The sequence below is a fragment of the Rosa rugosa genome, chromosome 3 (genome assembly GCF_958449725.1).
Source record: "Rosa rugosa chromosome 3, drRosRugo1.1, whole genome shotgun sequence".
In the NCBI taxonomy this organism is placed as follows: domain Eukaryota; kingdom Viridiplantae; phylum Streptophyta; class Magnoliopsida; order Rosales; family Rosaceae; genus Rosa; species Rosa rugosa.
The window spans coordinates 20,609,797-20,681,219 of record NC_084822.1 but is presented as its reverse complement, the minus strand read 5'-3'; the positions used below and the strand labels follow the sequence as shown (position 1 = coordinate 20,681,219).

The 71,423-nt window shown below is 41.0% G+C and overlaps 3 protein-coding genes, 1 long non-coding RNA gene, 1 other non-coding gene and 1 pseudogene across 6 annotated transcripts; 3 read left to right on the top strand and 3 right to left on the bottom strand.

Annotated features, from left to right (window-relative positions):
- Positions 1-20,339: 20,339 nt before the first annotated feature.
- On the top strand, positions 20,340-25,267 carry LOC133737406 (26S proteasome non-ATPase regulatory subunit 1 homolog B-like; annotated as a pseudogene).
- Positions 25,268-38,404: 13,137 nt separating this feature from the next.
- LOC133738679 (soluble inorganic pyrophosphatase 6, chloroplastic) lies at positions 38,405-42,488 on the bottom strand. The gene is made up of 6 exons (XM_062166259.1): positions 42,144-42,488; positions 41,648-41,808; positions 40,723-40,823; positions 40,456-40,637; positions 39,741-39,839; positions 38,405-38,724 (listed from the first exon to the last, which is right to left on the bottom strand). Exons 1-6 carry the CDS (start codon positions 42,405-42,407, stop codon positions 38,632-38,634), a joined length of 900 nt encoding a protein of 299 aa, XP_062022243.1. The 5' UTR covers positions 42,408-42,488; the 3' UTR covers positions 38,405-38,631.
- Positions 42,489-42,768: 280 nt separating this feature from the next.
- LOC133738680 (uncharacterized) lies at positions 42,769-44,756 on the top strand. 2 transcript variants are annotated; one of them, XM_062166260.1, is made up of 4 exons: positions 42,769-42,929; positions 43,041-43,202; positions 43,294-43,456; positions 44,296-44,756. In XM_062166260.1, exons 2-4 carry the CDS (start codon positions 43,065-43,067, stop codon positions 44,487-44,489), a joined length of 495 nt encoding a protein of 164 aa, XP_062022244.1. In that variant the 5' UTR covers positions 42,769-42,929; positions 43,041-43,064; the 3' UTR covers positions 44,490-44,756. The 2 variants fall into 2 exon arrangements, with proteins under 2 accessions (XP_062022244.1, XP_062022245.1); XM_062166261.1 differs by having other exon boundaries at positions 42,770-42,929; positions 43,032-43,202.
- Positions 44,757-44,928: 172 nt separating this feature from the next.
- LOC133741571 (U6atac minor spliceosomal RNA) lies at positions 44,929-45,059 on the bottom strand. Its single transcript, XR_009862016.1, has one exon. It is a non-coding gene; the product is annotated as a U6atac minor spliceosomal RNA (small nuclear RNA).
- Positions 45,060-45,397: 338 nt separating this feature from the next.
- LOC133738965 (protein ABCI7, chloroplastic) lies at positions 45,398-49,043 on the bottom strand. Its single transcript, XM_062166667.1, has 3 exons — positions 48,096-49,043; positions 46,290-46,549; positions 45,398-45,955 (listed from the first exon to the last, which is right to left on the bottom strand). Exons 1-3 carry the CDS (start codon positions 48,969-48,971, stop codon positions 45,649-45,651), a joined length of 1,443 nt encoding a protein of 480 aa, XP_062022651.1. The 5' UTR covers positions 48,972-49,043; the 3' UTR covers positions 45,398-45,648.
- A 16,730-nt stretch (positions 49,044-65,773) lies between these two features.
- On the top strand, positions 65,774-68,820 carry LOC133740586 (uncharacterized). The gene is made up of 4 exons (XR_009861319.1): positions 65,774-65,914; positions 67,352-67,428; positions 67,650-67,789; positions 67,962-68,820. It is a non-coding gene; the product is annotated as an uncharacterized LOC133740586 (long non-coding RNA).
- Positions 68,821-71,423: the final 2,603 nt, after the last annotated feature.

Sequence of the window (71,423 nt, the reverse complement as noted above, 5' to 3'; positions counted from 1 at the left end):
GGCCTCTAAGGATCTTCACCAAGTGAATCAAGAGATGAAGAAAGATGAAAGAAAAGAAGAAATTATGCAAGTGTTCTTCTTTCCTTTAATTTCTGAAAAATGGACCAAGAGAGAACTCTCTTTCTCTCTCTCTAATCTGAAAATAATAGTGTGGAGACACACTCTTTTCTTTGTCCATGCTTTCCCTTTTATATAATAGGAAATAACTCCAATTACTAAAAGAAAAATATTGACTTTCATAAAGCCAATATTTTGGCTGGTCCATACATGTTATTGGGCACTAAAAATGTGTCTTGGGCTTTCATTTAAATCTCATTTAGTGAAGCCCAAGTCCACACCAAAAAACCCGACAATCGTTTAGGCCCAATAGGTTCGGTTTTACCCGAAAATCCTAATTATGTTCAAATAATAAATCTAATTAATTATTTGCTCATAACCAACTCTTGTTTAATCTTCTTCATATATAATCTCAATGATCCACTTATATGGTGTGCGATCTCTTAGGTTCTAATTAACAAGGCAGTGAAGTTTATAGAAACCATTCTATTTTGTTTACGAATCAAAAACTCCATTTTTGATTCTCCCTTGTTATTAGGATAATAAATGTTTATTAATCCTCGGGGACTTCACAAGTCATGAGTGACGTCTTGCAACATATCATGACTACCCTAGTTAATGTAGAATGACAAAGAACCTATTCAATTGGAATTACAATACAATACGGTCCTTCTCTTACACTATGTTCTAAATCACATCATCGGGGTATGGAATTGATATGTCAATCCCCTAATGTGATTTTCATTCTTATGTGATTCTTAGAATGTGATTAAAAACTCCTTTTTAAATCTCATTCAATGCTTTGGCCAAAGACTCATTGAATCACATCTTTGAACATACACCTTATTTACTTAAGGATAGAGATTCCTTGTTGTACACTCACATGTCTCCATGACCGAATTGATTATACCAATGAATGCATCTATTATATCCATTAAGGGACACAATGTTATTGCATCATCAAGAGATAATCCATTCACTCATAAGACAACTATGGTGTCTCAGGTCAAAGGACTAATTTGTATTATTGCAATTTAGAGTTCAAGTTTGACATGTAAGTAAGACTCCATACAAGAACTCTAATGATCGCGTTCAGTATACTCTTTAAGTTAAGAGCACCCACATACTTGTATTAGTGTCTCTACACAAATGACAAGAGACATATCATCCTCCATATTGAGAATACATAGTATGTGCTAGTCTTTCCGGATTATCAATGTCCAAGTGATAATCCTATGACTAGGAACCTTTTAGGATAAGAGTGTGAAAGAGTAAATGTCTCACACATCTAACTCTTTAGATTACTTTCTCTTTAACTCATATTCCTTGGACATTGTTCAATCAAATATTAAGTATAAGCAATGAACAATAAACTTGCCCTTTTGAATAATAATAATTACAATAATAATTACATCAAAATGATTGTTTTAGGACACAATTCCTTCACAGACGGGGTCTAAAGATCATATGTCACAGATGGTGACCTTGATGTTTGATTTTATGACCAGACGGGGTCTGAAATCATATGTCACAAATGGTGACCAAGGCAGGAAATAGGAAATCACATCTTTGGCCGGACGAGTGGTTACGTTTCAGATAGAGCTCTAGTCTGTCTGCCATGGTACTTCATGGATCTAAGTAGGTTACTTATGACTCCTGGGTACGTATTTTGTCCAGGCTGGACTAAGAATCATATTCTATTGGTTAGGTTAACGATAAATATGGTTGATATGTGTTTTGTCCAGGTTGGACCGATTTGATGTGTTTTGTCCAGGTTGGACTGATTTGTTGTTGGTACATCATGGGGGGTAGCAGGGAGCTATCTGATGCTCATGAGTACGTGTTTTTTTAAAAGAGAGTTTCGGGGATTCTTTCTTTTAAATGTCCTGGGAGGACTTGTGAATCATATTCTATTTGTTAGGTTAACGATAGGTATGATTGAGGGTGTGTTGATGTGTTGTGTGTCGAGGTTGGACTGATTTGTTGTTGGTACATCATGGGGGGTAGCGGGGAGCTATCTGATGCTCATGAGTACGTGTTTTTAAAAGGGAGTTTCGGGGATGCTTTCTTTTAAATGTCCGGGGAGGACTTGTGTATCACATGTAAATTGTTAGAGTTTCAATTAATATGATTATGTCACGGGGTGACTTGTATTTGTTTCTTTTGGGAAAAGAATGTGCTGTTTTGGGAAAACAGGGTGTGTGTCCCTTTTTACGAGTTGATGGGTTTCCTCGTTGGGTGAGATGTGCGTGTGTGTTTGAGTTACTCATACGGGCTTGCAAAAGCTTACCGGGTTTGTTGTGTGGCAACCCGGTGCACTATTTAATGGAATGGTGTAGGGGTTAATCCTGCAGGTCAGGGTAATCGTGGCTGAAGCTGAGGTGGCGTGCTGGCAGCATTACGGTAGGAAGCCAATTTTGTGACTTTACCGTTGTTATGACTTCCGCTTGTAGTAAGCTCTGAGCATTTACTTATTATTTTGTTGTTGACAATTTAATTCGTAAGCTTATGTAATATTTGACTCTGTGGAGCGGATCAATATTAACATAGTGGGTTCAGGGTATCAATATGTAGGTAGTTTAAAGGGAAAAAGTTTCCAGGTATTTGATATTGATGACTAAACGATCACGCATGTATAATTATGGGGTTATATATCGATTTTTATTTGTGTTAAAAATCAGGGGTGTGACAACATATGCCCCAAAAGCTGCTATATAAGACAGCATCATATATCAAAAGTCATTTTTATAATCAATCTGCCTAAACTGCATGCAGCACAACGAAATCACAGGGATCGTACCAAAACCAAGGCCATATCAAATTTGAACATGAGAAAATCTGATGCATTAACCAGACCACAACAACACAAACCATGCGACTAGAGAGCAAAAATAGAAAAGTACTGCTATTTCATGGGTAAAAATCACAATGTACACAAAGTTACATATCCAAACATTATAGTCGAATACAAAGCCAAACAAAAATTTCAGCCTAAAAAAGAAAAAGCCCCAAAAGAAGCCAAGTATTATTTCAACTATCAATAGCAAACCAAATATGCAGATCCAGCACATTCACATAAACGTATCAAAAATAGCCAAAATCACTGCAATCAACACTAGCATGTGTATCAAAAATACCTTTTTAGCAAGTGATAATTTCCCCCAAGTTCACAGGTTGAGGTCAGCTCCATATCAGTTCGTCTTCTCTCTTTGTCAGTTCGTTTTCTGTCTTTGACGCCTTTTCATCTTCAGAGTGAGAGAAAAAAATGAAAGACGTCAAAATCTCACGTCTAGAGGGTGGATTTCTAATAGGGTTTGGTATTTATACCAAGCACCCTAGAATCCTACAAAATCAAGCATCTAATAAAATCTTTCAAAATCGTTGGGCTTTTGAATACCACTGGATTTGAAAAGACTTTTTAAAATCTTGATTGAATACCACAAGATTTTAAAGGACTTTTAAAAATCTTGATTGAATACCACCAGATTTTAAAGGACTCTTAAAATACAAAAAAATCCTATAGACTCCTAATTGAATACACCCCCTTTAGACTCTGCTATTGGTAAATAATAGTGTCATTTTGTAGTTATTGATAAAAAACACATTCTAATTTACAATATATCTTTTATTTGGACAGGCCCAGATTCCAAGGCAAACCGAGGAAGGCCCCGTATAACCCGTAGGCCCAGTGATGGCGGGTTTTCCTCCTTTTCTCCCTTTGAATCTTTGATAGTAACTCGAATCGAAACCGTCATGCTGCTGTAGCTTCTCACACATGAGAGCTGTAGAGGCGGTAAAACGCTGTCGTTAGCAATGCCGATTCGCTTCTCATTTTCTTAGAGCATCAGCAATGGGGACCTAAATTTGGGTCCAAACTTAAAATTTGAGTCCAAAGTGTAGGAACTGAGCTGCAGTGGGTCGGAAAAAATTGGACCTAATACTTCCGGAGACCCAAATGTGAGAGCAAATCTGATCCAGTCTTGGACCCAAAAAAAATTAGACCCAAATTTGTGGGACCTGCCACGTTGTGTTGTTGATGCATGCAAGGACATGCAAGTGGGAGTGGCAAGTGGGAATGGATCAGAAAAGGAGTGGGTCCCGCAATTTTAAAAAACCTACGACTCTTTGGTTTTGAAATCAAAGGTCATGATTGAATTATTAATTCAATCTGACGGTCAGAAAATAATTGAATAAAAATTTGATCCAAATTTGAGTCTAAAAATATGAGTCCAAAATATGGGTCCAAAAATAAGTCCTGCACCATTGCAGCACCTAATAAAAGTAAGTCATGTTGTACACTATTCAGATGGACCCAAATCACTATTCCAGCTTATTTGGACCCAAATTTGAGTCTAAAAAATGAGTCTCCACTGCTGATGCTCTTAGAGGCGGTGTCCTTTCTCAGCGATCAGTCACAGCTTTGATTATTCATTCACACAGATATTTTTCCCACACTCACATTTACTCACTCCCAAAACCTAACCAGCACCCGGCTCCGATCCCGTTTGATTTTCGCCGGAAAGCAGCTCGAACACCTTAGCCGACGATAACATCCAGAAAGGTCAGCTTCTCTTTCACTTGGCTTCTGCGTTTGCGTTGTGATTTTGAGGCTCAAAGTTGGATTGGATATTGAAAAACCATGGTTTGTACTTTGTAGGGGCTTCTGGTGACGGTGACTCCAGTCGCCTCTCTTTTTCGATTAGTTTCGGTTTTCTTCATATTGAGTTGTGAAATTGTACAAGAGATTGGTTTGTGTAGCTGAAATACCACTTCATCATCATGTTCTTAGGTTTTATGAGTAGCTAATAGTTTGATTAGCAGGGAATTGAGTAGTTGCTTCTTATTTTACATGATTACTTGATTCCTTTTCTTGATTTCGTATACACTGTTGTGTTTGAACTGATTTGACCAAGATATAAATGATTGAATCTTTCTGATTGTTAATGAGTGATTTCTTGTAATGTAGTAGTTTTGATCATTAACGTAATAGTGTTCCGGAGATAAAGGCAAATAGCAACTATTACCATGTAATACACTGTTGTGTTTGAACTGAGAATTAAGCTTCTGCTGGTGTCATTGCTAGCCCTAGTCTACTACTGACTTTTTGTATCATTCACTTAAAAGATTAATCTTTTCCATACTTGGTTTTTTGTTTCGATTGTACAATATGTTTTACCAACTAATAGTAACTAATGAACAAATACTTTGATCATGTGGGACCTGCATTTGTAATTTGGGCCGTTTTGTGTCAGATGTCTCTAACCACATTTTAAGAACCTTGTTTGTAGTTATTGTATCGCCACTACTATTTAGTCATATCTTTGGCTCAATCTATGATTTACTCACATTCCTTGCATGGATGTTGTTGACATTTTGTCGTCTTTCTGATAAGTTAAGCAGTGCCGTTGTCGCTACTAGCAAACAACACCTTTTGATTCTGTTGGTCCCCATTCTTTCCAATTCTCTGTCTCCAAGTTATCTCGATACACTTAACTCTATTGGTTCTGCTATGCTTACTCGTAAAAAGTGTGAGTTGATGTGGTAGTATTGGTGACTTGGTTTTCTAGGGAGAAATACGACATGTGTATGTTGCTGTGAATACTTTTTTTTTGTTTTTTTACAAGTTGGTTTACTGTTATTGCTAGATCATTGGCCTGTAATTTGGTTGCAACCTTTGTCATTATTATTATTTTTTTGGAATATGCATTTCTCAGTGAAGGAAAGTATTCATTTTCTTTTTACTATGCTTTTTTTTTTTTGAATCAAGAGAATAATTTTATAGATAGAAACTCAAATAGAGATTACAACCATATAGTAACACTTCCAGATAACATTCGTGGAGTGTTATCAAATTACTAGAAATTTGTGTTAGCCTAAGGCCAGAGTGACCATTACATACCCTTCCGCTGCCATGTACAAACAGAACAAGAAGATGTGGTAGTACCCACGGTGGTACATAGAGATAAGTCCACTCGTTAGACATTTCATGCTCCGCCATTACAGAATAGCTTGAATCATCTTTCAGTACTACTCCAGAAGATTCACTAGTACCCCCAAAGTCAAACATAGCTGTAGGTTGTAGAATCAAGCCACCAGGATCCCAAATGCGAAACCCTAGAGAACTAGAGCTCATGAATTGGGTCCACAAATGAGCCCAAATCCAAACATGCTCTTTGGACACCCAGTTGGACCCCCAAAACACCCCCACTGATGTGGGCCTCCACCTTAGCCTAGGCCATCCAATTGATCTGGGCACCCAACTTGGGGTGACGACCGTCCCATCTGCCATGGTTTCCGCCTCACAACTCGACCATTGCACAAGTACCGCCGCCGCACCCATAGACCGGGGACCGATACCAGAACGTCCCTCCAGCAGCGACTTTCCAGAGTTTGACACCGCCGTACTATTCCCATGACACTACTCCGCCGAAATGGCCTCTGCACATTCTCCGCCGTCGGCGCTAGTGAGCGCACTAGCAGCGCGGTGCATTCGGAAACTCGCCACCACTCCAGAAAAATGGAGCACTGCCTCCCTTGTCGCCTTGTTCTGGGCAGAGGGCACGGACCGCAGCCAAGAACGCGCAGCCCCCCGTATCTAGCCCCCTTCCATTCCCACCATCAAATTTTGGCCTACCTGCCAATTGCCAAAAATTTTCAATCGGGCTCTGCGTGGTCGGATCCGACCTGCATCATCAGAGCCACGCCCTGGTAGCCTGCTCACCATCATCCAACGCCGGACGCCGGCTTCTGCCTAAGGTTTCGACGCTTCCAGCTTGGAACGCAAAACCATTCGGGACTCCTCCCATTGCACAAACTCTGCCTCGGAGATCAACGAAACAGAACTGGTTGGGTAGCCCACACTCTTCCCCATGTCGGGTAAAGAAATAGCACCGATTAGAGAAGCTATTGGCGATAGAGATCGCCATTGGAGCCCTTGCCAGCGGCGGCTAGGGTTGAGAGAAAACATGGGTTGTTCAATTTTAGATTTTTTCTTTTTACTATGCTTCTCTTACTTATTAGGGATAAAATCTGTTTAGTCCCTATAGTTTGCCTCTCTCATCGTTTCAGTCCCTGACATTTTAATTTAATCTAAAAACTCCCTGACCTCACAATTTCCCTCCAACAGGTCCCTTCCGCGTCAAATTAGGAGTTGGTCTTGGGTGAAATGTCCAATATACCCCTCTGTTATTTCTTTTTCCTTTTTTTCCTTTTTACTTTTTAATTTCTTTTTAATTTATTTTTTCTTTCTGTTAATGTCTAAAAGTTCGGCGGTAGCTGAACCTTTGTTAACGCTGATCCGGAGGGCGGATCGATACTTGTGACGTTCTCAAAGCCTCCGCTACCTGTCAAGTAAAATACAAAGGGCGTCAGAGGGAGACCGCATTGGGCGGTCTTCAACTCTCCGATGCCTAAGTTAGTCAATGTATTTATGTTGACAAAGTAACAGTAGGTAAGTATTGAATGCGTAATTAATGAGGAGAGAGGAGAGAACCTTTTATAGGTGAGGAAGAGGTTGATCTTCTCTTTGTTTTCGATGTGGGACTGATGTGCTTCAGTCCCCAGCTCTGGGAGCTTCTGATGCTATCTTGGCGCGGCGCGTGGCGGCGCGTTAGCGGTGATCTGGGGGTGATCCACCGCCGAGGTTGTAGCCCGCCTGGCGGTGTGTTTGCATGTCATTCCTTTGGTTGGAATTAGTACCTTTGGCGGTCGAATGAGCGTGGCCCATTATAGCTAATTATGCTTGCAAATGTACATGTATGTACAAGTCCCCCAATTCCCCAGTCAAGGAGGGCAATCTTGGTTGGGGAGTTGTTCGGCGGTTCGAAGCGTTTTCTTCCGCTAGGCTTGCAAGAGCATAATTAGCGTCAGTGCGTTGTCAACCATGGATTTTACTGAGCAAACGCTTTATACCCTTTCGGGTGGGCCTCTGCTAGGCCCCCCAGGGAGTCCCCCACTCCCCGGCTAAGATAGACCTCCGGATGGTCTGTAAATTGTTTGTTGAGGGGGAGCTGCGCGGAGCAGAGGGTGTTGGGTAGCGAGCCCAATCTTTAGCACCCAAGTGACGGGGGTCAACGTGCCTGATCAGGGCCGTCGTAGACTGTTGACACAAGTCCCCGTGTCCCGTAGGGACCGTCTGACGGTAACGCCGCGTGGCGGTCGTTGTCAGAGTGAGGCGTGGCCTCGGGATCCGCCGCTGGCGGAAGTCCCCCCGCTGATTGGAGCAGGAAGCAGCGTCCAATAGACGTGCCTGGCGGTATTTTATTGAGCGATACTGCGCTGAACAAAGTACGCGGCCTGCAAGATGATAAGGGGCTCCGCTAGAGGTGTGTAGCGGAAGATGCCCCGCTTGCAAGATGCCAAGGGAGAAGTTCCGCTGGCGGGGTTTCGCTCAGCGGAGACTTCGTCACTTGGAAAATGACAAGGGAGAAGTTCCGCTGGCGGGGTTTCGCTCAGCGGAGACTTCGTCACTTGGAAAATGCAAGGGAGAAGTTCCGCTGGCGGGGTTTCGCTCAGCGGAGAATTCGTCACCTGAAAAATGACAAGGGAGAAGTTCCGCTGGCGGGGTTTCGCTCAGCGGAGACTTCGCCACTTGGAAGATGACAAGGGAGAAGTTCCGCTGGCGGGGTTCCGCTCAGCGGAGACTTCGCCCCTTGGAAGGTGACAAGGGAGAAGTTCCGCTGGCGGGGTTCCGCTCAGCGGAGACTTCGGAATCGCAAGTGGTTACTTCCACCAGACGCTTCGTCTGGTGGTGGTTAACACGCGTCCAGCCCGTAGAGGGTTAGCGTGTGGAGGTCTGTTTCCTAAGCCTAGCAGTCTTCTCGCCATTAATGATGGTAATCATGGATTCCGTAACCGAGGCGACGCCTCGGTTAATCCGGAGAGTAAGTGGAAGATCGCGACACGTGTACGGCCGGTGCGTGATGTCGTTTTTAGCGGACGGCTGAGAACGCGCTGATGTTGACATAAAAGGGGGGGAAACTCAGCGAGATTTGACACTTTGGCAAAAGCTTCAAACGTAGTCGTCGTCTTCCTGCCTTGCTTGTGTGATACCGAAGGGAGAGGCTGCCAGAGTTTGGATGAATGCCGCCGCCGTTACCCGAATGAAGAAGGCCTTTCGGCTGCCGGGATCGGTGAAGCTGCGCCCGCCGACGGTGGATGAGAAGGCGTCGATTCTCCCAGAGGGCGCGGCGGCTGTACACGAGGCGATATTCCGCCAAGGAGTGACACTCCCGCTGGTGCCGAATCTTCAAATCCTGGTGTGCGAGTTTGGCCTTGCTTTTGGTCAGATTTGCCCCAACATGTGGCGGTTGATGTTGGCGATGAACTCGCTGTGGCGGTTGTCCGGGTGCGAGGGGCCTACTGTGGCGGAGGTGCTGCACTTCTACGAGCTAACCTACGTGAGGCGCCAGGGCTGTAGAGGGCAAGTGAATCTGAGCCGCCGCCAGGGAGCGCCCAAGTTGATTGAGAATCTAAGGGATTCCATGTCCTATTGGCGGGGAAGCTTCTGCGTCGCCACAGAAGGGTGGGAGTACCAGGCTGTGGGGAACGAGGGAGGGCCGGCGTTTAGGATTAAGTCGGAGTTCCAACCTATTCGAGGTCGGTAACGAAGTTCCGTTGACTGCACCTGGCGGGTGCCCGTATTGTATGTATTTTGACTAATTGGTTTGTGCTTGTGCAGCGGGATTGCGGTACAACTTAACGCGCGAGGAGGAGTGTCGCGTGGCGCGGATTAGAGGTTGTTGGCGGAACCGCAACTTGCTGGACTTCCGACTTCTGACTGGTTGGGAGTTGCTAGTTGCTCAGAAATTAACTCGGGCCGTTGGTAAGAAATTGCCTTCAGGTTGCCCTAGTTTTTTTTTTTTTTTTTTGCAAAGTAGCCAACTGACTGATTGAGTTTTTTTTTTTTTTTTTAGAAACGCCGCCAGGTAACAAATCGAGCCGGGACGCCTTCGAAAAAGCCATGGACCGCGCGGAGATTGATAATTTCCTGGAGACGATGTACGCCGAGGGGATGGTGGCCCAGCAGACCGTAGTGGACCCCGAGACACTGGCGCTAAGCCAGTCAGAGGTTCCCGTCTTGTTGCAGATGCCGCTTCACTCGCACCTTGGCGAAGATGGGCTGCCAGCTGTCCAAGGGGCCGCCACAGCGGCTGCGACGAGGGAGAGGGTACCCGCCAACCGGCGTGGTGCTCAGAAAGAAAAGTCGGTGCAGCCGGCAGGGAATGTGACCGCCCCAAGGGAGGACCCGCCGCCGAGGGTGACGAGGGCTGCTGGCAGAAATACCAGGGTGCTCGAGAGGAAGCGCCGGCAGATAAACTCCCCCAACGAGGAAGAGGATGAAGATGTGGAGACGATTGGGGCTCGGCATCAGAAGAAGGCCCGCCAAGCTCCGCTGAAAGCTGCGGTAGTGGAGGGAGAGGTGCCCACCGCCAGCGACCTGGACTCATTTGCCGCCTACGCGGAGTTTATGACAGGTGGCGAGCGGGAATTCCTCTTCCACCTGTGCGAAAGGCTAGCGGGGATCTCACGCCCGACAGCGATTGACCAATCGCCCTACAGCTAAGCGTTCGGTCAGGTATCAGCCGGGCTGTACGACATGTTTGAGGCGGCGAAGAAGCAGCCTCTGGTCGAAGGGGAGCTGAGGGAGGAGATTCAAAGTCTCCAGAAGGAACTGGGGGAGTCGAGGGAGAAGCTGGCGGAGACAGAGGGGCGGCTTGTCAAGGCTGAAAGTGACTTCGCCGACGTCCGCGGTAAGCTCAACGTGGCGATCGAGCGGGACTTGGAGAGAAATGACCGCGTGATTAAGCTGGAGGAGAAGAACTCCCTGCTGGAGGAGCGGATAGCTGCCAAGGATAAGAAACTTATTATCGTGCAGCGGGAGTCGGTCGCCAGGGCGACGGAGCTGAAGCGGCTGGAAGGCCAGGTTGCCCGTCTGACGGCTGAAGGGGATGCTGCCGCGGCCGCCGCTGTGGAATCGTTCAAGCGGTCTGCGGAATATGCGAAGGCAATGACCGAGTCTGCGAAGGCCGGGGCTTTAGCAAACATAGAAATGTTGAAGCGGAAGGGCGCCATCGACTTCGCCAAAGCGTCAAAGCCTGATGCGCCGCCGGCCAAGAGTGTCCCGCCGGACAAAGAGGTCGCGCCTGGCCCAGCGGGAGGTGCCCGCTCAGGCAGTGGGGAAAGCAGTGCACATCCGATGGAAGGGTCCCAGCAGACCCCCACTCCCACACTGTCGGAGGTGTCGCGTGCCGGATTTCTGGCGGCGCACACCCGGGCGGATGGCACAATAGAGACCCCTAGCCCGACAGCTCGAGGGTCCGATCAAACGAGTCGAGCGATCGTGCCGCCGCCTGCTGCGACAGAAGGTGCTGAGGGCCACCCCTGAAGCCAGCCGGGACCGCCAGAGATTCCCCCCTGAACTTTGTTTTTTGTTTTTTATTTTTATATATATATGGCCGTTGAGGTACAATAGCTTGTAACAGAAATTTTGAAATGGAATGAAGTTTCGACGTTTGGTATAATGTGTTTGTACCGCTAGTACCTTGACTTGTATACTTTTTGTGTCAATGAAACATTAAAGGAATTAAGATTGATCCAAGTGCACCACGTAGCGGACGAAGTCCGCTGACGATTGCTGGCGTTGCCAGTTGCCCTCAGTGCTAGACTTGGTAACAATGGTTTGAATAATTCCTCGTTTCATTGATAGCTGACTGATCAGCGTGTACAAAAGTGGGGTAGTACCCGTTGGGTAGCTTCCCTTAGCTAAATATTGAGCAAGAATTTAGCTAAGTCAAGATGCTCTTGGGTAGCGGTATGACTATTTGTAGTAATACCGAAGGTGTTCGGTATTCCAAGGGTGGGTCGTCGTGACGCCATCCTTGTCCATTAAGTAGAAGGTGCCTGGGCTAACGACTTCCACAATTTTGTATGGACCTTCCCAAGTTGGGCGGAGTTTTGTTGGCGGTGGAATTACTTCCTTCATTACCCAGTCCCCTAGTTGGAGGTTCCGGGCCTTGGCTCTGGCGTTGTAGAAACGCGATACCCGTTGTTTGTTTTGCAAGTTGTGCAAATGGGCTTTGTATCTTTTTTCTTCTAGGAGGTCTCTGTCCAGGTTGATGCCGTCGCTGTTGGTCTCCGGGCAGTAGCCTTCGACCCTAGCGGTGGGCTGAGTTACTTCAACAGGCAGGACAGCCTCTGTTCCGAACATCATACAAAAGGGTGTCTCGCCGGTGGCGGAAGTTGAAGTAGTCCGGATGGCCCATAGAACCTCTGGTAACTTCTCCGCCCACAAACCCTTGGCGTCGTCGAGTTTCTTTTTGAGCAGCTTCTTGATTATCTTGTTGGCCGCTTCGACCTGGCCGTTGGTTTGGGGATGAGCGACTGACGCAAAATTCATCTTGGTGCCAAGGTTGGCGGTGAAAGATATGAGTTCCTTATTGTTGAACTGTGTGCCGTTGTCTGTAATGATTGTATGTGGGACACCATAGCGGCAATAGATGTTCTTCCAGAGGAAGCGAATTACCTTGGCGGTAGTTATTGCCGTGAGTGGTTCCGCCTCTATCCACTTGCTGTTGTAGTCGATGGCGACGATGATGTACTTGAACTGCCCCTTGGCGGTTTGGAACTTTCCCATCAAATCGAGGCCCCACATGGAGTGAATCCATGGGCCGACGATAATTGACAGCGGCTCTGCCGGTGCATGTGGGAGATCTGCAAATTGTTGGCATTTGTGGCAAGATCGCGAAATCCGCCTGGCGTCATCGCCAAGTGTGGGCCAAAAGTAGCCCTGCCGCATTGTGCGGTTGGCCAAGGATCTGGCGCCTGAGTGGTTTCCGCATTCTCCGCCATGGATTTCCGCTAGGACGGCCTTTCCCTCCTCTGGGGTTAGGCAGCGGAGGTTGGGATGAGTGAATCCTTGGCGGTAAAGTTTACCATTCTGGATATTGTAGCGGGTTGCTCTCCGCTTGAGCTGCCGCGCATGAACCTTGTCCTCCGGCACCGTGCCGTTGCGCTTGTATGCAATGATCTCATCCATCCAGCTGGGGTTGATCTCAATGCTGAAGATCTCCGCCAGGGTCTTTGTGATACTTGGTTTGTCAAGGCATTCCACCCTTGTGTCCGCTGGAATTTGATGTGGTTGGGCGGTTGCCAGTCTCGCCAGTGAATCAGCCTTGGCGTTCTTTTCCCTGGGGATTTGTGTGATGGTGTGAAATTTGAACTTTTTGAGCAACGTTTTGACGTACCCCAAATATGCCGATAACTGCTGGTCCTTGGCCTGGAAGCTGTCGTTGACCTGGTTAACGACTAACTGAGAGTCGCTGAATATGTTGACGCTGTCAGCCCCTGAGTCAATGGCGAGGAGCAAGCCGGCAATGAGGGCCTCGTACTCCGCCATATTGTTTGAAGCTTTGAAGTTGAATTTCAACGCATACTCCGCGTTCAGTCCCCCAGGTCCTGTTAAGATGACTCCGGCGCCGCTGGCCTTGGCGCTTGCGGAGCCGTCCACATGCAGGTTCCAGTCTGAGTGTAGCGGAGCTGCCTCCTCCGCGGTAACCATTTCTGTTCCAGGCTCCGCCCCGGTGCCGGGATCTGGCTGACGCTCGGTGAGCTCGGCGATAAAGTCCGCCACCGCCTGACCTTTCATGGCGGTCCTTGGCTTGTATTCTATGTCAAACTCGCTGAGCTCAATGGCCCACTTGCTGAGGCGCCCTGAGTGTTCAGGGTTCTGCATAACCTGCCTCAGCGGTTGATTGGTTAACACGTGGATCGTGTGAGCCTGAAAGTATTCGCGGAGGCGCCTGGCGGCAACTATGAGTGCGAGGGCGAGCTGCTCCAAGGGAGGATACCGTGTCTCTGCCCCGTTCATGCCCCTACCGGCGTAGAACACTGGGAGCTCGTCCTGAGCCTCCCGCCTGACAATGGCGCAGCTGATTGCCGATGTTGAGACCGCTAGGTATATGAATAGCGTCTCCCCTTGCACAGGGACAGAAAGGAGAGGGACTGCCGCCAAGTATTCCTTCAGGCCTTGGAACGCCGCCTGACATTCTGGGTTCCAGTTGATGACCTTCTTGTGAGTTGTTTTGAGGAGCTTGAAGAATGGGGCACACTTGTCGGTGAGTCTGGAGATGAATCGAGAAAGGGCGGTTAACTTGCCCTGGAGGCACTGGACGTGTACCTTATAGTCAGGGTCTGCCAGGTCAAGGATGGCCTGGACCTTGTCTGGGTTAGCCTCGATGCCTCGCTCGCTGACGATGTAGCCCAGGAATTTGCTTGCGGTGACCGCAAAGAAACACTTCTCTGGGTTGAGGCGCATGCCGTAGGCCAAGAGAATGGTTACTATGACCTTGAGGTTTGCCACATGTCCGCTGGCCCTTACGCTCTTGACTAGCATGTCGTCCACGTAGACCTCGATGATTTTTCCCAGATGCTCAGCGAACATGGCGTTCATCAACCGCTGGTAAGTTGCACCGGCGTTCTTCAAACCGAAAGGCATGACATTGTAGCAGTAGAGGCCTTTGTCGGTGGTGAAGGTGGTGCATTCCTGGTCGCTGGGGTGCATCTTGATCTGATTGTATCCGGAGAAAGCGTCCATCATGCTGAGGAGCTCATGTCCGGCAGTTGCATCGACTAGCTGATCGATACGAGGTAGCGGGAAACTATCCTTTGGGCATGCCTTGTTGAGATTTTTGAAGTCGACACACATCCGCCACTTGCCGCTGGCCTTTTTGACCATTACCAGGTTTGAGATCCACTGGGGATAGATGACTTGGCGGATGAACCCAATGTCCTGGAGTTTGGCAACCTCCTCTCTGATTGCCCGGTATTTTTCCTCATCAAAGGCCCTTCGCTTCTGCTTGATGGGATAAAAGGAGGGTTTGATGGTCAGTTTATGAGTGATAATTTCAGGAGAGATACCTGGCATGTCCGCGTATGACCATGCAAAGACGGCGGCATTATCGCGTAGGAACTGAGTGAGTTCTGCCTCCACCTCTGGGTTTAGATGGGCGCCTATGCGGACTGTCCGCTCAGGGTGCTCGTCCGAGAGGCAGACAACCTTTAGCGACGTGTCAGGGTCGACCGGCTCCTTCGGCACATACTTCTCCTCCTCATCCCTAGGATCCTCAAAGATGTTTGGTGGCGGTGCCTCACTACCCACTGTCAGAATTTCATGGCGGCGCGTCGACCGCGCTATAGTCGTTGAGTAACATTCTCGTGCCAGCTGTTGGCTTCCCCTGACACAGCCCGTGCCGTTAGGTGTGGGGAACTTCATGAGAAGCATGTACCCGGCAATGATGCACTTGAGCTTGTTAAGCGCTGGTCGACCAATGATGGCGTTGTACGAACTGAAGCAGTCGACAATAATGAATTCCGTATGCACCTCCGCCATACATGGACTAGTGCCAATAACCAGTCTCATGTAATCAGACCCCAGCGGTTGTGTGACGTCGCCGGAGAAGCTGAGCAGTGGTTCGTGATCCTGGAGTAATTTCCTGTTCCGTTTGAGGTTGTTGTAGCAGCCGTTGAAAATGACATTGACAGCGGAGCCGCTGTCCACCAAGATTCTCCCCACTGAGAATTTGCCAAGAATGGCGTAGACCAAGAATGGGTCGTCATGGGGTAAATTGACTCCGCGCTCCTCCTCCTCCGAAAAGGTAATAGGTTCCCAACCTGATTTTGGGAGCTTGGCGGATCTTTCGTAGCGGATGTTGCAGACTTCCTTTGGGTGATTAGCGCGTGCATAGCGCTTCCTTGCCCTGTGAGACATGCTGGTGATTGGAGCACAACCATCGATGGTGTTGATGCGGCCCAAGGTCTCAACGTTGGCAATTACCTGTGGTGGTTGACGCACCTTGAACTGCTCCAACTTGCCGTCACGGTACAAGGTCTCGATGGCCGTTTTGAGAGCATTGCAGCTATTGGTATTGTGGCCGCTGTCCTCGTGGTATTTGCACCACTTGCCGGTGTTCCTGGGTTTGCCTGTTTTTGGGTATTTTGGAGGGGGTGGCGGTGGGATCTGATCCTTGCACTGATTGTAGATGTCTTCATATGAGGCAGTCAGGACCGTGAAAACTGCATACCACTGCGAAGACTCCGCCTGCTTGTTGCGGTTATCCCCATGGGTTGGGCGGTTTTCCTTATGGTAATGCTGGTCCTTCTGCCGCTTGCTCTGGTGGTGGCCCTGTTGCCACTCCCTTTTCTTGTCAGTTGATGGTGCTGAGGGGGTCTTGCTGGCGGTTTCCTGATGGCTGGAAGATGGCTGTGTTGATTTTGGTGTTAGTGGTGGCGGTGGGGTCTCTCCGTATGTGACGAATTCCGCCTGGGCGTGAATGACCGCCTCACTCATGACGTGGTCATACGTCGCACTGGGATGATTGTAGTTGAGGTGATAGAGGAACTGTCCCTTGAGCAGTCCCTTCCTGAAGGCCGCTGACGCCATTGTTTTGTCTAGGTCACGGCACTGAGATGCTGCCGCCCGCCACCTTGTGACAAAGGCCTTCAGTGATTCGTCCTCCCCCTGCTTGACGCTGAACAGTTGACTTGTGTTGTGGTGTCCGGCGGACAATAGGATGAACCGGGAGAGGAAGGCATGTGATAGTGCATGGAATGAGTTGACAGACCCCGGCGGACACTCAAAGAACCAGTTCATTGCCTCACCGTCTAACGTCTCACTGAACAAGTGACACAAGGTGGCGTCATCGAATCCTTTGTTGTTGGTGACCTTCTTGAAGGTGTCCATGTGGACAAAGGGATCGGACAATCCGCCGTAATGCGCCATCTTTGGGGTTTTTGCTGACGCTGGTCTGATAGCTTGCAGAATCTCAGCGGTGAATGGCCCAGGTCTGGAAGCGAAGAGTGGATTCTGGGTTGGCGCTGGTGCGCCCGACTCCGCCCGGATCAGCCTTTGCTCCAGTTGGTGCATCCTTTCCAATATCTGGGCGGTTGCATCGCTGGCGGTGTCAGCCCGGGTACTCCGCTGGACCTGCCTGCGCCTTGGCGCAGGCGAATGGCCCTCAGTTCTTGCCCTAGCCTCCGAACGGTTGGTACGCGGCACCGATTCCGCTTCCTGCTCAATCATTAGTTGGGGGATGGGCGGTGGTCCCATTCCCGACAACTCAGGCGGGTTCAGTGGTACCTGCATCTGTATGACTGGTCCTGGTGCCAATGTGCCAGTGCCGGGTCGACTACGCCTGGTGCTGCGTGACTGCTAGCTCAGTGCTGGGCGGGGGGTAGGCTCCAGGGTCCTCTTTAGCTCTTCAAAACGTGCCAAGAGCGTAGCCACCTGTCCCTGGGCCTCGGCCTTCTCCTTACGCTCCTCCTCCCGCTCTCTGTTTGCCCTATGAAGATCCGCCAGTGCTATCTCGTACATAGCGACGAGATCCTGGCCCGGCGGGCGGCTGCTGCTTGGGTTTGCCTCGCCGCCGGGGTTGACCGGTGTTGTAAATAGTGTGCGGTTAACGCCTATCGTTGGATCGGAGGGTTGGGGAATGGTGGACTGGTCCGCCCGCTCCTCAGCGTTCCCTCCGCTACCGTTAGTCATGGTGGATGTAGTGGGATGACCTTTTGTTCAAGGATTCCCACAGACGGCGCCAATGTTAATGTCTAAAAGTTCGGCGGTAGCTGAACCTTTGTTAACGCTGATCCGGAGAGCGGATCGATACTTGTGACGTTCTCAAAGCCTCCGCTACCTGTCAAGTAAAATACAAAGGGCGTCAGAGGGAGACCGCGTTGGGCGGTCTTCAACTCTCCGATGCCTAAGTTAGTCAATGTATTTATGTTGACAAAGTAACAGTAGGTAAGTATTGAATGGGTAATTAATGAGGAGAGAGGAGAGAACCTTTTATAGGTGAGGAAGAGGTTGATCTTCTCTTTGTTTTCGATGTGGGACTGATGTGCTTCAGTCCCCAGCTCTGGGAGCTTCTGATGCTATCTTGGCACGGCGCGTGGCGGCGCGTTAGCGGTGATCTGGGGGTGATCCGCCGCCGAGGTTGTAGCCCGCCTGGCGGTGTGTTTGCATGTCATTCCTTTGGTTGGAATTAGTACCTTTGGCGGTCGAATGAGCGTGGCCCATTATAGCTAATTATGCTTGCAAATGTACATGTATGTACACTTTCTTTTTTCTTTTTCCTTTTTAATTTTATTTTTCTTCTTTTTTTCTTGTTCCTTTTTAATTTTTTTCGTTTTTAATTTCTTTTTTCCTTCTTTTTTTCTTTTCGTTCTGCCTACTTTCTCCTTCCTCAACCCACCAATCTCATTCCGATCAAACTCCACAACCCATCTGTTTCTCTCCCCAAATTGAAACCAAACCCAGCAAAGACCTAGCTTGGCGGTGTGTAGATGGACATCGAGCAAAAGCAAGAGGCTAGGAGCTGATTGATCACTTCTTCATCTTCTCTGAAGCCATCTCCCTCGGTTGTCTCTTAGCGGATCCGCCCTCATCTCCATGGTCGCCGATGCCATCTCTCAAACATAAGCAGATCCCAATCAACTAGGAAATTCACCACTCAACCACTCCCCTCTTGTTTTCACAGCCTACTTCTCTCTCTCCCACTCAAATCCCACTTTCTCTCTCCACATCAGGCCTCAATTTGGAAACTTTTCACTGAAAACTACCATTTTTTCAGACTTTGAGGTTTTTGGGTCTTGCTCAAAATGGTGATTTAGATTTTGGGTCTGGTTGAAATGGTGGCTTTTGATGGCCAAGTTGATCAAAACCAGAAGTGAAGAAGAAGAATAGTGATGGAAAAGAAAAATGGCCGTCGGCGTGGAGAACAATAATTGGGGTTTCGGGTCGATCTGGATTGGTTCGCCGACGTGGCGCTACTGATGCAGCAGGATATGATGGTCATTAAAAATGAAAAAGAAAAAAGGAAAAAAAGAAATTAAAAAGGAAAAAGAAAAAAAGAAATTAAAAAGGAAAAAGAAAAAAGAAAAAAAAGAAATTAAATAGGGAAAAAAGAAATTAAAAAGGAAAAAAAGGAAAAAGAAATAATAGAGGGGTATATTGGACATTTCACCCAAGGCCAACTCTTAATTTGACGCGGAAGAGACCTATTAGAGGGAAATTGTGAAATCATGGAGTTTTTAGATTAAATTAGAATTTCAGGGACTGAAACGATGAGAGAGACAAAGTACAAGGACTAAACAGATTTTATCCCTACTTATTATTTACGTGTACACTATAACTTTAATTGTTCCTGAGTTCACTATGTATTACTGCAGTATCATGGCGAACTCGTCGAATCTCAGTTCGATTACTTCAGTACGTAGTTTTCTTTTGATGATAAAAGAGCCCCGCTGGGAGCTTAAACTGTTAGGAAATTCGGGTCACCTTCCGAATTCCCTAGCCCAAGACCGAAACCGAATGAAGACAGTAATCACAAACTATGCAAGCAAACACAAGATTGTTGACGAGGTTCGGTCAAACAGTTGACTTACGTCCCCGGGTGATGATGATGGTGGATCCACTAAACGAGAAGAATATTACAAACTTTTGAAGAACGTTTTGGTTCTTCCACTCAAATAACATCTCTCCTCACAACCCAAATTCTCAATAGAGAATTCCCAAATACACCTGACCTCTCAAAGCTTGCAACTCTCTAAAATCTCTCAAATTATCAAAACTCTCAATTGATCCACACACGGATCTCTCTAAATGATGTCTCAATGGCACCCTCCAGAATGAGTCTCTTTCAACCCACAATATGAGAATCTCCAAACCCTCACATCTTCTCTAAATGGTGTCTTCCAATCTCCGAAAGCACACACCAAACCAATAACTCTAATGACTATTTCTAGGCTCACGATTAGTCCGACTCCCAATAGGATCTTCAATCATAAACCTTTACTACTAAGGAAAAACTCCATAAATCCTGGATACACTAGAATTGCTTACCCAAAGCCTTCAGAAGTAAAGAATCCAAAACAGACAAGGAATTAGATATTGAGCCGCAATCCTAACATAAACAACATGCAATTCGATGCCTCAATAATTTAGTTGATGGCTTTTGGCCGGAGGTTGCTTTTTCTGTCCTAGACATATATGTGAGTTTTAGTTCTTCACTTGCAATTTTGATTTTGATTTTCCGTTCCAGTTTCAAATCTGAGTAATTGAGGTTATGTTTTTCAGAAAATCTTTGTATGAAGAATCAAATGTTGACAACCATCATAAGCAATTGGCTGCTTTGATTTTGTCAAAGGTAAGGAATTAGGTTAAGCATTTTGCTATGTTTACCATGTAAGATTTACTAGTTTATGTTTATTGTGATTCTGTTTCCGATTTTCTTTTACTTGGGGAAAATGCTTGAGTCCATTTTATATGCGGTCAGAGCGGGTCACTTTTTTGACATCTCTGATGATTCACTGTATGCTGATACCGTTCGTTCGGATGCTATTGATAATCATACTAATTCTGATTCAAAAGAAATTGTGGCCAGAATACTGAATCGGTACTAGCCTCTACGTACTCTTTCTCATCCAATCCAATACCTCAGTTGTCATAAATTATAGCTTTCTCAATATTTTTTTCTTTGCAGGTCTATAATGGATGGGAAATACCAAGAGGTTCTTGGGATTGCAGTAGAATGTCAGAGATATGATATACTCAGTGAAGCAATCCAAACCAGTGAAAACATTCAAGGAACTCTCTCATATTGCTTCAAGCTCTGCATCTCGTGTACTAATCTTAGGCAATATAGAAGTGAGGTAAGGCTTTGCGTCAAGCTTTGTCTTCTGTTCTGTGTTATGCTTCCTTAAAAAATAGAATATAAGTATTTTATTCGCGCTTTTCATTTACTTGTTTGTCTATTTTTGCAAAATATTTGATCTAGGAGACTGATAGGCATATACCCTGCACAGGTGCTTCATCTTCTTGTTGAAATAAATGAAAGCTGTGCTAATCCTGATCACCGGAGCATTTCCCAGTGTCTGATGCTCCTGGATAATGCAGAAGGGCTTGCAGACATTTTAAGAAGGCTTGTGGACTCTGAAAAATATCTGACCTATATATGCATATTATTAAGAGCAATCAGATAACTACTAAACCACTCTTTTCAAAGGAAAACAATGGTCATTTACGAGTAAACAAATAAATATGGAATATGGGAAAAATAAGCTGCCTCACTTGTCATTAAATCGCACGAACTGTAAAGTGAACTCTTTTATCATCTCTCCAGCCAAGATTCCTATGACTCTTGTCATCCTCTGCCTAGGTGTAGCTGATACGAGATTCCTGACGTTAAAGTTCAAGTGTGGGTGGTGTTATGCTTATGCAAAGTTATTAAGTGATGAGTTGGTTATTATTGTGGAAATGTCTTAAGAAGTGATAATTAGTTGACCAATAAATTTGGGAAATGAGCAGATTGTATCTTTTGCCCAACTATCGGTGATTATAAACTGTGACTTTATATCCAGAAATTGTGATTACTTGAAATCTATGCAACAGTTATTTGAAGCATCTGTTTGACATTCTTCATGGTGTCTTAGTGATGGATCCGCTTGAATCCTCAAATATGAAAAGAATGTGACAGCCAAGGGAAGATACTTGTACGTGAGAGGTGTGAAATGAACAAGAAAGCATTATCAGATCCGAGAGATACTCAGTAGTGATGTACCGAGGGTTGGAGTCTTGCTTGGACAGTTTTGGACATTGTAAGTTGATAATGGTAGTCTTCTGTCCAGTGATTGAGAGACAAGGTTGCTTCCTTTCTGTGAACTTGAGGACTGCCAAACCTCAGAAATGGTATTAGATGAGTTTGACAAAAAGTCTTATAAGAATGTGCTAGATCTGTTAATATGCTGTATGGACTTCAAGGTTTGAAGCTAATTGAAATAAGAGCACCTTGTAGCTGTCCTTGTAGGATACTCAAATCGAAGTTTTTGTTTCATTTGAAAAGGTAGATTTGAATTATACTTTTTATTGAATTTTTTACTTGCATCTGGAAACATAAATTAAAAAAAAATAAATAAATAAAAAAATCTGTTAACGGGTTTTAACGGGTTCCAACGGATAACCCGCAAACCCGCCGGGTTTAGCCCACGAAACCCGTTAACTTAACGGGTTTTTACCGGGTCAGCCCGTTAAAAACCCGGCCCGTTAAGAACCCGCACCGTACCCGCACTATACCCGCACGTTGCCAGGCCTAATTGGAGGTGTGCAGCAGACATGCTATTTATGACATCTATTTTATCGAATCAGTTTATCTTTAAAATTGTAATGGGGATCTTTTAATGCAGGTTGTTCAACACGGGGCCTGCTTAGGTATTGGCTTATTTGCTTTAGGAACTGCAGATAAGGAGATTTACGAAGACCTTAAAAGTGTGCTCTGTACCGAAAATGCCATTGCCTGTTCAGCTGCTGGTATAGTATGGGTCTGCTCATGGTTGGAACTGGCAGTGAGCATGCCATCGAGATGCTTGCTTATGCACATAAAACAGAGAATGAAAAGATCATCAGGTATTGATAAACCAACTGAACTAGTTTTCCACTTGTGCCTTGTTGCAGTCTTAACACTTTCCAGCTATGTATTTGTAATTGTGTTTTGTACATACATCGTAGGGGGTTGGCAATGGGGATTGCCCTTACAATTTATGGAAAAGAAGATGATGCAGGTGCTCTAATTCAACAGATGACAAGTGATAGGGACGCCATAATTCGGTGGTGGCATGTATGCATTGGGATTGGCGTACAGGGGAACATCAAACAATAAAGCCATTCAGCAGTTGCTTCATTTTGCCGTGTCAGATGTCAGTGATGATGTTAGAAGAACTGCTGTACTAGCACTCGGCTTTGTCATGTACTCCGATCCGAGCCAGAGCTGGTTGGTTCTTTTCTCGATTTCTTCCTTCCTTACTTTTCCGTTTATATGCTCTCCCTTTCATCTTATCAATGCCTTTGTATCCCTAAATTTGTATGTGTGAACTGCAGACCCCTGACATTGTCTCCATGCTTTCTGCATCGTATAATCCACATGTTAGATATGGCGCTGCTCTTGCAGTAGGCATTTCCTGCGCTGGTACAGGCTTGAGTGAGGCCATATCTTTGTTAGAGCCATTAACTTCGGATTCAGATGATTTTATACGCCAAGGTGCACTGATTGCATCGGCCATGGTCATGGTCCAGATCAGTGAAGCTAGTGATTCTCGTGTAGGATCATTCAGGTACTATGTCATGTTTTAATTGCCACTATTCTCTTCTCTTCTCTGCTATGCTCTGCTCTCTGCTCTCTCTCTCTCTCTCTCTCTCTCTCTCTCTCTCTCTCTCTGATATATACAGTTGCAGTTTTAATAAACATTTTCATTAAGTTCTTACTCACTTTTCCCTGTTTTATTTATTTATTTTTTCCCCCAAATATAGGCGGCTTTTGGAGCGAATATTCTCAGACAAGCGGGAGAAGAGACAAACACAAATGGGGGCAATCCTGGCTGCCGGAATACCTGATTTTGGTGGCAGGAATGTCACCATAAAACTTGTGTCTGAGACGAAACATGACAGAGTCTGTGCTGTTGTTGGCCTGGTTGTTTTCACCCAGTATTGGTACTGGCACCCGCTCATATACTTTTGGACCTTGGCATTCTCACCAACAGCCTTTATAGGACTGAACATTAACCTGAAGATTCCTAGGTTTGAGTTCATGTCGCTTGCAAAACCATCTCTGTTTGACTATCCTAAACCTTGTCCTGTGCCAGTGGAGGCTGAGCCTTCTTTTGCTATTTTAACCAACCCATCTAGGGTGCTGCCAGCCCAAGAAAAGTACATCCGATTTTTGGAAGGAAGTAGATATCTTCCTATCAGGCCGTTGTCTACAGGTTTTGTATTACTGAGGGACCAGAATTCCAGTGAAGTTGAGGAGAATTCCAGTGAAGTTGAGGAGTTAGCGTGTTTGGATGTACCAGATGGTAACAATGATGGTTATTATGCTGAAGAGATAACTAGTCCAGGTCAATCGAATGTGGTGAGAGTATTGGTTTGGAGTCACATACTTTTGAGAGACAAACTTAGGCTTATCGATTGGAACTATGTTCTTGGAGAGGATACCGAAGTTGTGGCCAACCATGTGCAGCATCATAATGAAGCATGGGGATGTATTAACACATTCCTGTTGATTGAGCTAATATTTCCTATGTTTTTAGTGTCATCTCTCCTGCATTTTACTTAGTTATTCTTTTAACAATATCATTTCTAACTTACTTTGTTGTAATTAGGTACAAATGAGCTCCAAACACAGGAAATGAGCTAAGAAGAGCTGGAAATGAAAGAAATGAAGGCAAGGAGGAAATGTGGCGCAGAAATGATCAAGAAATGGAAAAATGAAGTTTTCCTAATCCTACCAGGAAAAGGAATCCCAGTTGAAGTAGGAATCCTAATGCAATTAGGAGTGAGCTCGGAAAAATGGTGTTCAGAAATGAGATATGACAGAGTCCCAATTGGACTAGGAAACTTGATGACACTAGGAGTCCTGGTGGTGCTAGGAGATGCTGTGGCTTCAAGATGGCTCAAGATTGTTCAAGAAGGTTCTAGAATGCACAAGGAATTTCAGCAACAAATGAATGGGCTTTGAAATTGTCCAATTGAGAAGCCTGACCCAAAGTTTGAAGCATATGACTTGCACATGAGTCACTAGATCCTTCCATGACGTTTTGAGGAGTCCATGGCCCATTCTAATTGCTTTTTGCCGTGAGAAATACAAGGAGTATCAAGAAGATTTCGGCAATTACATTAAGGGATTATTTTCGGATTTCTTTGGATTTTATGAGAGAAAATAGAGGAATAAGTATTGAATTATGACTCTACATACAAGGAAGCCGAAATATGGACTAGATACATGGAGAATTCGGCCAAGACTAAGGTGACTTGCTCTCTAATTCAAATGAAATTTTCTTATTGGTCGGATGATGCAAACTTGGAGAATTCTTAGGGAATTAAACCCTAGTCCGTGCACTATATAAGGAGGGATACAATACCGTGAAAATCATCATGAAACCCTGAATCAAAATCGCAATCTCTCCCCTTTATTCTCTTAAAGTTTCGGCCTCTCCAAGTGTTCAAGATTTTGAAGCCGTGAAGCAAGTTCATCCTCCATTCATTCATTCTTGCCGTGAGCCTCATCAACATCCACCACCTTTGAAGATATTCTTGCGTTCTTGAAGCTCCTTTAAAAGTGTAACCATGAACATTAATTCTTGTTTTCAGTTTTCTTTATCTTGTAACTTAAAAATCAAATTCTTTAGCGTTCTTTGTTTTTGGTTTTCTTGGATGTTGCGATTTCATGTTAGATTAAAGTATATATTTTGATGTTTAATTTCCAATAGCCTTGAAGCATGAATTCGTTTTAGGATTTTTAGATTTATAGTTTTCGAAATCTTTATATGTTCTTGAATGTTTGTTGGCATGGTTTTGTTCTTCAATCCCATCTATCATGTTTTCAATTTCTTTAGTGGACACTTTAGGTTTCGAATTGCATGATTGAATCCATAATAAGATGCTAGCGTCCTAGATCTTGTTAATTAAAGTGGAAAACCTATAATTCCTTAGGTAAATCAACAAAGAGAATTGCATGCTTGATTAGCGTTCTAACTTGTGTGTTTTTCTTAAATCAATCAAACTTTCAAAGTGCTTCTTGCGTTAATTGTGTATTGTTATTGGATTGATCACTCACTAGCTTTGCATGATTAATAGGGTTAACTATGGTGCATTCATCTAGTCAATTTAATTAAGGAAAGTAAAAAGAACTTATGCATGCGTTCATGGTTTGTTCTTGATTGATTTCATTCAAGTTGATATTTTGATTCAAAAATTATGATTTGTAGTCTTGAATTCGTGTTAAAGGTTGTTAATTTCATCAATGCATCTCATCAGTTCATCTCATCTTGATTCTTGGTTGATTGGTCATTGTAATTAGTTAGTTAGATAATAAGTTAGTAAATAAAACAAATTTCGAAACCCCTTTTAATTCTTTGTAAATTTCGTAAATATTGTATACTTGTGATTAATATTCTTTCTTTGATGCTTAAATGACAGGAGCACCCTCAATCCCTGGATAGAACGATCCCTACTTGCTATATACTAACAATTGTCAACAGGGTTAATTTTGAGACTCATTTCGAGCCCATCACCTGTATCACCTGATTCTAGTCCCGATGGACATTCTGAACTTGCTTGGGGAAATGGAAGTAAAAGAGATGGTGTTGGAGGCCCGGAGGTTGAGATTTAGAGGGCATATCATTGGAGTAGCTGAGAAGGATATGGAGCCAGTTATACCCATGCCAGGAATTGCTGCGTCATTACTGATTGATAATTCTACTGACTTGGCGTACTTGTTGGAGCCCTATTTGAGAGATGCTATTACTGTGATTCAGATATGGCAGCAGTACAGGAGCTGATCCAAACTTCCAGCACCGTAACTCCAATCGTAAACCAGACTTAATATTCTTTTTGTTCCATTTCTATGTTGTGATCTAGTCAGGTCGAGTTTATTCTTTCCGTTGGACTAATCATTCTTGCTACTTGTCATTGCTTGGAAACTGTTCTCAAAGTGTACTGTTGGAATTCTCAAATTTTTTACTCTCCTTGAAGATTAATAGTTGTTCAATATTTTGGTCTTATTCAACATCAGACCATCCTTGCTGAAGTTGGTTTTACACTTGATTACTATTCTTTCGGTTTTGTTAGCTTCTGGGCTCTTGATTTGTGGTTCTATCCACGTACTTGTCTTATCAGGGAATCGATGCTTTATTACATTCCTTTTTATGAGATGACTCATATCTTTATTTCAACTATTAAATTGTGTTGACAATATTTTAGGGTTTTGCCTTGAAACAAATACTCGATTCGGCTTTGGTCCTTTTTATTTAAATTTTTTTTTTATATTTGGATGACCGAAAAGAAAATGTTTACGAGGTAAAGACAAAACGACGTGAAACATCCCCTCCCGGCTGATCCAAATGGAACGTTGGCCACACAGAAAGGGGTAAGCAGTAGAACCAAACCTTCGAATTACCACAATTATAGACTAAAGAAGCTAGACGAACAGTTACAAAATTTGCTTCACGATAAATGTCTGAAGATGATATGATGAACTTTGTCTGCCATATCTCTAATATCTTGAATCAAAGTCTTGAGATACCAAGGAACAGACACAGAACAAAGAACACAGTCAATGACAAGCTTAGAATCCGCCTCCATGATTATATGGTTGAAACCTTGAAGATAAGCAGTATGCAATGCTTCATGTAAAGCTATGGCTTCTGCTACTAAAACATTAGTAGATCCCAGCATCCTGCAAGCTACTATTAAGGCATTACCATGAATTACGAATAAAAATCCAATAGCTGCCTTACCGTTCTTAATAGAGCTATCGAAATTAATTTTGACAAATTGGTTCTCTGTAGAAGCTTTGAATTATTATTTTTTTGATTAGTTCATCTTGGATTTTTATAATGCGGAGAACGAGAATTTTAATCTCCAGAGTTCAATTGGTTACTTTTCTCATCCTACTTCTCTCATTTAGACGGTGTATTCTAGGCCAGGACAGGTAAGATTTTATCTGTAACCGAATCAGGGCCCGTAAACTAGTTACACGCTGGGCCGGTATTGGACATGCTTAGATTTCATACCGACAGTGCCGAACCCGATCGGGTTTCGAGTCAGACCCAGGCCCAAATCTAGGATTGAACAGAAAATAAAAACCCAAAAAAACAACCCTTCAGAGTTTGCAAACTGACAGCTTTCAAGTCTCAATATTGTGTGGGGTGGGCAAAGGTTTGTTTGTTTTTTGTTTTTTTTTTGTGAAACAATTCCATCGTTCCAACCCTATGAATCAAATTATCATTTCAAAGAGAATAAGAAAGAAATACAAAAATATATAACATTACAACATTCCATCATTCCAATCATTCCATAATCCGTCAAGGCTGATCTGATTCAATAAATCAAGCAAGAAAAGAACAACACTAACAAGCAACTGAAGACAACGAAAAAAAGGTCGTCTGTATTAAAACTAAAAGAGTAAAAGGCATTAGGCAGTCTGCAATTCTGCATTAAGTCATCAAAAACAATACACAAGCACAAGCAGTCTGCAACCCTACATTACAGTTCACACATCAACTAAACTACTTAAAACTTAAAAATGCAATACAATAATACTAGATGCTCCAATGGTCACACTTCAATCATTATAGTTCATTATTAAATAATATAAACTCATAAAGTCTTTTCAACATTAAAAGTTGAAAACAATTGAAATGAAACAATTTGAAGGACAATTACATTACCAGCTGCAAAACACTTTACCTTCCCTACAAACATTCTTTCTAGATGCAGTGCTTTCATCATATGCAAATATAAAAATTATAACTTAGTTAATGTCTCAAATCTTAGGCCTCGTTTAGTTCACGGAAAGGAAAGTAATTCATTTGTCTTTTCCATGGAAAGGGTAATGAAATTTCCCAACAACTTTCCATTCTAATATTTGGTAACGTAAGGAAAGTTATCAAGAAAGTTGTTAAAAAGTTTGTAAATAATGTACTAAAAAATATGTTGTGAGTAATAAATGCAAGAAGAGAAGCCGCGCTTCCTTGTGGGACTTGCGGCCATAGACGCAACATCACTATCAATATGGATAGTGGAACCATCTCCTAGTGCCTCAGGAGCGGCGTTACGTCCAGTATTTGGGACATCAATTCTTGCAGGCACAATTTGCAGCAGGTATATGAGATCTCGTCATTTTAGCAACATCAGAAAATGCATCAGGCAGAGTATATGCGATGTTTTGGAGCTCGATTATTCTTCACACTTCGAGTTAGGATTATGCGGTATAGGGATCGAGAGGAGACATAGTGGGGACAGACCACGACAATTCTTGTCATTCCTACTAAACATCTGTGTTCTTATCTCTCCCTAACGACAGGAAGACTGTCTCATTAAAGTGACAATCTGCAAATCTAGCGGTAAAGAGATCGCCTGTTAAGGAATCCAAGTAGCGGACGATAGATGGGGCCTCATATCCAACATACATTCCCATTCGTCTCTGTGGACCCATCTGACTACGCTGTGGCGGCGTGATAGGCACATAAATGGCAGCATAAAAAAATGCGTAAGTGCGAGATATCAGGCTCGTATCCAGTCACTAGATGTAATGCATAATAAGGTTGGGTGGCAATGGATCGTAGACGAATTAGCATCGTTGTGTACAGTATTGCATATCCCCAAGCGGAAATATGGGAGATTAGTGCTCATAACCAATGTCCGTGCTATCATTTGTAGAAGCTTAATGGTGGCTTTCGTGAGACCATTTTGGGTATGAATTTGAGGAATTGGATGCTCTACACCAATCCCCAGTGACATGCAATAGTCATCAAACATTTTCGATGTAAACTCCTGAGCATTATCAAGTCAATTTGACTTAATAGGGTGGTCCAGGTAGTGAGGCCATAGACGGAATGAGTATCTGAAAGGTTTACAAGATGGTTGAATCAGTCCATAGATATCCTCTTGGATTCTCTATATGAACCGAATAAGTATTTTTCAATCCTTTGGGTAGGACTGTCTCGATCCTAATTTCCCTAAAGAACAGGCTTTGCAAAATGAGTGAGGTGACTTAGAAGCAACCAATGAGGATTTTGGTTGGGCTTGAGCATCTAAAGCGCTATTAGAAGCAAAATTTGTGATTGATCATCATATCACGACCAACATGCCCCGATTGATCATGCCAAAGCCAATATGTGTCAGAATCTAAGAGATCTTCTCTTATCACATTATTGGATTCAATTGGTTGAATAGTAGTGATGTAGAGTCCACTATATTGATACATAAACTTCTTTAAGATGCGCTTTCGTCCGCAATCATTAGAGGTAATGCAATGGAACTTTTTTCAGTTCTCTATATGCCTTTCCGAATGAAATCCATTGGTTTTTATATCTCTAAAACTCAATAAAGTTCGATTTTCCTTAGGAGCTTAAAGAGCTTTTGCGACGTTAATCAAGATGCCATTTGGCTAGAGGAATTGGGCCATTCCATGTCCTTGAACTAAATCTGATAGCCCAGCCATTGTAGTCACAGAGGAATATGTAGGCAACATCTCCAAGAATAATTGCATATGACGGAGAATGGTGTGCGTAGTCGTACCATCTGCAAGACATTGTAGTTCTCCAGAATCTATTCCTAAAAGAAAAGCTCATAATTAAAAAGGAGTCATAATGAAAAGAACTTAACTTTTATTAATAAGCCAAACGAAATTACATCATTATCTCTTTAACCAAAGAAAATCTAATCCAATGAACTAGCTAATGAAAAACAATGGCAGTGGTCTAACTTCTTTCGGTAACTCGAAAGAAAATGTGACCAGATGAGTAGAGAGATGTCGGTAGAGCGAGGCTCACTTAAGTACCACTAGTTTCAAAACGTTCCTAGACATCACACTTACTATGGATGAGCCTAGTTTGAAGGAAGACTAAACCATTGGCATTTACTACAAAAATAATATGGCAATTGTCTACATCTCTTTGAAAAGAAAAAACTTAAACAAAATGGCCAGTCTCTTGATCTTAACCTTTGAAGTCTTCAATCTTCCTTGCAAGATCGCCATCTTGATCTTCTTGCTCCATGTAATTTGCTTCCCTTGCTTCATGATACATCTTGTATGCGTCTGCAACATTCTGGGATGCCTTGCTTGCTTTTCCCAATGTCTGGACTCTCCATACCGAAGACAAGCATCATTATGGTCAGACTCCCTTGATCGAAGCACTTTAGGGGCGCGCTCAGGATTGTTTTTACTCTTGGTGGCGTCACCACCATTGTAATACCTTGAAAATTCAAATTAATTTCTAATGACCTTTCAGAAATGATTTCGTGGTCGTGGGCACAAATGCCAAACCCAGAGATGACGTGGAATTATTTTCAGACGAATTTTATTCGAAATGCAACATTTTTGGGGGGCCACGAATTCGAATTTTTATACATTAGGATTTTGGGAAAACTTCAGTCATGGAAGTTGTAGAGCGCGTCGATACAAGTTCGTGCATATGCGGAACGCAAAAATCGGAGTTCGTATGAAGAAGTTAAGGCTTTCGGAAAAAGTTATTATTTTTGTATAAAGGACAGAATTGTGCAAAAATTGCAAAGAAGGATAGATTTCCAAAATTGGAAACCCGTCCCTCTTTCTCTATCCCCAAGCCTGGTAACTCTCTTCTCCTTCGACCGGCGATTTCTCCACTGTTCGGCCACCGCTGGCCATGCCACAACCTGAAATAGCTTTACCTCATCCTCCCCTTGAAGTTTATGGTGGCAATCGAGCACGAAACGAGCCATGGACGGTTTAAGGGCGGAAAGAAGTGGCGACGCTACTTCAGAGGTGACTCTTGGAACTTCCGAGTCCGGCCACCTCAGGCGAAGTTTCTTGAAGGCTTTTGAAGCCGAGGGCGTAGAAGCTTTCTTCTAAGGTGGCTTGCAACGATTCGACTCATGAAGATCGAATTTTGAAGATTGGGATTCTAGGGTTCATCGGATTTCAATGCTTTCGAGGTAAATTCCGACCAAATGGCTTTGATTCAGACTTTGTGCTAGTTATGAATGTTGTTGTACATGTTGAGAGGAAGATTTTGGCATAGGTCTTGCCACCAATTCAGAGGTTGACGGCAGCGCTACCACCATCTGTGGCGGCGTTTTCCGGTGGCTTCTGGCCACTCCAAGGACAATTTATGTTCCTCTTTTCGATCTACACATTGATACGAACATTTCAATGTACAATACGTAATTTTTTGAGATTGCATGAATTTGTTAGGAATTTTATGGTTTAGATCATTTTGGTTTTTGATCCGTGAGGTTCAGACAGTCCGATTGACTTGTAGTTTTAATATATTGACTGTAGAAGTGTTATGTAGACTTTGGGTGGTCTCAGATGAAGTTTTGCCTCGATTGGCGTTACTTTCAGAATTTTGGATTAATTCAGGAATTTTAATTATTGTTGTGATTCGTGTATTGAATCAAGGCTATATTTTCGATAGGTGCTTGATAGAGTATATTCTAGAATTACCTAATTTTTTGTGAAGACGCAGCGGGAATTTAGAGGTGAGTGATTCTCACGTGGTTCATTTACGAACAGAATTTCATTATCATATATTAAACGCTGATTTGTGAAATTTATTTTATGGAAATAAATATGTATTTTAAATTATATGAACTTGTTCGACTATGGTTCGTGGGTAAGTAAAATGAGATTTTAATTATAAAAATGAATTTCTCGATTTTCGTGATTGTGAATTATAGTTTATATGAGTAGTCATTCCTAAGTGGACGACCACGTATATATATTTACGTGAAATATATATCTGGATGGTGTGGCATTGGGTGAAGAAATAATGGTGACTTTATTTGGATTATTACTTCGAGCATTTATGTATTGGTGATTTTGGGGTGAATTGTATGTGTTGCGATGTAATTTTCCAAGGAAATAAATGTGATGAGATGGAAATATTTATAATGTTGACTTTGCGTACTTGAGGGTTATAGCAAATTATGCTTGTAGTTTAAAATGTGGAAACAATAATTTGAATGAGGATTTCTATACTGTTTTCGGAGATTAGAAATGAGATTCCAAATCAATATCTTGTTGCAGTCAAATATGTGGTTTTGAAGAGTATGTGAGGTTGTCTAACATTTTGAGTCTTGAGTGACATTTAAATGTTTGGGTCTACGGATCGAGGGTCACAGTAGTGATCGAGGGGAAGGACTTGATTTCATATTAAATTGTGAGTTGAAAATAATATGATTTTGTCACTTTAGTGATGTATGTTAATTACCTTAGGAGATAAGGTTGTCGAGTTGGAAGACGAGTCGTTTTGTGGTCTTTTATTGGAGTAGAAAGGGTGGATTTTGGACTTTAGCAGTAATTGTTTGACTTTATTATTAATTTATGTTTTATTTGAATTGTGTGATTTTATCTCTTAAACTAAATTATATGCAGTGATTACTGTATTCTGAATTGATTGGTTTTAATGTAATTCCTGAACTAAAACTCTATGCAGGGATTACTATGATTGATTTTAATGTAATTCCCTAAACTAAACTCTATGCAGGGATTACTATGATTTTATTGATTGTTTTAATGTAATTTTCTGAACTAAACACTATGCAGGGACTACTATGATTTTTATTGATTGTTTTTAATGTGATCTCCTTAACTAAGTTTCTATGCAGGGATCACTGATTTTACTTCTTATTTTGAGTACAGTTGTGGTTCGAGATTTGTAGTGAGTGTGAAATAACATGTGATGTCATAATTTTGGCAATTGCTTTATGTTGAGAGCCAATGACTGAGATTTGTAGTTAGGTCGTTGAGACAAATGGAGGATGATCTGGTAGATTATGGTGATTTAAAATGTTTAAAATGTTATTAGAGTTTAATTGTTCAATTGAAGTAGTGCGAAATTATATGCATGAGTCAAGAGTCAAAGCATGTGGGTTTTACTTGGGTCAACTTACATGAGCATGATATTGAGGGATATAAACTTGATGTTTTTATTGTGATCATTGCATATTGATTTGGTTAGGTTAAGATATTTTAAGCATATGTTATGTGGTTATTTAGGTTTACTCATACGAGTTTGCAAAAGCTTACTGGGTTTGTTGTTTCAACCCGGTGCACTATTCCATGATGTAGGGATTATTGTGCAGGCCGAAGTTACAATGGTCGAAGGAGAAGTTTTATAGCTGTGATAGCTTGGACATAGAGGTGTATTTGATTTTAGTCTTCTGTTGTGTAAAGAGTTGGTGTCCGTGTTTACTTATTGAATTGTTAATCAGTTTAATTTGTAAACTCTTTGTAATGTAGTAATATGTGACTCTAAAGAACGAGTCCGTATTGCTGTTGGTGAGCTCGGTTGTTTTATGGCTTAGTTTAAAATGAAAATTTTCTATGTGTTTTCTTGTGCTTGTTATGTTTTTCGCGTTTCAGATTTGAATTTAATTATTCAAAATTCGGGGTGTGACAACCATAACCAGAGGCTCTGCCTTCCTCTCTCTTCACACGTTGGCCTCCACTGTTCTGTGTACGCCTATTTGGCGGTTTTCTTCCTCTTTAGGGCGAGAATATGGACCAGAATCTCCAGAATTGTTCTACCTTTAGGGTTTCGCTCCTGGCACCCTCCTGTAGGGGTGTGACTATAATTAGACTCCGGAATAGACTTGGTTCCCACGGGTCTAGAGTTATAGTTCTTCACAAGGATGTTGTCGTGCTTTTTAGCTACATTCAAGGCTCCAGTAAGCTCATGAAACCTTGTGATGCGTCCTGCATTGACATCAAGTCGATAATTCTTTACAATCATCAATGTAGAGATGGGGAAGGTAGAGAAAGTTTTCTCGATCAACATCGTATCAGTGATGTTCTTTCCACAGAACTCCATCAAAGACTTGATACAAAGGGATTCCGAGTTGTACTCAAGTACGGACTTGAAATCATAGAAGCGGAGGTTATGCCATCTCACTTTTAAATTAGGAAGCAGGGAGTCACGAACGTTGCCAAATCGCTCTTTGAATTCTGACCATAGCTTTTAGGGTCCTTTTTATTACGGAACTCATTTTGGAGCGTGTCATTCATGTGACGTGTCATGAGAATAATGGCCTTTGCTTGGATTGCCTCCAAAGTAGCTCTATTCACTTTCAAAGCAGCAGCTTGTGCAGGAGTAAGCACTTTCTGACTTGGCTCAAGGATCGTACTTTGGATCCTTTCAGCCTTAAGATGCTGGCACACATCACGATCCCATTTGTGCTATCCTGCACCTCCAGTGGAGTAAAGTTCAACTTGTTCAAGTTACTCATCCTGAAAAACAACTGGAAAATAAGGTTAGTTTCGGAGGAAAAAAGTCTACCACGAAAACAATAAAAAATTTTAGCATAGTCACTCCAAGAAATTAGGAATTTCTGAGCGTAGTCATTCCCAAGAAATCTGATTCCAAGAGATATTGGATTAGATCGAAAAAATTATGTGTTTGTGGTCGATCATAACTTCTTAGCAAACTCTAAGTTTGGAGAACTCTACAAGCTTCAAGCTTGGAGTGAGCATGCACCCCCACAGTTCGGCTTTTGATCTCCCCTATGAAGAAGAAAGGGAGGTTGCAAGTCCCCGAGAAAAAAAAAATTTCAAAAAAGGGAACTTTTAGTAAAAATTACCTCGAAATAGGTTGCCGAAAAATTTGGCATAAATTTGGTCACCGGAGGTGACCGGAAAAAGTCACTGGTGGTCGAAGCTTGGCCGGAAGCAAGGCTTAACCGCGTAGGTAGGGGCTGCGAGGGGATGTTGCAAGGGCTACGCTGGCGAGGCTATCCTGGGTGCTGGGGCTGTCGACAAAAGAGATCAGGCGTGCGCGCTGATGTGCTTGCAGTGGGGAGTCAGCGAAGGGCGCAAGGGCGTGCAGGCAAGCGAGGCTAGCAGGGTTGGTCTGGGAACTTCCAATGGCTGGTTTTGGGCTCTTAGGATTAGGGGATTCAAGGTGTGCGGCAGTGGTTGCTCAGATTTGAGGGCTACAAAACTAGCGTTTCAGGGTTAACTTCGTGCTGATAACGCGTTCAAATGAATCGATACTTAGGAGAGAAATTGCTGTATTTTCATTGATAATAGGAGTCTCTTTATATAGAGAATTACAAGCATAGAATCAGAGTTGTACATGGAAACATAATCGTACAATGAATGGATATCTACTAAGATTGTCCGAGATTATCTCTAAGAGTAACCCTATTACAACTTGCACAAGTAACCTAGAGTTTAGGCCAGATACATATTCTGAATATACTTGAACACATCTCATATATTTGCTATTTGTACACATATTAAATAAACACAAATAATAATGATAAGAAAAAAAATAACAAAATATAAGTAGCTTATATAATGTTGCCAACACAAAAAGATTAAAAAAGAATATAAAAAGTATTATTATCACCCTAACATGAAGACCAGCTTCTACACACTTGCATTCACGGATTCCTTTTCCTTTGAAAATTTAAGACCAGCTTCTACACACTTGCATTCACAGATTCCTTTTCCTTTGAAAGTTTATCTTCCTTGCGGCTCTTAAGATTTGCAATCTCATGGTGTCTTGAAAAATACAAATGTCTTAAATATGTAGCTTTATGAACTCAATAAAAATTTCTTTTATAAATAAAAAATCAAACGTCTTAGGTACCTTTTAAAATTGCATTATGTGGAAGGAAGCAAAATTTCTTTATACACAACCTTTGCTGTGAGTACCCCTTCCTCACCCTATAATGAACCTTTTTTTTTTTTTTTTTAACTAAAACTTTGGTGCTTGCCTCTGACACTCCTCTCGATAAAGCCACGTACAACTGTCCATGGCTGAACACATAATCAGGAAGGTAAATACCAACATTTGGTATTGTCTGCCCTTGTGATTTATTTATGGTAAGTGCGAAACTCAACTTTACAGGAAAATGCTTTCTTATCATCTCAAAAGGGAATCCAGAACTTTCGGCACTCTTAAGAGTGATTCTTGGCAAGAAAGCTCCAGTTCCTGAAAATTGTCCAGTTAAAATCTCTATCCATTATATTGTTATATGATGCGTGGCAAATCAATCTTATACCGTTGCACAACCCCATCTTCCGGTCAATATTTCTCAAAAGCAATATTTCTCAGATCTCGTACTCTTATGGATAACAGGAAAACTTGTCGGAAATCGCTCCCAAAGATTGTCACATTTCCTCCAAATGGCAAATCGACACTTGTTAGGCCTCTAAATGTTCGATCAAGAGCTTCATATCAATTCATCATTGGTGCTTCATCCCAAACAGTTGCCAATGACTTTCTTATCAACTCTGCTAAATCAGATTGTTTACTAATGGAGCATGTCGAAGATGAATCAAGATTAAGAGGAATTTTAAACCTAGAGTGTGATGTCCTCCCACCAAGTAGTATTGTTGCTGCTATGCCAGAAGTTGTTATTACATAAACTGCATTATTGTGCTCAAAAAATGTGTTTATGGCTTTTGTACTCAAGGTACTTTACTGATATAATATAGTACAATTGCTAAACTAAGCTCTGATACCAAATATGAGGTGGGTTGTTATAGTTCAATGTGTGGCCAGATTAACTATTAAAGATTGAGTCTTAAACATGGACAAAAGCTTAAAACTGCATACACAGCCAACTCGCCGGACTAAACTAGAGCAGAAATAAAGGTTTTCACACTTGGAGGTATCCTGACTAGTTTTTAGTAGTTATCTTGACATGCATTTAATTATAACAAATTCCTCAAAGATAATATGATTGTCAGTTTAGCAGTATAATAACATAATTATTCCAGTGTTTCCCTATTTTGGACTAGAAGTCGACTAAGAAAATAAAAAAATAAAAAAAAGTGGAAGAGACCTACTTGATGGTGCTAGTACTAATCTTACAGTCTTTCTTGAAACTTCAATAGAAAATTTAAAAATCGACAAGCTTGTGATGAGATGCTTCACAGGAACATGCTTTGAACTCAAGAAATCACCAACATCTACTGCAGTTCGTACTCTTGATTATTATTCTAAATTACAGATTTACAGCTACAATTATTATGGGCTATGTACTCATGGTTGTTGTGTTTGAAATATAGTAAAGGGTGCATGAACAGAAGGTTTTATTGATACTAGAATAGTTTTACAAGGGTCAGCAATGGGTACTGAGATGTATTTTTTTCTAACGTACCTCTTCTTTTTGATACAATTGCTATATATTGACTTTCTCTAACTTTGGTACAAAACCCACCTTAAGGTGGTGAGGACTCAACAGCTAAAACAAACGAGTGTACTAAGCATGCAAGTATGGACAACTTGACACGCACAAATGGCCAAAATAACATGCAAAGAAAGCAAAGTTCTTGCAGCTCTATTTACAAGGAGCTTGCAGACAAACCTACATGCAAAAGCCAACAAAACTCAAAAGCAAAGGTGCAGCAGATTTGGAAATGTTAAAAAAAAAAAAAAGAACACTCATGTGATGGGTGAAGACAAGAAGCGTTGCAGCAGTATTTTGGAAGGGAATTGCATTTATGATGCCCTTTTTTGGCATTTTGAAAGTATTTGGGCTGGAAGAGAGTTAACCCCATTTCTAAATGACTTACTGGGCATTTTCCCCTTCTTTTTTCCTGAACAACGATAAGTGATGACAAACCAATAATAAGAATGATGAAAACAGTCTCAACAGAAATATATCTAACCAGTCTCTGTCACTCAACCCCCAAATACAATTTCCCGCACATTAGAGTGACAGACAGGACCTATTCAACTCATATTATAAGTTTTTTCTCATGTATGTTTTGGCACACCACCCATCCATACACAGTACAAGAATGCTTACCAATTTATGCAAAACAGTGATTCCCGCATTAGTTCATTATTGAAACAAAATTATTGATTTAATTACAATCATATGACCTATTACTGCAGACACTAGGGGATTATTCCAGCTCAATGGCGAAAAAAATTGGCATTGATGTAACATTCATATAAATAACATGACTCCTCAGAGTGCTCGCCAAAGGAAAATCTCTAATGGATCAAAGAGGCTATAAACAATAACACCTGAATCTAGACAAGGGACAGATCTCCAGCAGGAATTGATCTCTTGACGAGTTTAGCCCATGATTCATTGGTTTCAGTTATGACCTTGAGAGCATAATCCTGTCAATGAAACGAAAGAGTTATGGGAGTAGATAGAAAGCAGTTACACACCCCTCCTACACACAAAACCATATCCAAATCTACTATTTGCAGTAATGTCATTGTCAAATTTATTAAGTTGAGGAAAGCAAGTACAGAAAAATTAAACCCCTGACGATGGATTGAGGCAGATCTGGTAGAACAACTGGTGGTACATGTATAATACATATTCGCATAATATGTGCAGGAATGGAAAGCTTCCTTTTCAAAAGAGAACATAACAACAAAAGAAAAGAAATCAGTGTGCAGGAATGGAAAGCTTCCTTTTCAAAACAGAACATAACAACAAAAGAAAAGAAATCAGAGATTCTAACCAGATGCCCCGATGAGACCATTTGGCTTTAAAATAATTTATGAACTACCAACTGCCTTAATGTGAAATTGTGTTTGAAGTACGAATATCTCGAAACCTCCTATGTCAATACACATGAGTGCAAAGATATGAGTAGCTCTCCCCTTCCGCTAATCCTTTCCCACACCGCACCCGACCCACTGCCTAGGTTTGTCAAATCTTGAAGCACTCAAGTCCAATGAAAATAAAACATAGTGACATGCATTATGCATTTATATCTGCACAATGGCACTTGCCAAATAGTTAAGCACCATAACCCTCCTCAAGATTACCCAAAAACCAGATCTAACTTGGCCAAATGCTCCTAGCCACCGCTATGTATAATGCAACAAATATATATTAAATGAGCTGCACAACAGGAGTAGCTTCTTAATATTGAACGCAAATCATGGTATGCCTCCTTGCAACATCTCCTTGCATTTTTCAAGGATGGAATTTACTAGCTACTAGGCCATCGGATTAGCAGCTTCTCATTAGATTATAATAAATAAAATAGACAAAAATAAAGAATAAGAGAAACCAATTTTGATGATATAAACTTTTCGACCTAAGGAAACATAGAAATAGCAACAAGCAAAAGAAAGAACACCAAACTATTTAAAACAGAAATGTCAAATAAAATTACCTTGTTGGCTGGCTTGTTTCCAAGACCAAACTTGTTAGCAGGCTTTCCATCAGGGATCTTGTAGTCTCTAAACCAGTCCCTTATTGCAGTGAGAGTCCCCTGAAAAACCACACAGTTAGGCCTCACAGGTTTTGGCAGTTTTGACAGCAATTATTTATTTGTCCTTTAACCCCTTTCACACCTATGAAGTCTACAACATCGACTAGCAATTTATTAATAGTGCATATACAAATGTCGACTGTGGCTAAAGGATTTATCATATATCAAAGGTCTGTTACAGGAGAATGAGATCTCATGCACAACAGAGCCTTTAGTTGTGTGACTGTTACAAGAATTCAATTTCATTTTCACTTAAAAAAGTTCCTAACTGGCACATGGCACATGTCAAATTCAATACCAATCCTTCTAGCTAGTCTATCTAGTTTATGACAGAAGGTAATAGTGACTAAATAGTAATGCCTATCATAAAGACTGACTCAGCTCAAAAGAGAGGGCAGACAATCCATTTCACATACATTAACCATATAATGAAACAACAACAAAATTAATTTCCCAAAATATCATATGATATATGCACATCAATTAAAATATCTCTGCTTGGTTGTGCTTGTGAAATTAGGGAAACATAATAGCAATTGGTTATAAAGCTTGGTTATAAAGCAGCCAAAGGACTTACTGTAAACTGAAAACATCTAAATAATAAATACACATATACCGGGAAATGCTTCTCAACGTCATCAATGTCATTAACCAGAGAAGATTTTGGATCATCCAATGAAATTGCAACTATTTTCCAGTCAAGTTCCCCTTCATCAATCATAGCTAAAGCAGCCAAGGGTTTTACTTTGAGAATTTCGCCAACCTTTCTCCGACTTTCGCCAATCTCAACAACATCAACTACAAAGTGTAGCAAAAATGAAAGTCTTTATTTTACCGTTTTCCGGTGACACATAAACAAAAGAAAATAGAAAAGTAAACATACCTGGATCATTATCACCAAATGCTCCATCCACTTCAGAGTTGGCAAGGGATGGGTCTTCCCATGTTTGTGGAAGCAATCCATAATTCCAGTTTATATTGTAGCTAGGAAAAATTTTATAACACTATCAATAGGAGATCATTTTAAGGAATTTAATTTAATGATACTAGATAGATCACAAACATATGATACATGTACAAATGTGATAGTTGCAATAGAAAGGAACAGTGTGATACGTATAATCCTAAGGCGGAAGTGGGCTATTAATACTAGAAAATCGTGCATGCCGGATGATTGTGCAGTTGACATTTCTACGTGATTGACAGATGGCGTTCTCTTAACATAGTACTAGAAAATCGATCACATATGATGTAAGCTTACAGTATCATGGATGAGATGGATATTTTGGAAGTGGGGTAATGAGAAACCCCTATAGTATGTTTAGATTAAAATTTAGTATCAAAATTGTTTAAAGTAGTGTCTGTAAGAGTGCTTCCTATATGGAAACTCACAAACAGGGTTCTCTTACTGTAGATATTAGTATCTGAAGGTGCAAAATGAGGGAGGTGGAGCCTGCAAGTTAAACTTATAAGTAGTACTACTACAGGTATCCATTTTGTCTCATTTTGTATTGGTAGAGTAATACTTAGAGAGATATCTATAATAACTAAGCCAGAAAGCCTAGAGGTTAGCTTTTTAAAACCAAGGATTACCTTTGGTTGATTAAAATATGTAAAGATGATGAGTTTATACGATAAAGATATAATAGGGATAAGTTTTTCAAAACCAACAAAAAAAAATAATAATAATAATTCAATCAGCAAAATTGCAGCACAAATAAACAGTTGGAATAGGGCTGCACAGATGACGAAAAGTTGTTGATAAAAGTAACAAGGGAAAAGAGGAGAAGTAAGAGAGGAAATCTTACGGGTAGTAACGAAGTTTTCCTTTCTTTGTATCCTGCTTAATGGGAGTGTTTGGCTCATCAGTAGCAACCTCCATCTTTGCACTCGATTCTTTGGGTATCTCAACAATAAAGTGGAATGCACCATCGCCCGAGCGCAGAGGTACATCATGCCAAGGTGAAACCTAAATATAACCAGCATGTTGTTTCAGAAAGTCCAGTAATTAACTAATTATCAATCAGACTCCCAACCCCATCAAGCAGTTAAACTCGATTTTCGCCACAATTTCATATACACAGTCACTCCAACAAAAATGAAATCAAAAACCAACTCGGACACAATCAAAATAATAATCACAAAACAAACCAGTGCAATGCACTACATATCAGTTCAATCCTTTTCTTAGCTTCCATTAACCTAACAAAACGCACAATCCGGAAACACCGAAAGTTGAAATTCGAATTGAAATCTTAAAAGAGAGTAACGAAATTGAAACGGCTGAATCGAAACGCAAAGCACCTTCTGGCCGGAGCGGTCAACGAGGAAGACGCGGTAGTCTAGGGTTTCGGGGAGGCCTTCCTCCTTGATCTGAACCTCGGGGTTGTAGATAGCCCTGCAAGTTAAGGACCTCCTCCGCGACGACAATGACGGCGCTGCCGCGTCTCTTCTAGTAGTAGTGAAGCGGAGATTGTTCCTGTACGGCCTCTGCTTCGCCAAGAACGACGTCGTCTTGGTCAGCAGGCACGAACTGTTGGAGACGGCGAGCACTCTCGCGGTGGCCATCGCTTCTTTCTTCTTCTTCTTCTTCTTCAGAGAGAGACGGGGAGTGTGTGATTCTGAGCCAAAGAGTAGGGAGGGTCGCGAGCACGTGGTGGTCTCTGATTGGTCTGTATATTATTTTCTGGTGTTTAGCCACAGGACACGTGGGCGTATCTTATTGGCTTGTCTTATTCAATGACTCGGTGGTGTGTGTGAGGGCCTGAGGGGGATGTATTGGGACGCCATTACGACCAAAAGGACAAAAAACGATTTTATGGTGGGCCGGGTGGCCATTTTTCGGGTTAACCGGCCCAAATATAATTACCCGGCCCATCTCACTTTGCCCTGCCCTGCTGCTGCTCCCTTTTTATCTCTGAGAATCCAAACAAACGGCGGGAAGAGAAGACTGGTCGGTCTAGGGTTTCAGTGTAGCATGCAGGGACGGAGCCACCACTACAAATGAGAGGAATATATGCAATCTGGTAGTAGTAGTAGCAAAGATGTTAGTTTCCCTTTCCCTTGATTAGGAAGAATTTCTGTGACTTGGTATGTCTGATCTCTGTTCTTGTTTCCTGGAAATTATACTTCAAGCCTACACTAATCCATTTGGTTTCATTTTAAGTTTCTGTACTGAAGTAAGTGATTTAGTTATATCAGGTTGAATTATCACAGTCACTGCAAATGAAGGTGAGGGTGGTGTGTAGGAAAGTGCGTGATTACATTCGATATGATCTGAAAGAGATCGCGTTTCCATCATCACTGCCAGACCCTCCTCATATCAAGAAGCGCCGCAAGCTCACCTGGCACGAGCGCTTCTTGGTACGCCTTTCTTTCATTCTCATTATTCATACCTAAAGCCCACTTGATTTAATTCCCTATTCTATGATTCATGTATACCTTCGGCCTTCAGGTGTTGAAGGAGGCTTCTAGGCTTTATGCTGCCAGCTGGGTGCGGGATATTGGCCCTGAACTGCGGCCTAATGATTATAAGAAGGATGAAGAAAGTGAGAGTGAACCTGGTGGATCAAAGAGCACAACTAAAGACAAAGAACCCTCAACATTAGAGGATCTTGGTAAGTAATGCCCACATGTCGTGCTGTATCGAACAATGTCATAAGATTATAGTTGATGCCAATTAAAAGCTTCAGATCTTACCTAATAATTTGTAGGAGCCTATATTAGTTTCCTCCTTGTTTAATTTTTTTCTGATATACTTGTTTTATATGATGCCTGCATTCATATGACTACTGATGCCGAAGATATCTCATTTGCCTTTTCTGTTATTGATTTGAGTCAAATTATTGTCATGGAATGTATTGACTCAAGTTAGCACAATTAATAGTCATTTAATCCTACTTCTTCATCAATCTAGCCTGTCAGATATTTACTTGTGCCAATTCTGCTTCCAAGTACTCGAGCACAAAAGATTAGAAAGGTACTGTTGATACTTTGAACAGCAAGAGTGGATTGTATATCCAAGCAACTTCAATAATTTCTGTTTATGTTTGGCTCACCCTGATTGAGCGAGAGATAAAAGATGGAGGATGAAGTAAACTAGTATATGGGCAACAGATATGGCAAGAATGAAGACATAAAGGAGAGGTGCTTGTGTTGCAGTCCAGTTCTACCCAGCTGGATTTTTTTGTATATAGGACTTTGCTTTAATATGTGTATGCCTGTATCTGTATTAGAAATCATATTTTGGGGTCATGTGCTGCAAACTACTCTTTTGTGATAAAAACTTGTTGGCTTTTCGGATTTCATCTTTTGTTAACAAAGTATATGCATGTTTCTCCCCTCTCCCTCAACAGAAGATTTGCCAGTTCTTTCTCTGTAATCTTTGAACTTTGTTTAGTTGAATGGTTTGAAATCTGACTATGTTTTGATGTTTATCTGGAATTATAATCAACAGCTGTGGCTGCTAGAGGAGGAATGGAGACATTAAGGCCTGCTCTGCAACGGATCTACATGACAAGAGCTTCTGCATATAGGGATGCTCTTAAAAGTTTTATCCATGGGTACCAAGAAGGAATTCAGCAGGTTGTGGAGAGAAAGGAAGATTCTAAATCCGAACAGGAAAGTGATATACAAAATAAATCTACTTGACATTGTTTCAAGAGGCAATATCACTAGGGTTCCCCAGCACACCAACTTTTCATGCGAGTTGTTGACGCAGCTACTACACAAGTTCTTGAGCTTCACTGTATCTCATTTGCTTTTAAGTTTTGCTTTTTTGAACATCAACCATGATAGTCCATTCGAGTGTTGAGTACTCTGGAGTACATTCGAGAAATGTGAATATATTTGAATATACTTGTTTGTAGACTGCTCAAGTACTGGTGTGAAATTTAATTTGCCAATTCGATATAGAAATACATCTTTGTACATATTCAATGCAGGCACTCGTTGTGCAGCTTCATAGTTACCTGTCTTTAGCCAGAATGACATTAGATACTGAAAAACTATAGAAAGGAAAAATAATTAAAAAAGAGTGACATTAGATACTAAAAAATTATAGAAGGGAGGAAAAAAAATGTATAAGAAAATAAAAAATTGGGTATAAGATCCACCACAAGGGTGGGTAGCCTTAACCAGATGTGTGGTAACAGGTAAGTCCGTTGACTGTTCCCGTCCCTGTCAGGGGAGATGCCAACCATCTCTCCTTTCTACGAACACGCACTGGATTTAAATACAAGCATATATAAAGATAGGCACGGCATGTCTACTCTCGATGTGGGAAACCAGCTGAAAGTTTAACAACATAAACTGCAGCATTCCAGTTGACTGATTTAGAGGTCAGATTTCTTTAAGAAAAGTGAACATCTGTTCAATTTAACTATAATATTTGATGCATTATTATTTTGAATTTGGTATTAAGGCCACGATTATACAAATTTATAGAGTAAAAGTCCCAAGATACTTTCATGGCATAGGACTAGACAACACCTCCACTCTTACCCTTAGACACCATAAAGTTCGTGTGAGATCAGATTTACAAGTAACAAGCACCCAGGGAAAGACAAGAAGGAAAACTTTATTATTTATTTACTTTCCAGAACTGTCGAGCAAAACAGAGTACAAGTAATTAGCAAAAGGAAAAACACAGCACAAGTAAAAAGTTGCATGACCCCATAAGAAAACGGGTTTGATTAACTTTGCTTGGTAAACAATTGGAGCATCAAGCTTTCTACAATTTCATACCACAACAAAATTTGTTTTGAGTGACAATTACATTTTATGTAACCAATGACCTATTATATCCCAATTATGAGGATCCTTCCAACAATTCTTTAATTTGACTTTCTACCTTCGTCTTTATCCAAGGATAAGGTAATCCTTCAATCACCTCAGCGCCAAAGGAATAGACAAGAGCCCTTCTTGCTGCCTCTAAACTGATCCCACGTGCCAGGAAATAAAAGAGCTGGGTTTCTTCTAGGTCACTAATTGCAGCTCCATGGGAACACTTGACATCATCAGCAATGATCTGAAGATTTGGTTTAACATTTACAGTGGCACGGGGTGCAAGAAGCAGACTTCTTGTTAGTTGCCCACCATCTGTCTGTTGTGCGTATCTGAAAAATATAAAAGTGAAGATCTATAAGGGACAAACACAATGCCCAACTGCACTGGTGAGCAGCAAATGTGAACAATCTGTACAGTGATATAAGAGGTTGCCTCAGAAAGTAAGAGAAGCTATTATCGAGGTGGCAAAACTTATTAACAGGAAACCCTTTGAAAACAACAAGACTTTAGTTGCATTAAAATTATATATGCATTTAGCTCCATTGGTGAAGAAATGCATAAATATATAAACCGAGAATTTTCAAGAAAACAAAAAGTGATGTGAGGCAGAGGCAAAGCTAATAAGCCAACAATAAATCTTGAAATTGGATGAAAGAGAACTACCTGTTGACCTTTACGTTCCCATCAAAGACAGCTTTCCCTTCAGAATGAGACACAATGCACTTATGAAGTTGTCTGGAATAACCTCGTGGATGGTCAAGGACTATGCTACTATGTAGATCTTGTGTTTGATCCCCGGCAGACAAGTGCAGGGTTGATAACTCGGTGATTGTGTCAGGTCCCAGTTGCTGAACATGGAGATTGTGCCTGCTCAACTTTCCACCAGTGCTAATCTCGACAAGCTCATATGTACTGGCTGATTCCTGGTTAAAAGTTAAATAAAAAAATGACTAATGCGTGTAAAGATTAAGAAATCCTCCGTATGGGGACCAAGATAAGAAATCATTGCCTTAAAACGAATGGTATTCACACACCTTACTAAGAATGACTAAAGTGCATAGAGCATATAGAGCCTAACAGAAAATGAAAATTTATCAATATATATGAATTCTAGAGAGAGCCTGAACCAACTTCTTTGATGAAAAAATTTTAATCTCATTTCTGACACTAAAATTCATGATATGCTTGCTCAAATATCTGCTAAAAGTGGCGGTCATAAATTTCTGCATGAATGGATAAACTGAAACTGCCTGGCTACTTTTAATAAATTTCCTTAATTCTTTTAGCACATAAACCAGAGGATCCAGGAAGATAATCCAGCAGAAACACAACCAGCAGGATTTTTTTTTCCCCTTTTCTGATCAGAAACGAAGTTTTACTGAAAGAGGAAACCAGAAACAAGAAGCAAAACTGCAAAAGCCATGAACAAAAAGATTACAGCTACAAGAAAGCAAACAGAAACAAATAAGCCAACAACATTACTAGCCTAGAAAAAGAGATAAAGCCTAGGCCAAAAACATGAAAATTCAAACCACTGCAGGCTTCCAGCCTAGATTATAAAGGAGGAGTATAGTTTTAAATTCAACCGAAACTGAAGCTCACAGATACAAGAAAGAAAACATAAACAAAGAAGCCTACAACATGACTAGCATAGAAAAAGACATAAAGCCTAAGCCAAAAACATAACTTTCTCCCTAAGGTTTAGCGTCCCCCAACCCCAAATTACAGCTGAAACACTGCAACCCAGAAGAGCTTTAGACTTGTTCCTTTTTGCCAAAGATTTCACTTGACAGAGCAAAGCACCCTGCTGGAGATGCGCAGCTAACAGCAGCCTCCCTAAACAATTTCTGCCATTAATTTGATGCCGCGCACATAAGATAAAAACACGATCAGCACTGTCTCCTTGAAGCTTACACATGACGTACCAATTTAGAAACACAACAGATTGGCCTTCTTGAAGTGAAACACTCTCATGCACCACAAGCCAGCTAAGAAATGTGATTTTTTTTTTTTTTTGGAGGAGAGAGGGGGGGGGCTTACACGAGAATCCTCCAAAAGATTCGAGGTTCCACCTCCTAACATCTAAATTGATTTCCACCCAATCTGACTCCATCTATGAGTTCCGGCATTGAAGATACCTCTCCCAAATTCTTTATCAGATTTCATCTAAAACCGAAGTCCCAGCTCACAGGATAAGAAAGCTCAGTGGTAAACTTGTTAATTGTTGCAATTTGAAAACCTTGAATAATCTGAATAGTTTTGGATAACCTACCAATTATATGCAAATCTACATCAATGAATTATTTGTTTCTTCTCATTATTCCATTTCTAATGCTACAGCAAAAAGAACCAAATCTCCATTACTAGAATCTCCTCCAAATTATTGATATTTAAGCATCATACACCAAACTTAACAAGCAATGCACCAAGTAACAAAAAAGAAGAACAGATAGAGCACAAAGAAACTACCTGGCGAACCGAAGTCCACTTGATGTGGGCAGCATTTACAGACTGGTTCTGAACATAAGAATGCCTAACTTTCCCTCCTTCCCCAACCACAACCTCCAAAACAGAGTTAACCCAATAAGCCTTATCCCCACCCCCACCCAAAAACTCCTCAATCACACCAATCTCCCCTCCCTTCTCCACCAACACAAGCACCCTCGGATTCGATAAGGGCAGCTTATGTGACCCAATGTCACCTCCTTCATTGCCAATGTAGCGCAAGTAAACATGATTCTCTACCCGGCACCCTGCCGGAACATAAACCACAGTCAAATCCGGCGCCCCAATTCCATTAATGGACCAAAACAAGTCTCCCTGAGAACTACTGGACAAAAACTCAGACACCCTTTTCAGGATTGTCTCGTCTGAAAGCTCCAGCAAGCTACCCACATAAACCCCATTGGGCAATTCACCCAAATTTGACAAATTCACAAGGAAACCATCGACAATATCCAAACTTGGGAACTGGGTATCGTCCGGCGTGGTTGGAAGGCTTGGTGGGCGAGAGATTGGCGTGATTTGAGAGTTCTTGATGAAGGAGGTGTCGGTGAATCGAAAGGGCTCGTCTTTGCGAGTAGGCCATGGGGTTGAGAGGACGGTTTGAACGGAAGAGTCTCTGAGGCTTTGGAGAGATGAAGAAGAAGAGGAGGAGGCGAGTGAGTCGTCGAGAGACTCGGCGAGTTGGTGAACGAAGGGGTCGTAGGCGAGCTGTGAAGTTGAAGAAGAAGAAGAAGAAGAAGGTTGGAGGGAGACTCTGGTTTTGGGTTTTGGGGTTTTGGGTGTGGAAAATAAGGGCAGGGGAGGTCTTTGAATCCGGGGTGTAAATGCTATGGCAGCCATTTGCTTTCTATTTGCTCTGCAGAGGAAAGTCTTCCCTTTGCTGTCTCACACCTCTGGTATGCTTTCGACATTTATTTACCCAGTGTGAAATCGAAACTAAATCAAATGTACCACATTTTTTACAAACAAAAAAAAAAAAAAACTCGACGAGAGGAGGCCTCTTTACAGAGAAGAATCTTGCGTACGTGGACCGCCACGGCTGACCAATTAGGGATCAGGGAGCATTTTGAATATTGCACTTTTAAAAAGTAGAGACAGTTTCGAAAAAGAGAGAAAAATTTATTTCTTCTGATTGGCTTGTCCTAAAGCCACGTGGTAGGGAAACTCTTGCCTAAGAATTTTTCCTCTTTACATAGTGATTGCCACCATCGGACCATACCAACTCTCCGGTGATGCCTTGATGTGGCACACTGTGCCCCAATGAACCAACGTTGTAACTTCTCTTCTAGTTATGGTCACTAGCTTTGCACTTGTCACGCTCGGATTTTTAAACACAAATAAAAATCAATATATAATCTCATAATTATACATGCGTGATGGTTCAGTCATCAATACAAAATATTTGGAAAACTTTTTCCTTTTGACCCAAGTACATACTGATGCCCTGAACCCACAACGTCAATATATACTCGCTCCGCAGAGTCATATATTACACAAGTTTACAAATTAAATTGCCACAACAAAATGCCTATGTAAGTACAATTAGTAAAGGAAAGTAAAATATGGAAAATCATTTGCGTTGAATGTTTCACATGATCAACTTCTTTCTCATGACTTAGATGATCAATTATAGGATTGGAATCGAATTTGATTACATGGAATTGGTTTTGATATTTGTTTCTTACGTTTCATTCTTATACATGTGTTTTTATATTTTCTTTCTTTTATTTATTTTAATTTTCAAAACTCTAATTCTTAAACCCCCCCCTTTTATTTCATTATTTGTATATGTACTTTTTGTAAATAAGTGTTACTGGCACTACTACAGAGAAATCTTGATTCGGGACACCCACTTAATTTTTACAAGGACACATAATTTGAAAAATGTCTTTACATGTCTACAACGACATGATAGGCTGTTTGCCCTATGGTTAAAGCAAAGGCTCTCACTCCTTGAACCAAAGTCAACGTCCTTATATATGTATAAGAGAAAATTTTACAAAGAGTACCCGAATTAAGGCTCATTCTAAACTTTAGTACCCGACTATTCAAAACTATCACATTGGTACCCGATGTTTGAAATTCGACCCAACAATCGTACACGCCGTTACTAACGGTGTTAAGTAGCACATTTTGAGGGATATTTTAGTCATTTCATGTCTTAATCCAATTTTTTTTTAATTAAAAAAAATTATGAGACCAATTTTTTTTTATTTTTTTTTTTTACATATGATGCAACTGGTCTCATAAATGGGGAGAAAATCAAGGAGAGAGAAACCAAGTTGCAATGAATAAAAAAAAAAAATTGGATTAAGACATGAAGTGACTAAAATATCCCTCAAAATGTGCTACTTAACACCGTTACTAATGGCGTGTACGATTGTTGGGTCGGACTTTAAACATCGGGTACCAATGTGATAGTTTTGAATAATCGGGTACTAAAGTTTAGAATGGGCCTTAGTTCGGGTACTCTTTGTAAAATTTTCCCTATGTATAAGGACAAAGTAATGATAGTCTTGAAACATTTAAAATGAGCAAAACACGCTGATATCTCACTAGGCTTGAGGTCTAGAGTTCGATTCCCCCTACATATCTAAAAGTTTTGAAAACTTCTCAGCGCCAAATGTTCCCTGTTCATCTAAAGTTTCCCTCTACAATTTTTGAGTATCCCCAAATCTTCTCTCTGCAACACTTGAGATTTGTACCCAAATGGCAATATACCAAATTCACTTTCCCTCTAATCCTATTCACTTTAGCAAACCTAACATTCATATTTGCGAGCAGAAAAGAAAAAAACTTGTGTTCCTCTCTGATCATACGAACACCGATTATCCAAGCCTCCGGGTTACCTCCGTTTTGAGTAGGTAAAGTTCTCGTAAGGTACCGAGTTCTCAATTTCTCTATTGTTTAAGTAATTGCTTTGAATTTCTTTCTGGGTTGTTTATCTCTTGGATTTATTCATGATTTGGATTGGGTATTTTGAGTTTGTCTTTACTTTTCTCCATCTTCGTTTTAGGTTTTATTAAATTTCATTACTGTTTTGTTTGTTTGGGAATTGATATTGACTTTGCAATTAATATCTACAGATGACTTGATTGTTGAGAACTGGTGAACACGCTTAGAAATATGAAGTAGTTTGTGAGATCAATTTTGAAATTGCATCTTGGTAAGTGTCTTCTCTTCTCATGGAAATATGGCAGCTAAAGACATTTTCTTTTGGGTTAAATATTTGTTACTCCTCAAACTTTTCCCTGAAAAACAGTTTAGTCCCTCGCCTTTCAAATTAAACTGGATAGTCCTTATTCTCTCTAATTCTCACACAACAGATCCAAAATGACTATTATACCCCTCCAATTTTTTTTTCCTCTTTTTTATTTTTATCTTTTTACTTATGCTTGGACTATCCACGTCGTCCGGCGAGGCACCCAAACCTTTTCTTCCTCGCAGAGATCGACGACCTGCAGCTGCACAACAAACCTCAGCCACGCCACTAACAACTCCTTCCTTCTCTGGTAAGCAACGATCAGCTCTCCTATTTGGTAACTTCCAAAATCCAAAAATTTCATGGTTCTGGGTTGGGTTATTTGATGAGATAGAGAGGTGGAGAGAGACTAAAATATCAGATTTTCTCTCCGTGGTCGACTAACTTCGATCATATTTGTGGCTCACTACTGCCTCCGTCATGCTCACCGACCCTCGACGAGCAAAACCCATTCTCCATGTTGTCCGGCGATGCCCAAAAGTGAACTCAGGCGCCGACAAACCAATATCCAGAATTGATTTGGACACCCTAGTCCGACACAACACCGGCAAGAGCCTATTCTTCTTCCATTAATCACATTTGCAAACCTCATAGTTGTGGATTCATGTATGAGAGAGAAACAAGGAGAGATAAGCTAAATCCCGGATTTTCTCTCACCATGGTTGACGAATCTGGGTACCCATCCCGGCAGCTCCTCTGGTCACCACTCCACATCTCAGCACTAGTCTTGTATGCCGGGAACAATGGCATCTCTCGATGGCAATTGCACAACCCAGCTCCCAGTGTTGTCGTCCTCGTCCCGACAACTCCTCGTCTCTTCACCTCGGTTCAAACGGGCACTTGGCATCCTTTACCGACAGTCCACAAGCTGCTATCGCTGTCACACCTCACCGCTTCTTGGTGAACAATACCCCACCTACTGTCGGCGCCCAACTACCGGCGACACCATACGTACCGGCAACACATCCCGGTGACCCACACCGAGCTCTTGCTCGGAGATGTCGGCACGAACTTGGAGAGGGGGAGAGAGAGAGAATAAAAAAATTAAAAAGAGGAAGAAAAAAAAGAGAGAGAGATTTAAAAAAAAAAAAAAAGAGAAAAAAAAAAAAAAAAAAAAAAAGAGGAAGTGAGGGTATAATAGTCATTTTGGACATGTTGTGGACCTGTTGTGTGAGAATTAGAGAGAATAATGACTATCCAGTTTAATTTGAAAGGCAAGAGACTAAACTGTTTTTCAGGGAAAAGTTTGAGGAGTAACAAGTATTTAACCCTTTTCTTTTCTTCTTCTATTCTGAGATGATCCATTTAGAAAATTTACAGTCATCATGTTAAATTTCACTGCTTCTAGGACAACATTTCAGTTTCAATATCAATTATAAGATAGCAATCTTATGGAATAGAGTTTAGGGATTTGTTATTTTGTGCAATGGGGTTCCTTGATTTAAAGTAGACATATTCAGCATGGAGTTTTGTGTAAGGTTTGAATTTTGTTATTTTGTTACATAGGTTCCTTTCTTGGAGTTTGATTGAGGTGTAAATTTTGACTGGGGATACATACTCAAGAAACGCTTTCATTTTATGTACTATATATGCATCCCTTGCGAGACGGCCCAAATAGTATGTTGAAAGAGATAGGAGTGTTTTCTTCATGCTTTTCTTTTTATTGCTGTAAGCCTGGTTAAGCTACTGGCTGTTATATTTCTTATGGAGTTTGGGATTTGTTATTTTTTTTTTCCTCTATGAATGGTCCAACTAGTTCGTTGTATATATATAACTAAAGAAGTAAGGTTCATGAAAATATGGGAAATAAGAATGCATTCTCAGGTCTTGTTGTGTTTTTAAATCAAAATGTCATGCTTCACATTTCATGCTAGGATACTGAAAATTTGAGTTAGCTTTTGGCCAAAAATAAAGAAGTACAAAGGAAGCAAGTCTTTTGTAGTGACAGCATGAGGTTTCCTTATCAACGTGAGCATTAATTGGTGCATGCAGCTGCCTCATCTTAGATACCTTGCCTCATCGAAGAGATTTCTCCTTACTTAAAAGCTCTAGAAGATTTCTCCTCACTAGGATCTATATCAGGGAAATTTCTCCTCATTTGAATCAACCTCAAGAAGATTTCCCCTCACTCGGATCTCTCTCGAGAAGATTTCTCCTCGAAGAGTTTCTTTTGAATCCAATAGAACAGGATGAGGTCTAAGGAGATTTTTCTCTTCTACTAGGATCAGCCTAGAAGGGATTGCACCTCACTAGGATTTTTCTTGAGAAGGTTTCATCTCACTCGAATCTTTCTCGAAGAGCTTTCAGCTTTCTCCTTACTTATATCAAGCTCAAGGAGATTTCTACTCACTTAAATCTTCATCGAGGAGATTCCTCCTCATTTGAATCAACCTCGAGAAGATTTCCTAACTATCCTTGATTAAGTTTTCAGAACACATGATATTATAGAGAAGGTTCTGAGTTGCTTTTGCCCAAAAAAGGAAGTACGTCCATACATGTAAATTTTACTACTATTTTTGTAAATAGATAAGTTCTGAACACTTGTTTATGGCCTTATTGTTCTTGAATGTAATATAGTAAGATTATGATTAGTCTTGTTGCTTATGATAACAGGTCGGTGGCATTAAGAAGAATTTAGATTACGAGAATCTTTCCATAACATTTTCTGGAGCAAACTTTGATTGGATTGGAAAGGTATGATAATTTAATATACTATATGTTGAAGGATATCGACATAATGTGTGCCTCTACAAACTAGGGTTTAGAGTTGTAATAGGAATGTGTTCTAGGTATTCAATTGTAATCGGATTCTATTACCTTTTTGGGTACCTTGTAACTCCCTATTTAAAGGGCTCCTATTATCAATAATAAACACACAATTGCATTTCTCCTACAACACGTTATCAGCACGAGTCTCTAGCCCTAGCTTCGAAAAGAAAAAAAACCAAACCCTAAAAAAAAAAAAAAAAAAAAAAAAAAACTTGTTCTTTCTCTTCTGCCGCCCTAAACAAAAAAAAAAAAAATCTTCTCTTCCGGCCGCACAGACCGGCCTCGTCCAGCCCCAAGGATCGGCGCCGTCTTCTCCAGGCCATCTTCTCAGCCAGCTCCCCTCAGCCTGACCCCGATCCTGCCGATTGATCCCAGCGCACTGCTGCGCCCATCCGCCCCGACCTACAGCGCAGCCCAGTCCTTCCGGCCACCAAATCCTCCACGATCGGCCTTCCTCCACCGCGTCCTCGTCAGTCCACCGTGGAAGCACCCACCCTGCAACAGCGCTGCTCCCTACCGGCCTCCAGTGCGCGCCATCGCAAACACAGCTCGCTGCCCCGCCTTGCAGTCGCTGCCTCCAGCCCACCGGCCTCCAGCGCGAATCCCACAGCCGGCCAGACCGGCCTCGACGCACAGACCCGACCCAACCTCGCTGCAGACACCCATCTGCTGCAATCCAGAAGGACGAAGAAGAGAGAACCAGAAGGATGGAAGAAGACGTGAAAAAGAAAAGAAAGAAAAGAAGAAGAGAAAAAAAAAAGGAAGCAGGCCTGGGCCGCGAAAAAAAAAAAAAAAGGAAGGGAGAAGGGCAGCCCACCAACTGCCAATTTCCGACCAGATTCCGGCAATCTTAATTTAGCTACACGCCTGCATCAACACGCGTGTGTATAAAGAATCGTGAAGCAAAGCTTCAAATTACCAAGTAAGCTTTTACAATCAAAGTTCCTGCTTTCATGTATTTTAAATTCTTTTATTTTCTGCAGAATATTGGAATATATGTTGCCAAATGGTTTTGAGTATTTAACAAAGCGGAATTGTGGGGATTCGCGCTTAACGAACTAAGAGTGTTCGTATGAACTAAGAGTGTTCATAATTAAACAAACTAAGAGCGTTCGTATGAACTAAGAGTGTTCATAATGCTTGGACTAAGAGCGTCCATAAAGCATCAAATTGTGACCATATTAAAAACATCATTGTTTGGTCTAATCCAAAAGAGATTCTTGGAAATCGATTTCTTGGTAGCATAGCTCGGAAATCTTATTATTGTTAGTTTTCGTGGAAGTTTAGCTCCGAAACTAATTCGTTCTTGTTTCACCCCTTTTTCAGGATGTCAAACTCGAACATACTCGATTTTGTTCCATTGGATTATGCAGGCAAAAGATACCTAACGTGGGCTCAGGATGTTGAGCTCCACCTTATTGCCCGTGACTTATTGCATACAATCCAAGAGCTTTGTCCTATAGAAACAGCTCCAGACCCTCAAACTGAGAAAGATATTTCCAGGGCACTTGCCTTCATGAAACGTCACATGGATAGTGACCTCCAGTTTGAGTTCATAAATGAGGATAGCACTATAAAGCTTTGGCAAGCATTTCGCGAACGATATGGCAATGTTCGTGACTCCATCCTTCCGAATACAGAAGCAGAATGGAAAGATCTTCGCTTCTCTGAATTTGACACAGTCATGTAATTTTATTCGGAAGCCCTCCGCATCAGAGCAATGATGCACTTCTGTGGCAAGACGATCACAAAAGAACAATTGATTGAGAAAACCCTCAATACCTTCCCTGTCTATGCTATGAGGTCCTGTGATTTATTTCGGACTCATATAAATGCAAGACGGATCACAAGCTTATTAAAGCTATGGAAATTGCTGAAAGGCAAGACAACGAGCTTGTGAGAAGAGAAATTGATAGGCTTCGAGATAGCTATCCAGAGCATAGTCCCATGGCTAGAGAAAGTCGCCATAGACGTCATGATCCATATGATCGAAATGCTCATGAAGGTAGTCGCCAAAGGCGACAATCACGCCACCGTAGGAGCAGTGATTTTGAGGGACTAAGGGTTGGAAACCATAGAGCCAACGTTGGCCATGGTCATAATCTTCCAACTCCTCAGGTCCTAGGGACCATGCACATTGCGCCAATGCGCCTCAATCAAGGGAGAATCCTCTTCATGGTATCTATTTCTGATATGGAATGTCTGATCAATGGGCCTGAGTTTGCAATGTACCTAAGAAGGTAGCTGCCTCACAGTGATCAAGACATCGAGTTCAAGAAGACTTTAAATCTGGCGATGAAGACAAAATGCCGCAGATTTTTAGAGTAGTCTTTTATTTCCAAGAATTTTGTAATGGCAATATGCCTTAGTCAATAAATGACAATTGTATTAACTCTTTCTCATGTGGCGCACCCAATGAAATATGATGTCTAGAAAAGTCATTGAGATTAGTGGTACTTAAGAGAGCCTCGCTCCACCAACATCTCTCTCTACTTTCCTGGTCATATTTGATTGGAGTTACCAAACGGATAGAGTGACTATAATGTGTCTTACTTTGATTTTATTTTGGATTAGATTTTGGAAACTTTGATGTAATCATTGGCTATTAATAAAGTGTCAATTCTTTTACTTAATGTCTTGGACATACCTTAATTCGAACTTTATTATATAAGAGCCAATGATTTTCATGTGGAAACACATTATGAGAATGGACAGAGTTCCTTTGCATCACCTCTAATGACTACGGACATAAACGAGTATTAGAGAAACTTATGTGTCACTCTAGTGGGTTGTATGCAACCACTATTTGAGTTATTGAATCCAACCATGTCATGAGAGACGACTTATGGGATTTTGACACATATAGGCTTTGACATGATGATCCGTGTATTAAAGACTTTACACGGACATCCATTTTCAGAACGAAGAAAAGTAAGAACCAAGAATTGGTTCGAGGAGCTGCACATGCGCCTCATGGGGCCATGATTGTGCAAAGACCGGCCATACATGGCCGGCGCCGCCTACCCCCTGCGGCAAATACATGGCATTGACGCCATAAACTCCTCTCTCTACTTCTCAAGTCTATTGTGACATTATGGCTTAACCAAAAGCCTCATTGGTTGATTATAAAGCCCTTGTTTCGTTCTGTAAAGCCTGTTATTTAGGATTGAGACCATCCTATGCAAAGGAGATTGAGGAAATAATTCCATTCTTACAAAGAATCTAAGGGAATTCTATGGATTTGATCAACCAACTTGCGGACCGTATAGATGTTTTATGGTGTTGGTTGATATGCAAACACGTTGGTCACGTGTTGTGCCATTATCCACTCGTAATGCTGCTTATACTACACTCCTAGCACATAACATATGGCTACGGGCTCACTACCCAGATCATCCCATTCAGTCAATTTGACTTGATAATGCTAGAGAGTTTACATCGACAATTTTCGATGACTATTGCATATCATTGGGTATTGATATCAAGTATCGTATTCCCATGTACACACCCAATTGGTCTAGCGGAAAAGCCACCATTAAACGACTACGATGGTAGCCCGGACATTGGTAATGCGCACCAATATTTCCGCTTGGGTTATGCAATATCGCATGCAGCTATGCTAATTCGTCTACGACTCATAGCAGCCACTCAACTTTTATTTGCATTACATCTAGTGACTGGGTTCGAGTCTAATATCTCGTATTTATGCATATTTGAGAGTGCAGTTCATGTGCCAATTGCGCCGCCACAGCGCATCAACATGAGTCATTGCAACGAATGCATATATATATTTGTTGGACATGAGTCTCCAACTATAAGTCCGCTATGTAGAACCCTTGACAGGCGATCTCTATTTCGCTGGATTTGCGAATTGTCACTTTGATGAGACAGTCTTCCCGTCGTTAGGGGGAGATTAGAACGTCAATGTTCAACAGGAACGACAGGAATTGTCGTGGTCTGTCCCCACTATGTCTCATCTTGATCCCCTAAAAGTGACGAGATCACATATACCTGATGCAAACATGCCTGCAAGGATTGATGTCCCCACAAGAGGACATGGTGCCACCCAGAGAAGATGGGTACTGCACCACTACCATGGATGGTGGTATGGTGACGCCACAAAGGTGGCATAATGGCGTCATAGGCCATGGGTTCCGCTAGAGAGAGTAGGAGACCCATAGGTTCGATGGATTCTCACCCTAAGAAGAGAGCGAGTTTGGCACAACTTGATCCATTGATCATTGATACTCAAAATCCGTCTCATGAGAATATTTTGGATTGTGGTTATGTCCAAGAGACATCGTTGGGGGACGCCTCAATGTTAGAACCAATTCCTGAGAATATAGAGATCTCTACGAACTACACTAGTGTACATGAGGACGTGGAATTATTGAGACCAATGACATCGAACCTTACTCCGTTGAAGAATGCCAACGTAGAGAAAATTGGCCTAAATGGAAAGATGCGATCCAGGTTGAATTGGATTCACTAACGAAGAGGAAGGATTTCGGGCCTGAGATGCCAACACCTCCTAACATAAAACCTGTTGACATTAATAGGTCTTCGTTAGATAGCGTGACGAGAAAAAGAGATGGTAATCTCACCTTATGGCGCAAGGTTTCTCACAACGCCCTGGAATCGACTACGAGAAGACATATTCTCTCGTAATGGATGTCATTGCACTCCATTACCTTGTCAGTTTGGTAGTTTCCAAATAACTGAACATGCAGCTTACAAATGTGGTCACTACATATCTTTATGGGGATCTAGATACGGAATATAATGAAGGTTCTTGTGAACTTCATTTACCCAAGTCAAGTGGCTCTAGACCACGGAGCACGTTTGCAACGAGGTTGAAACGCTCACTAAAGTGACTACTTGATTGGGAAGGGATATGATGAACTATGCCCACGCGTTTCCATGACAAGTTCCGGATTTGCAATTGTCGCGGTTTATGTTGATAAACATAATTGGAACCCTTGTGAGTTAAGGAAAACCGCTGAACACCTGAAATCCGAGTTTGAGAGGAAGGACCTTGGGAGAACACGGTTTTGTATACCGTGTCAATAGATGCTTAGGCATTTTGATAAATTCAAAAATGCACTCCCATGGTCGTCTGTAGTCTTGGCCCTAAAAGGGATCCGTTTCGTCCCAGGGATGATGACGAAGACGTGTTAATAGCAGAAGTGCTTACTTATGTACAATAGGCGCATTATTGTACTTAGCACAATACAAGACCGGACACCTCAATTATTATGAACTTGTTGGCTGGATATAGCCCCGCGCCAACGCAACGCCATTGGACTGGTATAAAGACAATATTTCGTTACTTAAAAGGGTACAATTGATATGGGCTTGTTTTATCCCTACAGAGAGAAAAGAAATAACAGAAGTGTGGGATCGGACTCCACAAGACAAAACGCCACCTTCCGTGCTCCTGCTCCCCTCCATCAAAATGACAACGATGTCTTGATGGGTTTTGCTGATGCAGGGTATCTCTCTGACCCTCACAAAGGTCACTCCCAAACGGGTTATGTCTTTACCATGGGAAGCACAGCGATATCTTGGAGGTCTACAAAACAGACCCTTGTTGCTACTTCCTCAAATCATGCAGAGATTATTGCTCTACATGAAGCTGTGCGAGCATGCATATGGCTAAGGTCTATAGTTAGACACATTCGAGGAACTTGTGGTTTGAAGTCTACCACAGATGAACCTACATGCATTTATGAGGATAATGCAGCTTGTATTGAACAAATGAAATTAGGTTTCATCAAGGGCAACAACACCAAGCATATATCGCCTAAGTTCTTTTACAATCAGCAACAACAAGCACTTCTAAATATTGAAGTGAACCAAATCCGATTAGAGGATAATGTAGCGGACTTATTTACTAAGTCGTTACCAAAATCCACCTTCGAGAAACATGTGAAGAGCATCGGATTGAGAAAGTTATCCGAACTCCCATGATTGTAGCAATCAGGGGGAGATATTGACATCAAGGGGAGGCATGATGTCTACATGTTCGATCTCGAAGAGTGAATGACGTGTTGTGCTCTTTTTGTCCTTCGACCAGGGTTATTTTTGTCCCACAGGGTTTTTGTTACCTGGCAAGGTTTTTAACGAGGCAACAATCAAAGCGTCATCACCAAGTTTGAGCGGCACAAGGGGGAGTGTTGAAGGATATCGACATAATGTGTGCCTCTACAAACTAGGGTTTAGAGTTGTAATAGGAATGTGTTCTAGGTATTCAATTGTAATCGGATTCTATTACCTTTTTGGGTACCTTGTAACTCCCTATTTAAAGGGCTCCTATTATCAATAATAAACACACAATTGCATTTCTCCTACAACACTATATATACTAATTCAATATACTATATATACAGTTTACCTGATTGGCTTATATAATCTTTAATATTAGAGGAATTCAATATATATTGTACATAGTTGATATTGCATCCCTTATTTTTGCCTTACTTGAATGTACTTTCTGCCATTTCACATATGTTGTTTTCTGATATATATGTAATAGATTATAATCATTCAAAACTTGGTCAAATGAAAAGGTAAAATAGTCATAACTCTGCAGCATGTATTGATCCCCTTACTACTAAGAGCTAGAGTTGGTTTTAATAATTAGTTTGTTCATTACTTGTCTTAGAATGAATAGAGCTTGGATCAAAATGGATTGGAGATCACCTGAGTATGAGGTCGGGGTTGACATGTTCTTAGATTTTGTTAGTCGTCATGCAAGTGATCCTAACTAGATTCGTTGTCCGTGTTTGCAAGTGCTCTAAGGATGTTTGATGCCCAAAAAGGAAGGAATCGAAAAAATGCTATTTGGAAAATCATATAGGTAATCTGTTCAAATTATGACCTCTACATTGATTGTTGCAGTTTCAGTTCAGTTTTTAAGCTGAAGTGCCTTAGACTAATACACCTCTCTCTCTCTCTCTCTCTCTCTCTTCAAATGCTTGTTTCTTTCAGTTTTAAATGTGTCGTTATAGCACCTGACTGTTGAATCTATTATTGTTATTGTGAGCAAATGCAAATGTGATCAGATGGATAATAAATGCCAAAATATGCAAGGACCATGTTATATAATTGATTTATATAGTTTGTTGCTTATATGTGGAATGATCAATTGACAGGAGATGTTCCATTAATGATATGCTTACTTATTACGATTTACTTAACTGAACTTTGTAGTGTCCTACTCAACCTGGAAAAGTGGAATGTGGATATTATGTAATGAAGTTCATGAAAGCAATCATTGAGGATCCAACCATATTAACAAGAAGCAATGTTAGCTCTTAAATGATCAGAATAGCTAGCATATATAATTCCTATTGCAATTAAAAATTGTTTCTATGCTAGTTTTGGTAAAAATAACAAGACTATATATATATATATGTACATGCTTGCTAGTATTACTTGTGGAAACAAATAATAAAAGGAAATTTATTGCTTTATATTGATTGTTGTTGCAATTCAACAACCAAAGTTACAATCAAGAAGAGATAGATGATGTTCGAGTAGAGTGGGCTGACCTTGTTGAAACATTACTCCAAGATGATGTAGAATAGTTTGGTTGGTATATTTTGCAAAGTACATATTAAGCTGAGTTTTTGTTTTTGTAAGCACTAGAAGTACATGTAATCTTTTTTTTTTTTTTTTTTTTTTTTTATAAATAAGGGATTAGGCGATATTAGTTCCTCGGAGGCAGACAATGTAGGGAACAAATCCCACCCTCAATCCCGAAGGAGAAGGGTCTGCCACACTCTGGGAACCCACCCCCCATCCCCCTATTTTATTAAAACATAAAAAGACCAATACAAATCCGTTGGGGGGACCAAACCAAAACCCAACCTGTAAAAACAAGGAAGAGACAAGTCCTCTTTCCCTGTGCATAGAAAAACAAACGCCAAAAGAAACAGACAAAATAACAGAATTACAAAAAAGAAAAAGAAAGAAAAAAATAAAAACTACAAAACCCATCAACGAAACCTATAGTTAATCATAGAGGACAAATCCCGCCCATAAGGCCTAGCTATAAAGGTAGGCACATCATCCCACCAATTGTAACCCTCATTAAGCGCACCATGATTAGCAAGAGCATCAGCTACGGTGTTCCCTTCCCGAAAAGTGTGAGAGACCCTAAAATGAATCATACGAGTGAGATACAAGCAGTTATACCATGCAATCCGCAGCCTCCATGGGATCAAATTTGGATTCTTGAAATACTGAACAACAAGAATAGAATCTGTTTCAAGCCAGATGTGAGTCCAACTCTTAGCCCAGGCAATCCTCATAGCCTCAATAACTGCCAACACTTCTGCATCAATTGCACACGGAGCTTCCACTTTTTGGGCAAAAGCGCCTCTAAAATGACCCTCATGATCTCTAAAAATCCCCCCAAATCCTGCCATCTCAATGCTGCGAAAGGAACCATCAGTGTTAACCTTCAACCACTGAATTGGGGGAGGAATCCATTGCACTGGAATGTACTTTGGGGCCTTTACAGTAAGGGAAGAAAGGCCAAGAACCGCAAACAAGCCTTGCATGGAAGAAGCATTAGAACATGGCATAAAATGAATGGATGCAGACTCTTTCAAAGAAGTTAGAAACCAATGCTTGAACCTTGCTAAATTAAAAGTAGCCTCTTGGAACCTGATTTTATTCCTCTCTGTCCAAATACACCAAAGAGCATTGCAAAAAGCAAAGCTCCATAGAATTTTTGAAGAACTAGCTAGCCCGATTAACGTGTCAGGGGAAATAAGATCAACTAGAGATGCACCAAGACTTGCGGTTGGCAATGTGTATTTTGGATGCCACGAGTCTTGGGATAATTTGTACACATTGCTTGGAATCTCCATGAAAAAATTAGTGCGTTCTGATAGTTAATGGAGGACATTAATTTGCCCCTTTTTTTTTAAATTATATAATGTCTACAATGACGTTTTTTTTTTAAATTTAAGGACACACATTGCGTGTCCTCGTATGTAATATATGACAGTTTTTTTACCTTATAAAGACATCTTTTGCTAGTCCTCCAATATGTACAATGACATCTTTTTTAGCTAAGAGGACATTTCCAAAATGTCCTAGTAAATATTTGAGGACATTTTTTTGAAGATTTAAGGACACTTAAAATGTGTCCTAGTAAACTTTACATGACGTTTTTTTTGAGTTTTAAGGACGCTTTTGTGACGTCTTAGTAGACATTAGATGACATTCTTTTAGAGCTACAAAGACGTTTTTTAAGTGTCCTAATAGACATTTTAGGACGTTTTTTAAACGTCCTAAAAAATGACTTACAATGACTCCTTGATAGATGACATTTTTTTTGCGTGTCATCTAAAGTTTTTAAAGACGTTTTTCGAACATCCTTAAATGCTTTTTTTGTAGTAGTGTGGAAAGAATATCTAGAATACAGCGAACATGTTCTGAGCTGAATATGTTATAAGAGCATTTTACTGAGACGGTAATAATGTTATTATACTGAATTGAACACTTCAACAGAAAAATAGATCACTAGAAATGACTAAATTAAATCCAAATAAAAAATAGTGACTCTGTAAGTAAACCTATATTCATACAAAGGGAGAACGAAGTGCTTGAAGGTCTCTTCATAATCAACCTCCTCGTCATCAGCTCTTCATCATCAACCTCCTCGTCATCAGCCTGGTTAGCAACCAGGTTATTCAAATAGCATCTGAATGCAAATGGCCTGCGCCCAAGAAGCAAATACGAACATGTTAAAAAAAGATACAAAAATTCAGCAGAAAAGAATAATACTCTGTAACCAAAAAAAAAAAAAAAACTTATTACCATCCAGTAGTTAAGCCACTAATTCGACTCATATTGCTGCCACAACGCATCCCAGAAATGCTCATATTGCTGCCACAAGTCCTCCCAAAGGAGCTCATATCACTGCCACAAGTCCTCCTAGAGAAGCTCAAGGATATATTTCTCATTATCACTCCACAACATTTATCTTTTAAATGTGGGCCTTCAATGAAAAGTTTAAAAAAAGGGTAATAGATGCTGTAATTTCTCTCGAAGAACAAAAAAGAAGACAGCACGAATGGCCAGTGATCATGAGCTGCTTTAGCTACAGGTGCTAAATCATCCCAGCGATCAAGGATACCATCTATCACATCCAGGCAGAGTTGGAGGTCATTAATGAGACAATTAGAACCTATGATGCACGGAAACGCGAAATTGCCGGCGTATCCCGTATCGATCCGGGAAACAGGTACGAAACGGCTCGGAAACGCGTATCTTGATTTGGAAACGGTTTGAATACGTCCGTATCATATGCGGAAACGTAAGAATGTAAATAAATCAGAAACGTGGGGGTAATACTGACTTTTTACTCTGCAAAAATTGAAAAAAAAAATAAATAAAACAAAAGACCAGATCGAGAGAGAGAGAGAGACGCGACCTAATCTCACTATCTCAGCCACTTCATCGTTTCTCTTCTGCAAAAAAGGAGACCCAGATCGAGCGTTTCTCTTCTAGCTTCGTCGTTCCTCTTCTGCTCTTCTTCGCAAGTCGGAATCTTTTCTGCTCAAGACTTCTCCTCTTCTTCGATTCGCTTGGACCTTGGAGATTGAATTTCTAGCCGCTTCAGGTACGTTTGTTCTGCTCTTCTTCTCATATTTGTTCTTCAATTTGGAGCCTGGAGCTTCTTCTGATATTTGTTATGCACTTATGCGATGTGTGTATAGCAACAACTATGGGCTAGCTAGTTCTTATCCTCTTTGCTTTTCTCGATCGATCTGTTTATTGATTCTAATGGTCGAGTCCCTTGCCTCCATTACATATATTCTAATGGCTCCTCTCCTTCTTGGCCCATCGATTACCTGCACAGCCATTATCTTTGGTTTCAATCTAGTTGAATCTCTAGCTTCCATTTCTATAGTATTTAGATATTGTGGGTTTTGGTCAAGATAATTCCACTACTTTCAGTGATGTTAATTATGATTGTGACCAGTATTTTTTAGGAACCATAAGCAGCGGAGCAACACCTCCTATTAGTTCTAGTGTCGGGTCTGTTAACGCCGGTGCTAGTAGTGGATCAGCACCGGTGCTAGTAATTAGAGGGGGTTTTGTTTAATGTTGATCATGAAGAATGTTGTCCAAGTTGAATGAAAGTTGATGGTTGTTAACTTGTTATTAGTTGTGTTAACCTTTTATTTGAACCTTTGGATTGATAATGTTTGATTGTGATAAACTAGTACTTTGTTTATGTTTCATATTTTTTTTCTTCTAATTATATATATATAAATTTAATTGGCGTTTCCTTCACGTACCCGTTTCCTATTATATTTAAGATTTGCCGTTTCCACGTATCCGATCGTATCGTATCCGGGTACTCGTACCCGTATCGGTGCTTCTTAGATTAGAACCATTTGAACTTATCTTAGGACCGGTACTATCATTCACCAATTATACATATATCTAAAGCTGAGTTTACTATTCCTAACTGTTCACTCGAGAGATGAAATGACGGTTTGGCCCCTGGCTTCTTATACAAATTACAATTGCTGTTGGGAATACACCGACTATGAATTTTTTTTTTTTGTCCTTTTCTTTTTGTTTAGAATGATCGACAGATAGCGAGAGAGAAAAAGAGAGAGCGTCAGACCGAGAGTGTTAGAACGATCTCGGGATAGAGAGACAGAGAGCGCTTCTAAATGAGAGAGAAATTTGATCCATCATTGTTGCAGGCAGAAAGAGAGAGGTATTGAGCTTTGGTGTTTTGTGTTGATCATATTTTTTGCTTGGTTCGCATAGTTTCTTTCGTTGAATGGTAAGAATTTTGTTTGGGTTCTTTTGTCACCGATAATGGTATTTGGTTTCAGACTGGGTTCTTTGGTTTTGGATTGGATCTTTTGTTGTTGGTGGTTTTGAATTGATATGGGTTTGTGCGTTTTGGGGTTTTGTTTGTCTGCTGGTTTGGGTTGTTGATGATTGATCGGAGAGGTTTCAAGTCATGTTTTTGGTGTTTAGCAGTTTATTGAATTTCCTTGATTTGTGAGTTTATGATTTTAAAGTTGGTTTTTGTTTTAAGATTTTAATAGAGATTGAGAATTGTTTGTGCTTTTATTTGAGAAGATTGTTGTTAACCAGATCAAAAATGAGCCGTCATCTAATCAAAACTTTGGAATTGGTAAACACCAGAGACAGAGCTTGAAACGTTTTGAATCATAGTTATTTTAAAGGTTTAGGCATAACTTGCTTACTGTAAATTTTATGGCAGCTTTAGACATTAGTGTTTTAAATATTAGATATTTGAGGATCAATGCCAATCGATGTTAACCAATTTGATTGAATAATCTAATTTTAAAGCTTTAGGCGTAATCTGCTTAATCTAAATTTTATGGCAGCGGTAGATATTAGGATTTTAAACAATAGACATTTGAAAATTGAGCTTATGTCCCGATGAAGTGCAAAAGTTACCTGAGGAAGATGAAAACGTTAGATATCTTCTTTCATGCCTATTGATATTTACTATGAGACACTTGCATTTGTATTTAATTGTTACTTAAAGCTACACCTAATTACATTTTTTAAAAATATGTAAATGTTACTAGAAAAGGGTAGTGGACAGATCACCTGACCTTACAGGCAGCTGCGAACCGAGTTTAGGGTTAGCTTAATTGAATGGCTTGGTAAAAAATGTCCTCTGCCACTTCCAGATATTTTATTGCTGAAAATGGGATTCTTGGAGTGTGGGTTCATTTGAAAAACACACTGTTGCCTTCAAATTTTTTTTTTTTTTTTTTTTTCACATATATTGGTTCGTGATTAGATTCTTTTTTACTGCAATTATGTTGCTTGAAGACTTAAACATGTTGCATCCTTATGTTTCCATAACTTAGGCAGGCAAACTAATGTGTTCATTAGGAGTATAAACTTGGAAAGACTGGAAAAGTAATCCATTTAGGAATCATGCCAATAACTTTCGCAACATTCTTTTGAGGTCCAATAGTAGTGGTTAGCATTATCTTTTTTTTTTTTTTTTTTTTTTTAAGTATATGTGATAAATGATACGAGTCAGAGATAGTAGATTTACTTTATCTTCTACATTTGCCAAGATGTGTCCATGTTTTTCCGTTGAATCTGATCTGACTCTGCATATCAAAGGCTCATGCATAAATGGATTTGGCATATGCAGCTACAGACTAAATCATTTCATGAGCTGGTGCAATGACTTGCTATGAGATTTTGGCAACTGGAAAGCCTTCCATTCTGGTAATTTCAGTTTTCAATTTCTGTTGTAGAACTAAAGCATGCCATGATATGATCATATATGAGACCTAATGTCTTGCTTCTGTTTTCATGTTGCATGAGGCTATCTTTCGTGTCAATCTAACATGCCCACTATCAACCATGTTTTGATTATGTTCTTAATGTCCATAGTTTTGCCTATGTTCTGCCAAGGGGAAAACTTATTATTACTTTTGAATTTGTAGATACAGTCACCCGATGTTGCTGAAGGACATCAATTTAAAAATGCTTCTTTGTTGGCAGGGAGTGCCAAAATGGAAGAGAGGGTGAAGGAGGGAACTGAAAACATCTTCCCTTGGTTTTAAGCATTCAAATCTTTCAAAGGGTAAGAATATATATCAGTATCCATAGCTTAGCCATATATTTTTTGCCTGGTTGTCGTAATGCAATTCAAGACTTAACGTAAGAATATATTTTTTCATTACTCATAGTTGAACAAAGAAACAAGTTATTCAATTTCGCTTTTATATTTAATGGTTTTTTCTTTTATTCTGCAGGACGAGCACATTGAAATTGCCAAAGCTAAGAAGAAGCTGAGGAAGAGCTTGATACTCAGGCATGTTTTCTTACCAGGCTTTGTTATCTCCAGATCTATCTGTTAATCATTCTGCTCTGATTACTTGCCTTATAAAACTCTCTAATTTGACACTGTTGAAACAGATCAAAGGCTTGCAGTATGTTATCCAGCATAAGAGCATTCTGTTTCGAAAATCCTTAAACAGATCAAACAACTTATAAACACACGTGGAGAAGTCATTGTAAATGCCGCTGTACAAGGCAAGATTCAGGAATCAGTCGTTCATATAGACAAAGAAACCCTTAATTACTCTCATCTTTTTGTTGTACTTTGTTTTTTTTTTTTTTTCCAAAAGTTTTTAAGCTAACAGATCAGTTTTTGGATTATATTATTTTGATAATATAATGCTTTGTTCATTCTTGAACTAGATTCATACAATGTAAACTAAATTCTGAAAAATTCGTTTAGCGCATATTTTTTGTTTCATCTAAACACATCTTGGCTGGTTTTCTGAACCAAAAACTTAAAACTGAACATAAAAATATCAAAATACAAAATCTACCCCGCGGCATCGCGCGGGTTCTCTTGCTAGTGTATTCCAACGACGAAGGATGATCCTAATCTTCGCCTGGATATTAAACAGGACTTCTCTATTCATATAGAGTTCAGAGATGGTAGGATATGTGATACTATTCTCATCCTCTTCTTGCTTGTCACTTTTACTAGAACCATCTTCCTTTCTCCAAAAAGCAAGAGGTCCTATCAGTTTCTTGACAAATCTCTTTGTCGCACCTTTCTTTTTCACAGGAGTTCCTTCACGGATTTTCAAATTGCATTCTGACTCAACGTCTCGTACTACAACATTTAATTCCTTAATTTCCTGTTAATAACCTTCAGTCAGAACAAATCCAGTGGTTTATCACCAAGCAATTAATCCAAAACATATTCAAAATTCAAAAGACCCCAAAAGATGATACAAGGATGGACTCCTTGAAGCCCTAAAAAAAGGTTAAAAATCAACCACGACGGACAGAATCAGTCCACGTAAATTGAATTTAATTAAGAACCTAATATTAAATCAACGAAATCCCAGATGCATACAATAATTACGGTTAAGCTCGAAGATAACCCGTAATGCACTAAGAGATGAAATTCCCTTAGAAACCTGCAAACTACTCTGGCAGAAAGAGAATACAAAGAGACAGAATTCAGAAATGCGCTGTTGATTTCGTACCTCCGCCATTGTAGATTAGAGACGGCGGTGGTAGAAGAGGCAAGTGGCAGATTACTCTTTTAGCGAGTGTTTACTGTTTAGAGCGAGCGAGGGTTTTGAGGTCAAAACTCAAAATCCTCGAGGAGCTTCGGTACGAAACGTGGGTCGGGAAGATCCCTTGTTGGGCCTAAAAACAAAGGACAGTTCCTAATTGCCCAAAGGCCAAGGGTGCTCTTTGGATTAAAAAAAAAAAAAAGAGCTGAAACAAAAGCTAATTACATTAGTTCTTGACGATTGCACGGCAACTTTGACCGCAGAAAATGACTTTTCCCTTTTCTCGTCACCAGGATTACGAAGGTGTTGGGATCCTATACTGACAATGTTACTTGTAACCGATCGACAGGGGGTGGTTAAGAAGAGCAAGGTATGGATCGGCACTCCATAGTCGATCACCGTCGCCATAAAAAAAAATAATAATAATAATTTGCGTGAAAAATCTCAACTTTTATCATTTTATGTCAAATATTATATATATACATATATGTATATATGTATATTTTTATTTCACAGGTTGAGATGCGAATCACTAGTTTGGCAAGGGAACTGGTTTCTTATTTCATCCAACACGGCAACATTCAGGGCAACTGTACACCCAATGACAAAGCGCACCCAATAAAATCTCTCTTTAGACTGGTTGAAAAGTACGTCCATTTATGTGGGAGACATCAAGGCCTAGACAAATTAGTTTAGGACGCTCGAGTTGCTTCTAAGTTAGCAGTACAAGAATTCATGGTCATTTTCCAGTCGGCCATCTGTAGTTAGCCTGAGGCCCTGGAGGATATATACAAATTGACATCCATACTATTTACAGAAACCAAACAGTGCAATCTCTGAGATGACCTGTGGGAACTTTCTACCGGACAAAAATCACCAAAGATTCTTTGGAATCGTCCCTGCAATTTTCAAGTGATATCATACCTATTTTAGTTTCTTTTTTCGTCAAGTTCTTTTAACAACCTGAAATAAGCAAACAAATTTGTAACATGCATAAGCAGTGTCATATCAGTAAACACACTAAAACAGCCAAACATATAACTGGTGTAGTGAAGATCAGAAATAGGAAAATGCCAGCTAATTGAGCATGAGCACATAAGTTGTATGAAAATCTTGAACTCTGGTGTGAGTCTCAGTGTGGGACGTCATAGAAAGAATATTGAAAAATACAGAGCTTAAATACTATTCATTATAAGCTTGCAAAGGTGTTTTACTAATAATACTGCTGGTTGTATTCTCTGCTTCGCAGCTCTTTTCGTTAAACGCAATATTTAATTATTCAAAGAAGAAACATCACTACAAACAAAAAGTAATAGTCCAAACACATAATATCAGTTCCATATATAACTTCAATAGGGATCAAGCGTCTCTCTTTCTAAGTTCAAAACAACTAGCAGCAAGTGATCTTGTATATTTGAAAATTTAAAAACAGTACGTGTGAATGTGAAATAAAATAGCATGAGCTAGTAGTTTTTTTTTTGTTCCCCAACGTTATTAAGAAATTTATAGGGCTGGGCATTTACGCCCGAAAACCCTCAAATCTGGACCGGCCTCTCAAATGGGTCGGGCCCAACTTTTTTTTTGTGGAAACGGTTCGGGTCCGGGCCTTGATTTTCAAACAAACGGTTCAGGCCGGGCCTTGTGTTTCAAAGTTTAAAAAGCCCGTCAGGCCCGTATTAGAAATCAAAAGACAGATGTCCATGTATCATTGGTCCTAATATAGAGAGTAAAATCCTTATCATAGGATCAAACACACAAGATTCTACTCTTCACTCAAATACCTAAACCTAATCATCAGCCTTCATTTCTAATTTTCTACACGATCTGAACGCACAACGCCCTCCAAAGGCCGCCTCCGTCTCTCAGTTTCTCCCTCTCCTCCGCCATAGCTGTGACTCTGTGAGGCTGAGACACCGATCGAGACGCCGATCCTTCTCTTTCTCTCTTCACTTCACCTGCATGACGCCTCCTTTCTCCCTCACAGATCGAGAAGCCGATCTAGCCACCGCCCAGGGTCGAGACACCGATCCTTCTCTTTCTCTCTTCACTTCACCTGCACGACGCCTCCTTCTTTCTCCTTCACAGATCGAGACACCGATCGAGGCCCAGGACTGCTCTCTCCCTCTCTCTTTCAGTCTTTCTCTCTTCACTTCACCTGCATAGCGCCTGCTTCTT

Coding starts and splice junctions, on each gene's coding strand:
- LOC133738680 (XM_062166260.1), top strand. CDS start 43,065: ATGAAGGTGAGGGTGGTGTGTAGGAAAGTGCGTGATTACATTCGATAT. Junction 43,203..43,293: donor CCTGGCACGAGCGCTTCTTG/GTACGCCTTTCT, acceptor TTCGGCCTTCAG/GTGTTGAAGGAGGCTTCTAG. Junction 43,457..44,295: donor CTCAACATTAGAGGATCTTG/GTAAGTAATGCC, acceptor TATAATCAACAG/CTGTGGCTGCTAGAGGAGGA.
- LOC133738679 (XM_062166259.1), bottom strand. CDS start 42,407: ATGGCCACCGCGAGAGTGCTCGCCGTCTCCAACAGTTCGTGCCTGCTG. Junction 40,638..40,722: donor ATTTGGTGATAATGATCCAG/GTATGTTTACTT, acceptor TACACTTTGTAG/TTGATGTTGTTGAGATTGGC. Junction 39,840..40,455: donor ACGTTGAGAAGCATTTCCCG/GTATATGTGTAT, acceptor GTGGTTTTTCAG/GGGACTCTCACTGCAATAAG.
- LOC133738965 (XM_062166667.1), bottom strand. CDS start 48,971: ATGGCTGCCATAGCATTTACACCCCGGATTCAAAGACCTCCCCTGCCC. Junction 46,550..48,095: donor AGTGGACTTCGGTTCGCCAG/GTAGTTTCTTTG, acceptor ACTTTTAACCAG/GAATCAGCCAGTACATATGA. Junction 45,956..46,289: donor GGGAACGTAAAGGTCAACAG/GTAGTTCTCTTT, acceptor TATATTTTTCAG/ATACGCACAACAGACAGATG.